The sequence below is a fragment of the Zingiber officinale genome, chromosome 3A, assembly GCF_018446385.1.
Source record: "Zingiber officinale cultivar Zhangliang chromosome 3A, Zo_v1.1, whole genome shotgun sequence".
NCBI classification, from domain to species: Eukaryota; Viridiplantae; Streptophyta; class Magnoliopsida; order Zingiberales; family Zingiberaceae; genus Zingiber; species Zingiber officinale.
Window position 1 is genome coordinate 92,119,716 of NC_055990.1, and position 72,089 is coordinate 92,191,804.

The 72,089-nt window shown below is 39.9% G+C and overlaps 3 protein-coding genes across 3 annotated transcripts; 1 reads left to right on the forward strand and 2 right to left on the reverse strand.

Annotated features, from left to right (window-relative positions):
• The first annotated feature begins 40,073 nt into the window (after window positions 1-40,073).
• On the forward strand, window positions 40,074-41,948 carry LOC122052044 (leucine-rich repeat extensin-like protein 1). Its single transcript, XM_042613433.1, has one exon. It carries the CDS (start codon window positions 40,283-40,285, stop codon window positions 41,780-41,782), a length of 1,500 nt encoding a protein of 499 aa, XP_042469367.1. The 5' UTR covers window positions 40,074-40,282; the 3' UTR covers window positions 41,783-41,948.
• Window positions 41,949-45,694: 3,746 nt separating this feature from the next.
• LOC122050518 lies at window positions 45,695-49,000 on the reverse strand. The gene is made up of 5 exons (XM_042611411.1): window positions 48,980-49,000; window positions 47,520-47,924; window positions 47,317-47,402; window positions 47,073-47,128; window positions 45,695-46,006 (listed from the first exon to the last, which is right to left on the reverse strand). The coding sequence occupies exons 1-5, from the start codon at window positions 48,998-49,000 to the stop codon at window positions 46,002-46,004; spliced, it is 573 nt and encodes a 190-aa protein (XP_042467345.1). The 3' UTR covers window positions 45,695-46,001.
• Window position 49,001: 1 nt separating this feature from the next.
• LOC122052045 (transcription factor LRL1-like) lies at window positions 49,002-53,073 on the reverse strand. Its single transcript, XM_042613434.1, has 9 exons — window positions 52,915-53,073; window positions 51,277-51,892; window positions 51,114-51,203; window positions 50,950-51,042; window positions 50,708-50,827; window positions 50,536-50,601; window positions 50,267-50,332; window positions 50,105-50,173; window positions 49,002-49,731 (listed from the first exon to the last, which is right to left on the reverse strand). The coding sequence occupies exons 2-9, from the start codon at window positions 51,754-51,756 to the stop codon at window positions 49,384-49,386; spliced, it is 1,332 nt and encodes a 443-aa protein (XP_042469368.1). The 5' UTR covers window positions 51,757-51,892; window positions 52,915-53,073; the 3' UTR covers window positions 49,002-49,383.
• Window positions 53,074-72,089: the final 19,016 nt, after the last annotated feature.

Here is a 72,089-nt window from a genome sequence, read left to right on the forward strand (position 1 = left end):
CCCCTTTGATCACATAAAAATTGGGGTTATAAATAAGTCTAAGGTAAATTCAAACAAGATTTTGAGTGTAAAATATTTAAAAATATCTAAGTAAAGACACTCTTCAGAATTTTTCTTTCGAGAAAAATTTAAGTAAAACATTTTCAGATAAAGACAGTCATAAGTGTTAAAAAAAAATTTTAAGTTTGAAACTTATCTCAACATTCCCAAAAAAAAATTTTCTAAAAAAAAAATTCTAAGTGAATATTCATAAGAAACAATTCTAAGTCAATTTTTTTTTTTAAAATGATAAGGCAATATTATATAAAAAAAACTCCAAGTTAACTTTTATAAAAAATCTAAGTCAATTTTCATAAAAATTTCTAAGATAATAAAAAAATTTTAAGTTAAGTTAAAAAAAAAATTTCTTTTTAAATATTTTCTAACACAAATTGAATAACTCTTTTAAAGCATTAAGTAATTTAAATTAATGCTTTTTCAGTTAGTCAATTAAACTTTTCATTTCGATACTTGGCTTCTAGGTCGTGGCGAGGCACTAGGCCTTCTTGGTTATTGGAGCAACAACCACTTCCTTAGACAAAGACTCATAAAGAAATTAGTTGTTTAATTTCCTTGCTGAAAATGCTAAGTCTAATTTTAATTTTAAATTAAATAGGTTTTTGGAACCCAATAGAGGTTCCTACCTACAGGATTAACCAAGTATTTCCTAGGTATATAGATTTTTGATATATTTCTAATTTGACTTTGATGAAATCTATAATACCAATTTAAACATTTATAATTTCTAAAAGTAGAAATATTTGAACCATTAGATTTTTTCAATCTTTCTATTTCTTCTTTTAGTTTTTCATTTTCAATTTTCAATTTTTCAAAATCCTCTATAAGACATGATTTTGCCAAAATTCTCTTTGTTTCTAAAATTTCATTTTCTAATTTGGCATTTTTATTTTCTAATTTATACATGGATTTAGTCATAACTTTGATACCAAAGTAAAGTTCATCAGGGGGTAAGAGGCATACCTCACTTACCATATTAGACTTGAAGCCTGAATCTCCCCCTGCTTCGCTACTTCCATCTGAGGTCGCTCCCCCTTCATCGATGCTGGGTTCTGATGTACTTTATCCTTCGTGGCTTGCCATCAGTGCAATCCCCGCATATTCTTGAGCTTTTGATTCAGATGAAGAAGTGTCATCCCAAGTTGCTTTTAGGTTGTGTTTCTTGGGTGTCTTCATTTTGACCTTCTTGAGTTCTGGGCAGTCTTCCCTTAGGTGCCCCTCCTTCTGACATTGATAGCACCGTACCTTTCTTCTACCTTTTTGATTCTTTTTATTCTGCATTTTAAATTTATTAGATCTAAAAAACTTTTTAAAGTTTCTTACCATGTATGCTTCTTGATCGTCTTCAGAGTCTGACTCAGGTTCATCCTTGTTGGTTGCGTTCAGCGCCATAGTCTGGGTTGTGTCCTTTGATATCTCTGCATATCTAGTTTCGTGTAATTCAAGGGTAGAAAACAACTTTTCTAAAGTACTTACCTCCAGGTCTTTTGAGATGTAGTAAGCATCGACGATTGATGTCCACTCCGGAGTTCTTGGAAACGCGTTGAGCGCGTAGCGTATAGTGTCCCGGTTTGTTACCGTTTCACCAAGGTTTTCGAGACCAGTAACTAGTTCTTTTACCTTTGCATGTAGACCGGCTACTTTCTCACCTTTCTCCAGACGGATATTCATCAGTTTGTTGCGGAGGATGTCCCTTCTAGCGAGCTTTGCTTCGGACGTGCCTTCGTGGAGTTCCAAGAACTTCTCCCAAAGTTCTTTAGCAAATAAATAGTTTCCGATGCGGTTGACCTCTTGAGGCGGTAACACGCTCAGCAGGTGATGTTCCGCACGGCTGTTTGCTACTGACTCATTCTGCTCCTTCTTTGTCCAATCACTCTCTTCTTTTTCTTTTCCATCTTTATCTATTGGAGCTACAAAACCATATTTCATAATAAACCAAATTTCAAAATCTGTTTTTAGGAATACCTCCATACAACGCTTCCAGTCTGCGAAGTTCCCCTCGAATTTTGGTGGAACAATGCTTGGTCCGGCCATCTTTGTTGCTTCGATCGGCGGTTAGTCCTCCTGAAGCACCTAGCTCTGATACCACTTGTTGGTTCCTTTGGAGGTCGGCAAGAGGGGCCCGTGAATTGCCCTACAAAATAAAACTCGAACCTTTCTCGGATTTCAACTATATAATGAACACTTGTAATAAATAAATAAAAGAGACTAAGTAAAGAAAAGCAGACACCAGAGTTTTACTTGGTTTGTAATCAGGGGATTGCTAATCCAAGGAATGTAAGCGCACTATCTGATTCTCCTCCGGGAGTAGCCTCTTTACGGTTGATGACAAATGAAAAGAATGATTTGAAAGCACGTATGAATTGATTACAAGTTCGTTTTTGAATGTACGGATCAAGACTTTATTTATAGTATCGGTCCGGCGCTGAAGGGGTTCCGGCGCCTGGGGATAAATTTTATCCCCAACGGCCACCGCGATCGCCGATCCGTCAATATGAACCCCGCCGGAATGGTTCCAGCGCCGGACTGCCAAGTCAACAAAGTTGACTTTGGTCCAACTCTCGCCTCAGCCTGCCTCGCCGCCTGCCTTGGTCCAGTCTGCTCGCCAGTTCCCGCTAGTTTGGGTGATCTCGGCCTTCCGGAATAGGGCTCACCCGAACCCATGTTTCGGCCTTCTCCTCGAGCAGCCTTCCTTCCCGGTTTCTCGTCCCTCGAGCGTCACGCACGCTCTTCTCGTCCACCGGTGTACTCTTCCGCGGACATCTCATCCCTCGAACGCACCGAGCCCGTCGGCTCTCTCCCGTGCCGTCCTTCTCGCTAGCCACGTCTTCCGCTCGACTTCCTGTGTTTCTAAGCTCCTGCACACTTAGACACAAGGGTTAAACAGACGCAGGACCTAACTTAGCTTGTTTGATCACATCAAAACACCTTGGGGTTCCAACAACAATATCCCTCAACCTCAAACCATTCTCAACAATGATCAAACATGATAACTCCCCAATGACCAATTTTCATCGTATCGGGTACCATAATATCCAAAAGATATGAGTATAAAAACTCTACTAGCTAAGTCAACAGGAATATGTAGGTATCATCCATTACCCAGCTAACAATAGCAGAGGCTGGTATGTGCCTCCATCTCCTACTAGTAGTAACAGAAGCTAAAATTACTGATGGTATGATATGAAAAATCTCCAGAGACTATAATCCTTGCTCTCTATTAAGGTTAACCATGCTCAATGGCTAACCCATCACATGTAATATGTGTTACAACAACCAGACAGGTACTAAATAAAAAAAATGCTAATACCTGTCACAGACTATAAAATTAAACATCATACCTATATGCCGTCTGGAGATGTTCCATCGCTGTCCAGTCCCCCAATTTACCTCAAAATTTCAAACGAGAAAATCACCGAAAATCCACACTAAAATCTGAAATAAATACCCAATTTGACTCGCAAACCTGGGCTAACACAAAAATATCCAGAATACCAAAAACAGGTATCGCACCCTGCTCTGATACCAATTCCAATAAATTGGTATCAGATAAATCTCAAAATCCGCAACACGAAAATCAAACCAGTATCGCCAAACTTTAGCGCTATGATACCGTATAAATTGGTATCAGATTATCCCAAATATCCAAAATACAAAAACAAAGATCATAAAACCTAGCTCTGATACCACTAAATTGTCATGCCCCGGAGGAGTCCCTATCCGAGAAAATTTTGGCAGCATCTCCCCTGTACGGCGGACAATCTGAAACTTTTCTACATCCTCATATACCTCAGCGACAGGCGGCTGGAATAATAAAAATAATAAAATACAACACACAGACATTCCATGCAGTATAATAAGCAATAAATAAAATAGTAATACCAAGACTCGAAAATAACCCTACTCCACTACACCCATAAAGCTCAAATTCGACAAACTCACCTCTTCTGTCGTCCAGGCAGGTATGTAGCAAGACACATCCAAAAACTATAACCATCGACACAAAAATCCATACAATATCCAAATCCTCAAACAGAATAAGTCTAACACAGTCTAAATAAGAAATAAAAAATAAATAAATACAGCTCGTGGTCTGCAGGGGACTAACGACTGGAACTCTCTCCTGACAGCATCAACCTAAAAAATAACAACGGAGGAGGGTGTGAGTCCAACACTCAGCAGGTACAACTGATATACATAGTAAGGAAATAACATCTAACACTAATAATGCGTACAGTCTCCTGATATAAGAAAGATAAAATGCAACTGAAGTAAACAAGAGAGAAACTGTACTAACCAGGACCTAGGTATAAGGACAAATAGTCAAACATAGGCATCCAAACAATATGCAGCAAATAAATGCAGCAAACACAAACACAAGCAATAAATGCATCATGCATATGATGCCAATGATGCGTCTTGGTCACCCCTGACACCAGTCAACCATCTCACACACACAATAGTGAGGTCGAGTGGGTAGGGTTATGACAACCGTGCACTCTGTCGTCACTGCTCCTGATGAGTGACCAAGTGGACGGGATGCTGTCGGAGTACACCTATCCTCCTACCCCAAATCATAAATGGGGGAGCGCAATGCTCTCAACTCCCGGTACACGATGACGGGGAGGAATCCCTGCCGGCTACCACGTTGTGTCACACTACCCATGAGCGGACCAACGGAGCCAAACAAAGTCCCTGCTGCAACACACTCTGCCTGAATCGACCACTAACCCATGAGTGGTGGTGTGTGCAGATCCATGTAATTGGTGATGTGCTCAACAATAATGGAGTGGACTATCGCACAACATGCAATCATGCAAATGGTGCATGTCAACAACCACAAATTATCCTGAACTAATCCATATACATACATAAGGTGCACCATAAGTCAATGAATCAAACAACGGTACACAGATCATATAAGGTATACAACCTAGGTCTTGAACATGGTGAAGCATGGTATGCCACTACTCCCTATAAGCATGTATAAGCAGGTAAGGAATACATGAGATGCAAAACAAGCAATTAACCAAGCATGTAATAAGTATTGGGTAGTGACTAACCGAAACAAATGAGAAACATAATTATTGTAATTTGTTAAAATCACTACTATGCCTTTAACTATAGTCTGTGCTAAACAAATCCTCACATCAGAACAATCATCTCGTAATCAGGGTCCCAATAGTGAGTATCCTTTTATCACCTCGCAGACAGAGAAGTGGTTGTCAGAAAATTCTAGTCGGAGTAACCATAAAGTTACTGCCCTCAATGTAAATCATCCACAATCCGCACCTCAATCACATCTGAAATTCCAACCTAAGATAACTATTTACTCATTAGTCATGTTATCACAGATTAACATCTCAAATAGAATATGTTATCAATCCATATCAACCTAACACTAACAAGAGATCAACCAAAACACTATACATAGCTTACCTTGAATCAAAGTCTCCAATTCAAATCTAAAACCTTCACATTTCTCCTGCCAGTGAATTTTCAATCCAAGCACCCTTAAACAAAACAATCCAACATGAGACTAAAGAGGATAATCTAGAAAGAACAACTAAACCAACAAAAGAGTAATAATCGTATGCTTATACCTCCTCAATGACCTGATGGAGCTATTTCATGACAACCAGAGAACCAAATCGAGGCAGGAAACGGGGTCAAGCTCACTGCCGATACAAAGGTAAGTGGCACGGGTCTGTTGGAGCACAGCGAGGAAGAGAAATAAAAAATCCAGTGAAGAATAGAAGATAGTATACCTCCTTGGTCCAAAATCCGACGAAGAGGAGGTGCTGGACCCCTTAATACAAGGTTCGGTGATGAGGAGCGAAAGATATGAGGCAAACAACTATGGTCGGCGCTAGGGCACAGTGCTAGAGCTTGACGATGGCCGGAACAGAAGAATGGTGGCGCGATGGTGGCACCGGGTACAGCCACCCGCGCCTGGCCGCTGTGACTATGACCGGTGCACAGGTTAGGCGGCTAGCTCTCTGAGATCGGCGCGGCGGAGAGTGAATGGAGGAAGGCAGCGGCGCGATAGGGAAGAGGAAGAGTCGAAGCTGCTCGGCCGAAAAAGGGAAAAAGATGGGGAAACTGAAACTTGGCCGGCGTCGATCGGAGAGGAAGGGGAAGGAAGGACCGTCAGTGTCGCATGGGTTAGGGCAAGGCATCGGGTTCGGCAGGGGAGAAAGAAACGGCGAGGAAGAGAGAAAATAAAGAAAATAAAAGAAAAGTAAAAAGGAAAAGTAAAAAGGAAATAAAACTTTTCCTTATTAAAACAGGGTAGCCTAAACAGGCTTTTCCGGGCCCCGTTTTCATCCCCGTTAACTCTTCCATACGAGCTCCGAAAAATTCCCAAAAAATTTCCAAAAATTTCCGAAAAATTTCCAAAAATTTCAAAAAAATCCCTTATTAATATTCGCCTATTTTCAATATTTTACATTCTCCACCTTCGAATTGTGTTCGAGAAAAGTGATTTTCATAGTGGAGTGTGTACATTGTGTGGATCCTTGGATTAGTCACCTCAAAGAGATAAATACCAAGAAAATATGGGTGTTAGCATTGCTTCGAGTTTTTCCGCTTCAACAAATCACCAAGATGAAGTGATTTGAGCTAATCACCCCCTCTAGCTCCTAGAGTGTCCTAACAACTAGACAAGTTAAAATTTCTTTGGTGATCATGGAGAGGACAGGAAAACTTTGAGTCTTCTGTGAGTGACCACCATTTTAGGATATCGAAATTTTTACTATATGCTTCATTAAAATTAAAAGAAGTCAAAAAAAAAAATTCTCAAGTTCTTGTGTGGAACTTGAGGATTCTTATGGATATTTTGCCCGTTCTTTTTATAAAAGTTATGTTTTTGTAAGTTTTAAATTACTATTATTAATTTATTGTGTTTCAGAAATATTAGTTTGTATTCCATATTTTATATAATATTAATTATAAATATTATATATATAAATTTTTTATAGGAGAAGAAGAATCTTTAAATGGATTTAAATCATTATAATACAAAGTTAATATTTTTTTGTAAAACTTCTAATTTAAATCTAAGATCTAAAGCAAATACAATTAAATAAATTTCAAGAATAACATAAAAATTATTTTTCTCATTTAATTTTCATAGTTAATATGCAAGAAGATAAAGATTGATTATTAATATGTTCATTTAAAACTAATACTATACTAGAAAAATTCTCTAAAACTAAATGAGCAGTGGGATAATAAACATCGAAAAATTATTCGGTTGCATCGTTAAATACTTTTAAAATTTCACAAACAGTACTATAAATATTCCATTATTGTGAAAACAAATATATATTAGTATTAGTATTTTATGCAAAAAATGAACATAATAATTTATATTGAAATGAATCTTGTATTAATTGATATGTTGAATTTGAGCGTGTTGGCACATCATGTGAAATTTTTTTAGGTCATTTTCTATTATTTTTACAAAACATACCCCATTATTTCATTATATATGGATGCAATCATATATAAGAAATTACAGTTCTAATTAATTGAATATGATTTTTTAAAATTATTAATCCATCTTGAACATAAATTTAAAACATCGCATATACAATGAATATGAAAAAAATAAACCATTAATAACAGATTGACAAACAAATTTTAGATCTTCTATACAAACGGTATTAGAATTAGCATTATCTAATGATATTGAAAATATTTTATGAGTTAATCCATATTTTTTTAAAATTAAACATAATAATTGTGTGACGTTATGAGCAGTATGTAATTCATCAAAAACTCTATAACTTAACAATCTTTGTTTGGAGGTTCCAAGAGTTATCGATCCAATGGTAAGTCATACTTATATACAAATGTATTTGTCAATGATCACTCCAAATATTGAACATAAAGAAACTTTTATTATTTAATTTACTAAATTCATCAATTAAATTCTTTTTTTCTTATTTTACTAATTTTTAATTATATGAGTAAGGGTAGTCCTACGTGTTGGTGCAATTTGCACTAATGATCTAACTCAGATTTTGATGAATGACAAGTGAATTAAAATTAGAGTATTTTGAGGTCTAATCGCCTTACCAAGTGTGCAGGAGTTGACGGGTCTGAAGGACCTGACACAGACTGAAATCCAGCTAGGTCCGTGGGACCCAATAGTTGGTGCGAAGTTTAGATATTTCCAGGGACTAGATATCTGGCGGGAAGTCCGGTTGGGTCCATGGGACCAAACAACTGGCCGAAGTCCAGTTGGGTCTGCGGACCTAACAACTAGTGGGAAGACCTGGTGGGTTAAAGGTAAGTCAAGCAACTGCAGTTGATAAGTAAGAGATAAGCAACTGGAGGAGTGATCCAGTAAGGGCACGTTCTTGGTTGAAGGAACTGTAGGTGTCGGTCCAGCTTAGGTCAATTTGAAAACCTAAGCTGAGATCTTGACTAGATCCTGGTCTTGGGGAGACAGAATCTAATTACTACTCTTATCTTATTATGTTGTGTGAACTTTGTTTTACAAGATAAATATATTTTTTTATTTGCCTGGATAAACTTCTTTTTACATGAAGGAGAAGTGCGAAAAAGCGAAGTTTGGGCGCCCGGAAGGGATGCAGACGCTCTGAAGGGATGTGGGCGTCCGGAGTTGGTCCGGGCGCCCGAACCAGCTCGTCGGAACAGGTGCATGGCCAAGTACCCTGGTGGTCCGGGTGCCCAGAGCTGGTCTAGGTGCCCAGACCACAAATTTCATCTCGAAGCTAAGTTGGAGCGCAATGACTGACCGAACCCACGTCAACCGTCTTGGCGCTGGAGGGGGGGGTCCGAGCACTCGAAAGTGGATAAACTTGAAGGATCAAGTTTCGACGAGAGCTCGCCAAGTTAGCACGACCCAAGCACTCGGGAGGGAGGCTCCGATGATACCAAAAGATTGCTCCGAAATTCGAAGAATGAAAGATTTCAATTTCTTTTCTGTTTGTCGGTAACAATTAATTTCAGTTCTTGTACTCAATTGTTAGTTAGAGCCCTAGAGCCAATCATTTGATGATTGTATGGACTCATGTATATCATATTCTTTTATATTAATAAAGGTATTTGTTTGGTTATTATACTTATTTATATTAGTGCCAAATAGACTAAGTATAATAGCGTCCTTGAGTAGAAGGTTCATACCTATATCAATCGATTAGTTGAATCGATAGTGAGATGATATAGGGAACACTACTCTAAATCATTCCTAGTTGAGTATTAGCATTCAGGGACAATGTTAATACAATAAGACTAGCATGTAGGTCAGCTCGATGACTTGATCTCACAAGTCATGGATATAGAGATATCAAGCTGACACATGGGTATGCATTAGAGAATGTATACTGAATGACCCGCCATGAGAAAGTATCATGGATCGTTATATGAGTGTCATATACTTTCTCATGTGGCTATTAGTATGACTATTAGTCCTTTGACCTGAAGTCACCATGGATCCCTACATAAGGAGTTATGTACTTTGGTTTCGTCAAACGTCACCCGTAACTGGGTGGACTATAAAGGCGATTACTGGGTATATAACGAATTATGCAGAGGGATGTGAATGATGTAGATGGGATCTATCCCTCCTATATGACGGGAGCGACATCGCTATTCTTGATAGAGTGAGGCTACTAAGTGCATGACCATGCCCAAATGAGTCAACATTAGATGTTGAGCTCATTTGATTGAGTGAGCCTACTTGGAGTTCAAGATTTAGATTGATTAGAGGATGACACGGTCTATGCCTCACATTGATCAATCTAGATGTCTAGGATAGAAGGACAATATCACATATTGTGAGGAGTCACAATTAGTAGTCACAAGGTGATGTTGGATCTCGACATTTCTTTTAACTTGGGTAGTAATGATGTGTTGCTAGATACCGCTCATTACTTATGCTCCTAAATGGGTTTAGGGCATTGCCAACGTTACAAGAACTTATAGGGTCACACACTAAGGACAATTAGATGGAGATTTGGTTCATACGATGAACCAAGAGGATTAGATTCATTTGATGAATCAAATTGGATTAAGAGTGATCCAAATTGGGCTAATTGAGTTAGACTCAAGTTGATTCATGTATTTAATGAGTCTAATTTAGATTATGACTCATTAGATCAATTTAATTTAATGAATTAGATTCATTATATTAAGTTGGCTTGAATCAAATGGTTAGATTAGATCAACCATGAGAGAGATTGAGTCAAGTTTGACTTGACTAGAGAGGAAGAGGAAGAGTTAAGTTTGACTTGACTCTTTGCCACATCATGAGTGAGGTGGCAAGATGTGGACCAATAGTGTTGTTCCACATCATCTTGTTTTGCCACCTCATGGAGGTTACAAGCCTCCATTGCATTTAATGTGGGTTGGCCACATTAAATGAGTGGAGGTTACTCATTTGCCACATCATTGTGAGGTGGCAAGATGTGGACCAATGGTAATGGTCCACATCTTCATGATGTGCCACATCATAGGAGTTACACAACACCTCTTAATGGCTTCACATTAATTGTGATTAATGGCTCCATGGAGTGGCCGGCCACACAAAAGTGGTGAATGAAATTTGATTTTCATTCAAGGCATTACTTCTTCTTCTTCTTCCTCAAGAGAGCTCTCTCCCTTTCCTCCTCTTGCCGTGACCACACAAGGTGCTAGCACACCTTTTGTGTGTTTTCTCCACCTACGTGTTCGTGTGGATACTTCTAGAGGAGTATCTATTTTGATACTCTAGAGATCCGACAATTCCTTGGACGAGCGGGAACGCGAAAGGGCACGCTTCGAAGGTATAACTCTCATCTAGTGTAGATCTAGAGTCTTTGAAACTCGTACTCGTATTTTCGTTCGGTTTTTCTTTGGACGGATCTACGGCTTTAGGTGATTCGGGGTTTCCGCGACGCGAAAAGTGATTTTCGCGACCCGAAAAACCCAACATCAATCTGTGTAACTCATTATTGGAACTGATAGTGATTGCCCAATAAAAGTGATCGACGATCACGGATCTTGGAGTAGGAGTTGTCACAGAATTCGAACCAAGTAAAACTTGACTTTGTCAGCATTGTATTTGTTTGTTTTATTCCGCTGCATAACTCATTTTAACTCGCGATTTTTGACGAATGTTATTCACCTCCTATCCAATAGTATGAATATAGTTAGTACATGAATTAAGAGATTTTTTACAAAAATATTTAAATATATATTTAGATCCAAAACGAAAAGAAAAATAGTTTACAGAAATAAATTTAACTAATAATTCTCTTAATTTATTATCAAAATATAAAAATAAACCAGAATCAATACTACAGCTAGTGGAAGAAAATCTAGATAATTGTGATTGAGAATGGTCAAGTCCATATTCCGTCGGATGCTTCGTTTCTACATGTCATTTCAACGATCCATAGCCGCCATCAACTTGAAATTTATAGAAAGCATTGCAGTGCTTGCATTTTGCATGTAATTTTCTATATGGAATAGTGATCTTCTTAAAATGTTTAGTGAAAATAGAATATTTTAGAGTAGGAATTTCCTAAATCTGATAAGTAATTACGTTGGTACTTTCTTGTGTTTTTGAGTGTCGAAAGATGCTTAATTTCATCATCGATGTATTGAATGTTAGGCGGATTCACTATTTCCTTTATTCTCTGAGATCAAGATGATGAAGATTCACGACCTTCTTCTATTGTAGTTGAAAGTTGAAGATTAAAGTGCATAAAAATGTTGACTTAGAGTGAAAAAGTCTAAAGAGTGTGTGGAAATGATGAAATAAATTATTTATTTATAGAGTTTATTTAGTAATAAATATTAAATTATAGTCATTAATAAAAATATCAAATGATTTTAGCTATTAAAAGATATTCAAAAAATCATCTTCATCCCGCCTCCTGTCACGCCCCAGAGGAGTCTCTGTCCGAAGAAATTTCGGCAGCATCTCCCCTGTACGACGGACAATATGAAACTTTCTACATATCACATATACATCAGCCACAGGCGGCTGGAATGATAACAATAAATAAAAATAAACACCACGCAATTTATAAAGATATTCAGCCTCTGGCTGTCACAACCACGCAGTTAATAATAGTAATCAATAACAATAGGACTCTGACTCGAAATCCACCCTACTCCACTACACTCGTAAAGCTCAAATCCAACGAACTCACCTCTTCTGCCGTCCAGGCAGGCACGTAGTAGAATGAAATCCAATATCATATCAAATATCCATCAAAAGGTATCACCCATACAATATCCATAGGAAAAATCCAAAGACAATACTAAAAACAAAATCTGATATAGAAAAAAAAAACAAAATAAAACAAATAACGAACTAGTAGAGAGCTAGCTCTACGTGCCGATGGGGGGCCAGCGACTGGAACTGCTCCGGACAGCCTCAACCTGAAAATACCAACAATGAAGGCGGGGTGAGTCCAACACTCAGCAGGTACAACTGATATGCATAATAAAACAAATAACAGATAACACTAATCATGCGTACAGTCTCCTGAATACGAGAAGGAATAAATGCAACTGAAATGAAATCAGGAGATAACTGTACTAACCGGAATCAAGGTACAAAGGTAACAGGTCGTCAGACCGAAGAAAATCTTAATCCTGTATGCATGTCAATCAAATGCATCCATACAAATGCAGCATATAAGTGCAACAATCACAAACAATAAAATGCAATAAATGCATATGGTGACCGTGCACTCGGACATCACTGCTCCTGACAGTGACTGAGTGGACGGGATGCTATCGGAGTACTCCTGTCCTCTGGCCCCAAATCATAAATGGGGGAGCTCAATGCTCTCATCTCCCGGTACACAATGACGGGGAGGATATCTCTGCTCCACCTTCTGTCGGCTACTACGCTGCTACACTAAATGCCAGCGGAGCCAAACAGAGCGGAACTGACTGCCGGCTACCACGCTGAGTCCTCAGACCAACGGAGCCAAACAGCAGAACCGCCACACACCTGTCTGATATACCACTAATCCATGGGTGGTGGTGGTGTGTGCAGTACATGTAACTGGCGATGGGCTCAACCATAGTGGAGCCGACAATCGCACAGCATGCAAACATGATGCATGATACTAAGCATGGCAATCTCATGAATAGCATAGCAAGATCCATACATAAATAAAAGGTGTACCACAAGTCAATGCATCGGATGGAAGGTACACAAACAGATAGGGTATCATATAAACCCTAGGTCCTGAACATGATGTATCACATGGTTGGGTCACTACCGAAAGCATGTATGGTCAGATAAATAATAACATGCTAATAAATAAATAAACAACATGTAACAGATCATATAGTGACCAACCGAATCAAATGGAAACACAATTCTTGCTATATGTTAAACACTTTATCATGCATATCAAAAGACATAAGTCAAAGTACCCGCCTCCGACAAAAGAAAGGTCCAATTCTGACTCCGAGATGCTCGTCTCGCGTCAAGGTCCTGTATATCAAACATAAGGTCTAGTTTAGCTAATTCTATCATACCACAATTTGCCACACTAAATTCTAACCCAATTTAAAAACTTCTAAATTGGACCCAACTACAAAAGATGGTTGCTACTGGAATTAGAACAAGTGACCTCACTGCTAGGGCACGGGTTAAAGGCTTCTGCAGTAGGGAACTAGGCCCAGGTGAGCAACAACGATCTAGGGTTCGGCTGACGGCAATAGGGCGAACGACGGCAGCACTGTGCAGAGAAACAGCGGCGGCAGTACACCCAACTAGGGCACTGTGGTCGGCTGAAAGAAAAATAATGCAGTTGAATTAGGGCACAGAAAGGAACCCCAAAACTTGAGTTGCTGCTGCCAGCCGAAGACGTACCTAATCCTCTGAATTCCGGCAATCTAGGGCAGAGACAAAAACTTCCTGCCGGCGAGTTCTTGTGGCTAGCTGGTCGGCAATGTCAGTGCTAGGGTTCGGGCACAGGAAGAAGAGGAACCGGGTGGCGGCGTCGGCGCTAGGCTCGGGTGTCGGCACAGAAAATCGACAGTGAACTCACACCAGGGCAGAGGAAGAAAGGGTGATGCACGGTGATCGGCTCTAGGGCACCGGGGGTTTGCGGCTGCTCCGTGCGTCGCCGGCGGCTAGGGCACAGGCCGGAGGTGGTTCAGCTGAAGCTTTCGCGCGGGCACAGGCACAAAGAGGAGAAAGTGTCGGCTTCTCCCTTGGTCCGAGGGTTTATGCACGCGTGGGAGAGGAGAGGAGGGAAGGGAACCGCCGAGTGGCCGGCGGTTAGGGCTTCGGCGCGAGAGGAATCGGCGTCGGGAAAGTTGGGGAAAAGATGCGGCGGGGGAATGGCCCGGGTTCAGGGACAACAGAAAACAAAAAGAAATAAAAAAAATAAAAAGGAAAAGGATATATAAATATAATATTTTCCTCGCTTAAATCTGGTAGCCTAAACAGGCTTTTCCCGGACCTCGTTTTTATCCCCGTTAACTCATCCATACGAGCTCCTAAAAATTCCCGAAAAATTTCCAAAAATTCCAAAAAATTTCCGTATTAATATTCACCTATTTTCGGTATTTTACATTCTCCCCCACTAATAAAAATTTGGTCCCCAAATTTCAGTATCTACCATCAGCAAGTACTAATAACAGATAATAATAATAAATGCTGAACGGTAAATAAACTCACATACCTCAAGTGAAAAGATGGGGATATCGAGCTCGGATAATATCCTCGAGATCCCAAGTAGCCTCCTCGTCCGAATAATGCTGCCATCCTACTTTAACCAGCCGGATAGCCTTGTTCCGCAACTGACGCTCTTTCCGGTCCAGAATCCGTACCGGAACCTCCTCATAAGTAATGTCAGGCTGAACTGGAACTGGAATATCTGCCAACACATGCGTCGGGTCGGGCACGTATCTCCTCAGCATCGATACGTGGAATACATCGTGAACGCCTGACAGGGACGGTGGTAGTGCCAGTCGGTAAGCTACCGCTCCGATCCTCTCCAAGATCTCGAAAGGGCCAATGTACCGCGGAGCTAGCTTACCTTTGAGGCCAAATCTCTTCACCCCTTTCGTGGGTGAAACCCGCAGAAATACATGGTCGCCAACAGAGAACTCCAAGGGTCTGCGACTCCGATCTGCATAACTCTTCTGGCGGTCCTACGCCTCTGACATCCTCCGTCTGATAGTACGGACCAACTCTGCATCCTGCTGAACTCTATGAGGTCCCAACAACTGGGCCTCTCCAACCTCATCCCAGAGGACGGGTGTCCGACAAGGTCTACCATACAACGCCTCAAACGGTGCCATCTGAATAACCGAATGAAAGTTGTTGTTGTAAGCAAACTCTACTAACGGCAGATGGTCCTCCCAACTACCTCCGAAATCCATAACACATGACCTCAGCAGGTCCTCTAAAGTCTGAATGGTCCGCTCTGACTGTCCATCTGTCTGTGGATGGAAAGCTGTACTAAATCGGAGCTGTGTACCCAAGGCCTGCTGCAGACTCTGCCAGAAACGAGACGTAAACCGTGGATCTCTATCAGAAATGATACTCAACGGAACACCATGTAGTCTGATGATCTCTCGACAATATAGATCCGCCAATCGATCCAGGGGATCAGTCCTCCGGATCGCTAAGAAATGCGCGGATTTGGTTAATTGAACAACGATTACCCAAATCGCGTCATGGCCTCGTCGTGTCCTCGGCAATCCTACCACAAAGTCCATGGTAATGTGATCCCACTTCCACTCAGGAATAGGAATCCGCTGAAGTAATCTTGCAGGTCTCTGATGCTCAGCCTTCACCTGCTGACAGACAAGACATCTAGCTACGAAATCCGCGATGTGTTTCTTCATGCCGTTCCACCAGTAGGAACGTCTCAAATCTCGATACATACGGGTCCCGCCTGGATGGATCGCAAATCGAGAACGGTGAAGTAGCTCCTGTAAGACCGGATGAGACTGAGGTACGCATAATCTGCCTCGGAAGTATATAGCACCCTCCTCGTCTCGTGTAAACTCGGTCTGCTGCCCGGAAGCTATCTGACTGCCAATGAACTGATAATGCTGATCACCAGCCTGAGCCTCTCGGATCTTCGTCCTGATCGACGACTGAGCAACCATGGTAACCAGAATTCCCTGCTCTGTAGATCCCTGCTCCTCCAAGTCTAACTCAGAAAAACTCTGAATCAAGTCCGTGACTGAAGTCCGGTGGCAAGCCAAAGTCGCTCTGGACTTCCTGCTGAGTGCATCTGCAACCACATTAGCTTTTCCTGGGTGGTAGCTAATGGTACAATCGTAGTCCTTCAGGAACTCCATCCATCTCCTCTGTCGGAGATTAAGCTCCTTCTGAGTGAAAATATATTTGAGACTCTTATGATCAGTAAGAATCTCAAATGTGATACCATATAAATGATGTCGCCAAAGCTTCAGAGCAAAAATGATGGCAGCTAACTCCAAGTCATGAACTGGGTAGTTCTTGTTAGTTAGAGCCCTAGAGCCAATCATTTGATGATTGTACGGACTCATGTATATCATATTCTTGTATATTAATAAAGGCATTTGTTTGGTTATTATACTTATTTATATTAGTGCCAAATAGACTAAGTATAATAGCGTCCTTGAGTAGAAGGTTCATACCTATATCAATCGATTAGTTGAATCGATAGTGAGATGATATAGGGAACACTACTCTAAATCATTCCTAGTCGAGTATTAGCATTCAGGGACAATGTTAATACAATAAGACTAGCATGTAGGTCAGCTCGATGACTTGATCTCACAAGTCATGGATATAGAGATATCAAGCTGACACATGGGTATGCATTAGAGAATGTATACTGAATGACCCGCCATGAGAAAGTATCATGGATCGTTATATGAGTGTCATATACTTTCTCATGTGGCGATTAGTATGACTATTAGTCCTTAGACCTGAAGTCACCATGGATCCCTACATAAGGAGTTATGTACTTTAGTTTCGTCAAACGTCACCCGTAACTGGGTGGATTATAAAGGCGATTACTGGGTATGTAACGAATTATGCAGAGGGATGTGAGTGATGTAGATGGGATCTATCCCTCCCATATGACGGGAGCGACATCGCTATTCTTGATAGAGTGAGACCACTAAGCGCATGGCCATGCCCAAATGAGTCAACATTAGATGTTGAGCTCATTTGATCGAGTGAGTCTACTTGGAGTTCAAGATTTAGATTGATTAGAGGATGACACGGTCTATGCCTCATATTGATCAATCTAGATGTCTAGGATAGAAGGACACTTGTCATTATTTTGTGAGTAGTCACAATTGGTAGTCACAAGGTGATGTCGGATCTCGACATTCTTGTAACTTGGGTAGTAATGATGTGTTGCTAGATACCGCTCATTACTTATGCTCCTAAATGGGTTTAGGGCATTGCCAACGTTACAAGAACCTATAGGGTCACACACTTAGGATAATTAGGTGGAGATTAGGTTCATATGATGAACCAAGAGGATTAGATTCATTTGATGAATCAAATTGGATTAACAGTAATCCTAATTGGGCTAACTTGAGTTCGACTCAAGTTGATTCATGTGTTAAATGAGTCTAATTTAGATTTTGACTCATTGAATCAATTTAATTTAATGAATTAGATTCATTATATTAAGTTGGCTCGAATCAAATGGTTGGATTAGATCCACCATGGTAGAGATGGAGTCAAGTTTGACTTGACTTGAGAAGGAAGACCAAAGGTCAATTTTGACTTGACCTTTTTACCACCTCATTGGTGAGTTGGCATTAGGTGGATCAATAATGATGTTCCACATCATCATGGGTGCCACCTCATGGAAGTAACAAAGTCATTTTCTTAATGGTTTCATATTAATTGCAATTAATGCAATTAATGTGATTTTATGATTTCATATTAATTGCAATTAATGCAATTAATGTGAATTTTGAAATGTGGCCGACCACTTGTTTTGTGTGTGAAAAATTGATTTTTCATTCACTTGTGTGCATCTTCCTCCTTCTCCCTCTCAAGCTCTCCCTCTCCCTCTCCTCCCTTGGCCGAACCACATAGGTGCTAGCACACCTTGGTTTTTGGTCATCTCCATCTAGTGTGTCCGTGTGGATACTTCTAGAGGACCGGCGCTTGACGGTCTTGAGATCCGGCATCATTTGGACGAGCGGGAACGCGAAGGGCATCGCATCAAGGGTAAACACTTTTTCCTCATAGATCTAAGTAGTAGATCAGTTTTTGAACTCGTACAAGAAATAGTTTTTCGAATTTTTATACGAATCTTTGCACGGATCTACGGCTTTGGGTCCTTCGGGGTTTCCGCGACGCGGAAAAGCGGTTTTCGCGGCCCGAAGAACCCAACAGTGGTATCAGAGCCACGTGCAAAGACTTGTACGAGTTAGTTTTTGGTTTTTGGAAAACAAAAAGCTTCTGTGATTTTCTGTAAAAATTCAATTTTTATGTTTTTATGGGTAATTTTTCCTTATAGGCGAAGCACAAGTGTCTCGGCACTTGTAGGCTTCGGCTATCGGGAAGAATTTTCCCAAACGGCTTCGTTTCGACCCAAAATCTTTTGGGACAGCGGACTCGGGTGCCTTTAGATCGCAACGGAGCAACTCACGATGGTTAGATCGTGGGTAGGGGCGCTGCCCCTAACCCCGCAAGGGGATTTGCTCCGCGATCGCACCCGAAATCGCTAAAAACGAACCCGTCGGGAAGATTTTTCCGAAACGGTAATGTCTCGGCCCAAATCGTTTTGGGACAGCGGGTTTAGGCGCTGTTGGATCACAAAGGAACCCTCGCGATGGTTAGATCGCGGGTAGGGGCGCTGCCCCTGGGCCCCGCAAGGGGATCCGTTCCGCGATTGCGCCCGCCAGGAAATTTTACTTGTAAAATTGTAAAAATTAATTTTAAAATTATAGAAAATTATGAAAATATATAATTTTGAATTATATATATTAATTTGTGATAGTCATGGCCCAAAGCCCAATATGATTGGTTGTGTTGTAATTCATAATACGGCCTGCGTGCCGTGATGTGTTTTCGCGTGTTGTATTTATTTTATTATTCGCGACCTGCGCGTCGTGCCTCGTCTTTTATTCTTGTTGTAAATTAGATTTAGACTCGAATGTAACTCGAGTTTCAAATTGTAATGTATAAATTAGAGCGGTGGAGGGTCCACACGAGACGGAGTTCCGAGGCAGGCACGAGCAACACAAGGTGGTCAAAGGGAGGCGCTTGGAGAAGCTGTTGACCCTAGGTTGACCAATCGATCTTCTCATTGGCTTGAGAAGATCGTAGTAGGGCCATGACTAAATCACAAATAGATTAATTAATTAATTATTATGTATTTGATGCATGTTTAATAATTAATTAATTAATTAGTGCCTTAACGATTAGATTAGATCTAAGTCGTGCACATGATGCACCCTTGCGATTAGATTAGATCTAAGTCGTGCACAAGATGCATTCTTCTCGATTAGATTAGATCTAGATCGAACCAACTCTAAAATGCCTAACCGTGCCGTGATACCTATCACTACCTCGATCACATGTATTGTTGAATCTGCCAAAGCAGAGCAATACATATTATCTTGGTAGGGTACGGAGGGACAATCTTGGTCCCGTCTATCAACGCATGGGTGAATAAAAACTCAATTAGATTGAGTATTCATAGTTACTCGGTTGGATCGAGTCAACTATAGGCATTCTTCCAATAGTTGGAAAGATAGGTCAAAATCACATCTATATTAACTCTCGGGCGTATTAGCCAAAGCTAACTCGAGTTTTAATATAAATGCGGATATTGATTCTATAAACAAGAGTTGCATAGAGATGTAATTGGTAATCGTTACCTACCGATCATACTAAGCCTTGGGCGTATTAGCCAAAGCTAACTCAAGGGTTAGTATGATGTGGATCTTGTCCCACAAGAATTATAGAATTCAGTGGGAGCATCATTTAATTAAAGGCCTAATTAAATGATTTTTAAAGAATATGATATTTATTTCTGCAAATTTTCTGTTGTAGATAACCATGACGTCGAACACGAATTCCTTCTCCTTGCGATCTGTCCTTGAGAAGGACAAGCTCAACGGAGCGAATTTCCTGGTACAGGAACTTGAGAATAGTTCTCACCCAGGAGCGTAAGCTGTACGTTCTGGAGCAGCCCATTCCGGAGGCTCCTCCTGCCAATGCCCCGCGAGCCGACAAAGATGCTTACAAGAAGCATCAAGACGACGCATTAGATGTGTCCTGTCTAATGCTCGCGACCATGAACTCAGAGCTTCAGAAGCAACATGAGTTGATGGGCGCTTTTGATATGGTTGAGCATCTTCGCCAACTATATCAGGGACAAGCGAGGCATGAGAGATTTGAGATCTCGAAGGCACTGTTTCAGTGCAAGATGTCAGACGGGGCTCCTGTAGGTCCTTATGTACTCAAGATGATTGGGTACATAGAGAACCTACAAAGACTGGGGTTCCCACTTGGCCAAGAGCTGGCCACTGACTTGATCTTGCAGTCCTTGCCGGATAGCTATAGTCAATTCGTTCTCAACTATAACATGAACGAGATTGACAAGCCACTGCCCGAGCTACTTAGTATGTTACGAACTGCTGAGATTAACCTTAAGAAGGTTAAGCCCAACACTATTCGATGGTCCCGAGCATAAGGGCAAAGGTAAGCCCAAAGGCAAAGGAAAGTCCCAAGCCAAGGGCAAAGGCAAGGCACTGAAGCCTAAAGGAGGGGTCGCCAAGGATGCTACCTGTTTCCACTGTCTGGAAGAGGAACTGCAAGGTATACTTGGAAGATCTTAAGAAGAAGCGAAGTGAGACTTCCACTTCAGGTATATATGTCATAGAAGTCAATCTATCTATTTCTACATCATGGGTATTAGATACTGGATGTGCTTCTCACATTTGTACTGATGTGCAGGCGCTGAGAAATAGCAGAGCATTGGCAAAGGGCGAGGTGGACCTATGAGTAGGCAATGGAGCACGGGTTGCTGCTGTTGCTGTAGGAACTTATCAGCTATCTCTGCCCTCTGGGCTTGTACTAGATTTAGATGATTGTTGTTATGTGCCTGCTCTTACTAAGAACATAGTTTCAGTTTCTTGTTTAGACAAGAAAGGATACTCTTTTATAATAAAAGACAAATGTTGTTCTGTTTATTTGAAAGATATGCTCTATTGTAGTGCACCACTAATAAACGGACTCTATATTCTAGACCTTGAGAGCCCTATCTATAACATTAGTACCAAGAGGTTCAAGTCAAATGACATGAACCAAACATACCTCTGGCACTGTCGCTTAGGTCATATAAATGACAAGCGCTTATCCCAGCTCCATAAGGATGGTTTGCTGGACTCATTTGATTTAGAATCATATGAGATATGCGAGTCATGCCTACGAGGCAAGATGACCAAGACCCCCTTTAGTGGGCATAGCGAGAGAGCAACTGATTTGTTAGGACTCATACATAGTGATGTATGTGGCCCTTTCAATATTGCTGCTAGAGGCGGTTATAGATACTTCATCACATTTACTGATGATTTTAGTAGATACGGTTATGTGTACTTGATGACACATAAGTCTGAATCCTTTGAAAAGTTCAAAGAATTCAAGAATGAAGTACAGAACCAGCTTGGCAAGAGTATTAAGGTACTTCGATCAGATCGAGGTGGTGAATACTTAAGCCATGAGTTTCGTGACTACTTAGCTGAGTGTGGAATTTTATCTCAACTCACTCCTCCTGGAACACCACAGTGGAATGGTGTATCCGAAAGGAGGAATCGTACCTTATTAGATATGGTACGATCTATGATGAGTCACACAGATCTTCCGACATATCTATGGGGATATGCTCTAGACACGGCATCTTTCATACTCAACCGAGTTCCATCAAAGGCCGTGATAAAGACACTATATAGGATATGGACTGGGAGAGATGCCCAGGTGTCTTTCATAAGGATTTGGGGTTGTGAGGCTTACGTTAGACGTCAAGTCTCAGACAAGTTAGGACCCAAATCCGACAAGTGCTATTTCATCGGATATCCCAAAGAAACTAAGGGATATTACTTCTACATTCCCAGTCAGCACAAGGTAGTTGTGGCAAAGACTGGTGTCTTTCTAGAAAGGGATTTTGTTTCTAGAAAGACTAGTGGGAGCACGTTCGATCTTGAAGAAGTTCAAGATGCGAACAATAGCACTGATGCCTCGATGGAAATTGAACTGGAACCACAAAGTGTTGTGGATGATGTTGTTCCACAAGGAGTTGAGGAACAACAACCAGTTCAAGTAGACATACCTCTTCGCAGGTCTGATAGGGTACGTCGTCAGCCTGAGAGATACTCATTTCTCTTGTCTGACCATGATGACATTGTGCTCATAGAGGATGAGCCTACCACCTATCAAGAAGCTGTGATGAGACCAGATTTCGAGAAATGGCTAGAAGCCATGAGATCCGAGATGGAATCCATGTACACCAACCAAGTATGGACTTTGGTTGATCCACCTGAAGGGGTAAAACCCATTGGGTGTAAGTGGGTCTTTAAGAGAAAGACTGACATGGATGGACCTATCTATAAGGGTCGCTTGGTAGCTAAAGGTTTCAAGCAGATTCATGGTATTGACTATAATGAAACCTTTTCTCCAGTAGCGATGTTTAAGTCAATTCGGATCATGCTTGCTATTGCAGCCTACCATGACTATGAGATATGGCAGATGGATGTCAAAACCGTGTTTCTGAATGGAAACCTACTCGAGGATGTGTACATGACACAACCTGAGGATTTTGTAGATCCCCAGCATAATAGCAGAGTATGCAAGCTGCATAGGTCCATTTATGGACTAAAGCAAGCTTCTCGGAGCTGGAATCTTCGATTCGATGATGCGATCAAACAGTTTGGTTTCATCAAGAATGAAGATGAGCCTTGTGTCTACAAGAAGGTTATAGGGGACATAGTTGTCTTCCTCATATTGTATGTGGATGACATACTATTCATTGGGAAGGACATCCCTATGCTTCAGTCTGTCAAGACCTGGCTAGGGAGTTGCTTCTCAATGAAGGACTTAGGTGAGGCATCCCGCATTCTAGGGATACAGATCTATAGAGATAGATCTAAGAGATTGCTTGGCCTAAGTCAGAGTACATATATTGACAAGGTACTCTTTCGGTTTGCCATGCAGAACTCCAAGAAGGGATTTCTGCCGATGTCACATGGCGTGAGTCTTCGAAGACTCAAGGTCCCTCTTCTAGAGAGGAGAGACCGCATGGATCGGATCCCTTATGCCTCGGCCATAGGATCGATCATGTACGCCATGCTTTGTACTCGACCGATGTCTCGTATGCTTTGAGCATGACGAGCAGATACCAGATCCAGGTGAAAGTCATTGGATAGCGGTCAAGAATATTCTTAAGTACTTACGAAGGACTAAAGAATATTTCTTGATATATGGAGGCAATGATGAGCTAGCGTAAAGGGTTACGGTGATGCCAGCTTCAGACCGATCGGGATGATTACCGATCGCCATCGTGGTTCGTATTTTGCATTAATGGTGGTCTTGTCACCGGAAGAGTTGAGCGGGATCGATGGTGATTCTACAACCGGTATATTGCCGCATCGAGGCGAAAGGAGGTTGTTTGGATCCGCAAGTTCATCATCGAACTTGGGGTGGTTCCTAGCATCGCTGAGCTTGAGCTCTATTGTGACAACAATGGAGCTATATGACGAAGGAACCTCGCTCACACCAGCGGACCAAGCACATACTACGGCGCTTCCATCTCATTCGAGAGATTATCGATAGAGGAGATGTGAAGATTTGCAGAGTACCTACAGAGGCTAACATCGCAGATCCCTTGACCAAGGCTTTGGCACAAAGGAAGCATGATGGTCACACTAGGTCTTTAGGCCTTAGAGCCTATACTGATTGGCACTAGTGCTAGTGGGAGATTGTTAGTTAGAGCCCTAGAGCCAATTATTTGATGATTGTATGGACTCATGTATATCATATTCTTTTATATTAATAAAGGTATTTGTTTGGTTATTATACTTATTTATATTAGTGCCAAATAGACTAAGTATAATAGCGTCCTTGAGTAGAAGGTTCATACCTATATCAATCGATTAGTTGAATCGATAGTGAGATGATATAGGGAACACTACTCTAAATCATTCCTAGTCGAGTATTAGCATTCAGGGACAATGTTAATACAATAAGACTAGCATGTAGGTCAGCTCGATGACTTGATCTCACAAGTCATGGATATAGAGATATCAAGCTGACACATGGGTATGCATTAGAGAATGTATACTGAATGACCCGCCATGAGAAAGTATCATGGATCGTTATATGAGTGTCATATACTTTCTCATGTGGCTATTAGTATGACTATTAGTCCTTTGACCTGAAGTCACCATGGATCCCTACATAAGGAGTTATGTACTTTAGTTTCGTCAAACGTCACCCGTAACTGGGTGAACTATAAAGGCGATTACTAGGTATATAATGAATTATGTAGAGGGATGTGAGTGATGTAGATGGAATCTATCCCTCCCATATGACGGGAGCGACATCGGTATTCTTGATAGAGTGAGACCACTAAGTGCATGGCCATGCCCAAATGAGTCAACATTAGATGTTGAGCTCATTTGATCGAGTGAGTCTAACTTGGAGTTCAAGATTTAGATTGATTAGAGGATGACATGGTCTATGCCTCATATTGATCAATCTAGATGTCTAGGATAGAAGGACACTTGTCAATATTTTGTGAGTAGTCACAATTGGTAGTCACAAGGTGATGTCGGATCTCGACATTCTTATAACTTGGGTAGTAATGATGTGTTGCTAGATACCGCTTATTACTTATGCTCCTAAATGGGTTTAGGGCATTGCCAACGTTACAAGAACCTATAGGGTCACACACTTAGGACAATTAGGTGGAGATTAGGTTCATATGATGAACCAAGAGGATTAGATTCATTTGATGAATCAAATTGGATTAACAGTAATCCTAATTGGGCTAACTTGAGTTCGACTCAAGTTGATTCATGTGTTAAATGAGTCTAATTTAGATTTTGACTCATTGAATCAATTTAATTTAATGAATTAGATTCATTATATTAAGTTGGCTCGAATCAAATGGTTGGATTAGATCCACCATGGTAGAGATGGAGTCAAGTTTGACTTGACTTGAGAAGGAAGACCAAAGGTCAATTTTGACTTGACCTTTTTGCCACCTCATTGGTGAGTTGGCATTAGGTGGACCAATAATGATGTTCCACATCATCATGGGTGCCACCTCATGGAAGTAACAAAGTCACTCTCTTAATGGTTTCATATTAATTGCAATTAATGCAATTAATGTGATTTTATGGTTTCATATTAATTGCAATTAATGCAATTAATGTGAATTTTGAAATGTGGCCGGCCACTTGATTTTTGGGTGAAAAATTTATTTTTCATTCACTTGTGTGCATCTTCCTCCTTCTCCCTCTCAAGCTCTCCCTCTCCCTCTCCTCCCTTGGCCGAACCACATAGGTGCTAGCACACCATGGTTTTTGGTCATCTCCAGTGTGTCCGTGTGGATACTTCTAGAGGACCGGCGCTTGACGGTCTTGAGATCCGGCATCATTTGGACGAGCGGGAACGCGAAGGGCATCGCATCAAGGGTAAACACTTTTTCCTCATAGATCTAAGTAGTAGATCAGTTTTTGAACTCGTACAAGAAATAGTTTTTTGAATTTTTATACGAATCTTTGCACGGATCTACGGCTTTGAGTCCTTCGGGGTTTCCGCGACGCGAAAAAGCGATTTTCGCGGCTCGAAGAACCCAACAGTTCTTCTCATGCTCCTTCAACTGACGAGAAGCATAAGAGACTACTCTGCCGTGCTGCATCAGAACAGCGCCCAAACCCTGAAGAGATGCGTCAGTGTAAAGTACAAATCCATCCTCTCAAGAAGGTAAAACCAAAACTGGAGCTGACACTAATCTCCGCTTCAGCTCCTGAAAGCTGGTCTCGCAATCCTCAGTCCACGTAAACTTCACGCCTTTCCTGGTAAGGCGTGTCAGCGGCATAGCAATACGCGAGAAACCCTCAACAAAACGTCGGTAATATCCGGCCAACCCCAGAAAACTGCGGATCTCTTGAACTGACTTCGGCTGCTCCCAACTGGTGACAGCCTCGATCTTCTGAGGATCAACTGAAATACCTCTACTAGAAATCACGTGTCCCAGAAAACCGACTGAGGATAGCCAGAACGCACACTTGCTGAACTTCGCGTACAGCTGATGTCGTCGAAGAATCTCCAAAACTATGCGAAGATGCTGTGCGTGCTCCTCGTCGGAATGAGAGTAGACCAATATGTCATCAATAAAAACGATAACAAACTGATCCAGATACTCCAGAAATATGCGGTTCATCAAGTCCATAAACACCGCTGGAGCATTGGTAAGCCCAAATGGCATTACCAAAAACTCATAATGACCGTATCGAGTACGGAAAGCTGTCTTCACTCTCAGCTGATGATATCCGGATCGCAGATCAATCTTAGAATACACTGATGTACCTCTGAGCTGATCAAACAAATTCTCGATCCGTGGTAAAGGATATTTATTTCTGACGGTCACTGCATTCAGCTGTCTGTAGTCAATACATAACCTCATGGTGCCATCCTTTTTCTTGACAAATAATACCGGAGAACCCCATGGAGAAACACTAGGGCGAATAAATCCCCTATCCAAAAGCTCCTGGAGTTGAACCTTCAGCTCGTTCAACTCTTTTGGTGTCATACGATACGGAGCTTTTGATGCCGGTGTGGTCCCCGGAATCAGCTCAATAGCGAACTCCACTTGCCTTCTGGGAGGTAGACCTGGCAGCTCCTCTGGAAACACATCTGGGTACTCCCGTACAACAGGAACGTCGGAGAGCTGCGAACTACTGCTGTCATCAGTACTGATCAAAGATAACAGAAAATCCTGACAGCCATGTGACAGCAACTTCTGAGCCTGAATCGCCGAAATGATCGATATGTCGTCGTCTCTGATGCCAGTGAAATCTCACGAGGGTTGGTTCGGAGGCCGAAATGTGACCACCCTCGTCTGGCAATCAACTGTGGCATGATATGCTGACAAACAATCCATGCCAAGAATAATATCAAAATCGACCATTTCTAATACTAAAAGATCCACTGTAAGTATTAGGTTGCCAAAATCTAACGGGCAACCTCTGACCTCCTGGGTGACGTCCAATGAATCACCGGACGGTAGGGAGACGGTCAATCGCTGGGGTCTGCAAGTGGGTAATCTACCAACCTCCCGCATAAAAGTGCGAGATATAAATGAATGCGAGCTACCAGTATCTATCAGTATATCTGCAGATAAGGCATAAATAGAAATCATACCGCGGAAAACGGATCCGTCGGCTCGCTGCGCATCCTCTCTGGTCATCGCATGAACACGTCCAGTCTCTGGCGGAGGAGGAGGAGGTAACGCTGCCAGCGGCTGCTGCGGCTGGGCAGAAGCCTGCCACTGAGGCTGTGCTGGATACTGCGCCAGAGAAGACTGAGAGGACGGCGACTGATACTGTGCAGCTGGCTGGGACTGAGTCTGGTACTGACCTAAAGGCTGAGGCTGCATCTGATACTGCCCCTGCGTCGGATAATAAAGTCCCGGAACAGAACTCTGAGGTGCTATGGAAGCACTAGAGTACTCCTGTCCAAGCATGCCAAATGCCGCTGCTGCAGGTGAAGCACTCTGCTGCTGACCATGTAAATGTTGGGCTCGTCGCCCTCCTCGATAAGTTCCGGACTGACCGGACTGTCCTCCATGATCAGACCCTCCGGAAGCCATATGCTGAGTCTTCTGCGGACAATCTCGGCTCTGGTGTCCAGGCAGTTTGCAATGAAAGCAAACTGACTGTCCCAGAGAACAGGCTGAAGTGACATGATCTCTGGATCCACATCTGAAACAGCGAATGTCGCTGGCAGGTTGTTTCCGGTTCTGCTGGGAAGACCGGAAACGTCCTGAAGAAGACTGCCCTGATTTCTGAGGTTTACGTGATACCCCAGATGTACCCTGATCTGATCGACTATGCCTGCTCTACTGTGGTGTAGTCTGAGGCTGCTGGCTCTGTCCAGATGTCTGACTCGGCTGCTTCCTTTTCCTATCCGGAAAAACTCTCTGCTGAGCTGACTCAATAATGAGGGCTCTGTCCAACATCTCCGCATAAGATGTGATACCAAGACCGACAAGTCTTAGTTGCAAATGTCCATCCAGTCCCTGAATGAACTGCTGCATACGTGAACTGTCCTCAGCAACTAGCTCTGGACAAAACCTGGCCAATCTGTCAAACTCTGCATTATACTCAGTCACTGTCCGATTATTCTGTCGCAAACTCAGGAAATCCTGCCGGCGAGCCATCTGATAAGCTCGTGGAAAGAAACGGCTCTCAAAAGCCTCTCTGAATCTGGCCCAAGTGATGTTCTGCTCACCGATGATGGAACGATGGGTAAGCCACCAAGTGTCGGCCGTGTCCCGTAAGTGAAAAGCAGCCAGCTCTGCTTTCTCCCACTCAGAGCAAGCAATATAAAAGAAAGTCCGCTCCATAGTCTCAATCCAAGACAAGGCCACACTCGGATCTCTATCTCCTCGGAAGAGTGTGAATCGACTCTTCATCGATTCTGCCAACACTGGAATCCTGGCTCGTGCCGCGGCAATGTCAGTGAGGTGTGTCAGAACGGCTGTCGGAACTGACGGAACCACTGGAGCTGGTGCTACGGGTGGTACCGCTGTATAAACCGGAGGAGGTACTCCCGGTGCTGCTGGGTAAACTGGAGCATATGCTATCGGTGGCACTGTAGGGTGAACATAGGTGGCCGCGACTGGAGGTACAGTAGGTAATGGTACCGGATAAGGAGTAGCCGGTATCCCTAATGCAGGTGCTGCTAGGTACACCGTATGTACTGGGAGCACAGGTGTCGCTGGTGTCAGGTACACTGTAGGCCTAGGTGGCGGTGGTGCCGCGTATGCCATAGGCTGGGCTGGAGCTGGTGTTGGAAATGTCAACGGTACCCCTGATGATACCGGAAATACAGTAGGAGTAGGTACACTCGGCGTAACCGAGGTAGGTACCTCTATAGGAGCCGTCGGGGTCTGAGAGCCCGACGCGCCCGTAGTATGCTGAGTCTGTCCCTGGCTGACAGGCACATCAACAGAAGGCATCTCTGGCGTATCCAGAGATCCCGCGATCCTCGTACGTGGTCGTCCAGCACCACGTCTCGCAGCAATACGTGTAGATCGCCTCATATCTGTTAAATTATATTACAGATATTACTACCAGTATAACCAACTACCAAAATGACATCATACCTAATTGTTGTCTGGAGATGTTCCGTCGCTGTCCAGTCCCCAATTTGACCTCAAATTTCCGAACGAGAAAATCATTGGAAATCCATAATAAAATCCGAAATGAAAGTCCAAAACATATACGTAATGGAAAATCCGTACAACCAAAAATAACTACCCAGTTTGACTCACAAACTTGGGCTAGCACAATATATCCAGAATACTAAAAGAAGGTATCACACCCTGCTCTGATACCAATAAGTTGGTATAAGATAAATCTCAAAAATCCAACACACGGAAACCCAACAAGTATCGCCAAACTTTGGCGCTCTGATACCATATAAATTGGTATCAGATTATCCCAAATATCCAAAATACGAAAACAACGATCGCAAAACTTAAGCTCTGATACCAAAGAATTTGTCACGCCCCAGAGGAGTCTCTGTCCGAAGAAATTTCGGCAGCATCTCCCCTGTACGACGGACAATATGAAACTTTCTACATATCACATATACATCAGCCACAGGCGGCTAACAATAAATAAAAACAAACACCACGCAGTTTATAAAGATATTCAGCCTCTGGCTGTCACAACCACGCAGTTAATAATAGTAATCAATAACAATAGGACTCTGACTCGAAATCCACCCTACTCCACTACACTCGTAAAGCTCAAATCCAACGAACTCACCTCTTCTGCCGTCCAGGCAGGCACGTAGTAGAATGAAATCCAATATCATATCAAATATCCATCAAAAGGTATCACCCATACAATATCCATAGGAAAAATCCAAAGACAATACTAAAAACAAAATCTGATATAGAAAAAAAACAAAATAAAACAAATAACGAACTAGTAGAGAGCTAGCTCTACGTGTCGATGGGGGGCCAGCGACTGGAACTGCTCCGGACAGCCTCAACCTGAAAATATCAACAATGGAGGCGGGGTGAGTCCAACACTCAGCAGGTACAACTGATATGCATAATAAAACAAATAACAGATAACACTAATCATGCGTACAGTCTCCTGAATACGAGAAGGAATAAATGCAACTGAAATGAAATCAGGAGATAACTGTACTAACCGGAATCAAGGTACAAAGTAACAGGTCGTCAGACCGAAGAAAATCTTAATCCTATATGCATGTCAATCAAATGCATCCATACAAATGCAGCATATAAGTGCAACAATCACAAACAATAAAATGCAATAAATGCATATAGTGACCGTGCACTCGGACATCACTGCTCCTGACAGTGACTGAGTGGACGGGATGCTGTCGGAGTACTCCTGTCCTCTGGCCCCAAATCATAAATGGGGGAGCTCAATGCTCTCATCTCCCGGTACACAATGACGGGGAGGAAAAATCTCTGCCGGCTACCACGCTGAGTCTCCTGACCAACGGAGCCAAACAGAGTCCACCATCTGCCCAGCGGAGCCAAACAGAGCGGAACTGACTGCCGGCTACCACGCTGAGTCCTCAGACCAACGGAGCCAAACAGCAGAACCGCCACACACCTGTCTGATATACCACTAATCCATGGGTGGTGGTGGTGTGTGCAGTACATGTAACTGGCGATGAGCTCAACCATAGTGGAGCCGACAATCGCACAGCATGCAAACATGATGCATGATACTAAGCATGGCAATCTCATGAATAGCATAGCAAGATCCATACATAAATAAAAGGTGTACCACAAGTCAATGCATCGGATGGAAGGTACACAAACAGATAGGGTATCATATAAACCCTAGGTCCTGAACATGATGTATCACATGGTTGGGTCACTACCGAAAGCATGTATGGTCAGATAAATAATAACATGCTAATAAATAAACAAACAACATGTAACAGATCATATAGTGACCAACCGAATCAAATGGAAACACAATTCTTGCTATATGTTAAACACTTTATCATGCATATCAAAAGACATAAGTCAAAGTACCCGCCTCCGACAAAAGAAAGGTCCAATTCTGACTCCGAGATGCTCGTCTCGCGTCAAGGTCCTGTATATCAAACATAAGGTCTAGTTTAGCTAATTCTATCATACCACAATTTGCCACACTAAATTCTAACCCAATTTAAAAACTTCTAAATTGGATCCAACTACAAAAGATGGTTGCTACTGGAATTAGAACAAGTGACCTCACTGCTAGGGCACGGGTTAAAGGCTTCTGCAGTAGGGAACTAGGCCCAGGTGAGCAAGCAACGATCTAGGGTTCTACTGGCCGGCAATAGGGCGAACGACGGCGGCACTGTGCAGAGAAACAGCGGCGGAGTACACCCAACTAGGGCACGTGGTCGGTGAAAGAAAAATCATGCAGTTGAATTAGGGCACAGAAAGGAACCCCAAAACTTGAGTTGCTGCTGCCAACCGAAGACGTACCTAATCCTCTGAATTCCGGCAATCTAGGGCAGAGACAGAAATGGGGGTGCTGGTTCTTCCTGCCGGCGAGTTCTTGTGGCTAGCTGGTCGGCAATGTCAGTGCTAGGGTTTGGGCACAGGAAGAAGAGGAACCGGGTGGTGGCGTCGGCGCTAGGCTCGGGTGTCGGCACAGAAAATCGGCAGTGAACTCACACCAGGGCAGAGGAAGAAAGGGTGATGCATGGTGATCGACTCTAGGGCACCGGGGGTTTGCGGCTGCTTCGTGCGTCGCCGGCGGCTAGGGCACAGGCCGGAGGTGGTTCGGCTGAAGCTTTCGCGCGGGCACAGGCACAAAGAGGAGAAAGTGTCGGCTTCTCCCTTGGTCCGAGGGTTTATGCACGCGTGGGAGAGGAGGGAAGGGAACCGCCGAGTGGCCGGCGGTTAGGGCTTCGGCGCGAGAGGAATCGGCATCTCTTCACCATTGCTTAGTATTGACAAGATATTACATTTTCAAAATTTTGAAATAATATTTTTTTATTAATATTTTAATAATATTTTATTATTTTTTTCGAAAATAGTGAAATATTATTTTTTTTTCAGCACTGCTAATCCAAGACCAAGTCTTGGGATCTTTTGTTTGTTTCTCTGTGTGCAAGAAATTATGACTCTTCTAGAAGGACGGAACCCCTGCGAACCGCCACCATACGATCATGAAGACTTCAACTACTGGAAGCGATTAATGGAATGCTTCTTAGGAAGCGTAGACATCGATTATATGCTAATTTTGAGCAAACCTTCTCAAAACTCGGAACTGAACAAAAAGGTAAGTAACATTATTTGTAATGTTTTACCTAACAATATTTTATGCAGATTAGAAAAGTACAAGAATGCATATGAGCTGTGGACCCAGTTGATCAAGCTTCACGAGATGCCGATGGAGCTAGAAGATCAAGTTAAAGTCGAATCCGGACTCGAGTCAGATCCAACGGAGAAGCCTGCTGAATTAGGGGTTGCGCTCAAGGTTAGTAATATTTACCAAAACACCCTTGCTAGTAGTAGTTTAAAATATGCGACTGTTAATTTGGATATGTCTGAAAGTATATGTGAAAATAGTGTACATGACAATACTTACAAAAATACCTCTAGGATATTTTCTGATAAAACAAATATAATTAATTTAGAAAATACAGAAAATCTGAAAATAATTAATAAATCTAAAAATTTGAATTTAACCTAAACAAATTTGAAAATTCAAACAAAAAAGATGACAAGGTCAATATTGATCTAGATAAAATTAATAAATTATTTAATCTAGACAATATTAATCTAGAAAATTCTATCCAAAACCAAGATAATTTAATTAATAAGAAATTAAACTTTAAAGATAAAACTAATCTAATAAATTCAATTAACCATATCAATTTAAAAGGCAAAGAAAATATAAGGATAAAATCAAACACTTTGATAAAATCAAAACAGAATTTAACAAACTTAAAATTAAATGTTAAAGATAACATATTAAACAAAAACAATCTAGAAATTTCAAAATTAACAATTAATAAAAAGCTAAAAGATAAACCATTAAGAAAATATAATTCAAACAGTTTAGTTAATTCAAATTTAAAAATAAATAAAAACTTAAACTTTAAAAATAAGCTATTAAAAAAAGATAATTCAATTAACCCAATAAAATTGAAATTGAAAGAACATTCAAATATTAAATACACTCTCTTAAAGAATGATAATTTGACCAATTTAATTAATTCAAAATTAAAAACTTAAATTTAAATTACAAATTAAACATTACAACTTAACTAAAACCAACTCTAATTATACAAAAATCTTAAATTAAAGACCAATGATTTAGGGGGGGCTCCAGAGTAACCCAAACAAACTAACCCGGCAGGGTAATTAGGATTAGTTAAAAAGAGACCAAGTTTAACTTGAATCATGGTACTGGTGAAGTTTTTGGATGATAGTACGTTAGGGAAGCTTGGGCATCGCATGTCTAGAAAGATATGACTTCGATCTGGTGCATTTGGCCAAGTGGAACTGACCGAAGCTACCCTTAAATGGATCCTAACCAGTTAGACCAAGGTTTAATACTAAGCTCCGTGGATAGGACTATTCGGAAAACCTCGAAAGGTTGGCTACTTCTAATGACGTCCAAGTGACTCACCAAGCTTAGAAGTTTATCCGAAGAATGCCCATTTGTTGAGACCAAAGCTAAACCTGAATCTAACAAAAGTTAAACCAAACTCTGTAATTAAATCTAATTCATCTCACAAAATTATAGGATTTCCTGATTGATAATCTAGATCGGGTGAAATAAATAAGGATCAAATTAATTTTCAAATTAAATTAAAATTAATTTAAAATTAAATTTCAAATTTTAAATTGAATTTCAAATTAAAATTAAATTTCAAATTTCAAATTAAAATTAAATTTCGAATTTCAAATTAAATTAAAATTAATTAAAATTAAATTTTGAATTTCAAATTAAAATTAAATTTTGAATTAATTAAAAATTAAATTTCGAATTAAAACTAAATTAATTTAAAAAAATATATATTAAATTAACTTTAAAAATTATTTTAACTTTAAAAAATTATTTTAAAACAAAAATTAACTTTAAAAAATAATTTTAAATTTAACTTTAAAAATTTTATATTTAACTTAAAAATTTTAATCTAAACTTAAAAATTATTTTAAAATTATTTCCAAATTTTTTAAAAATTATTTTAAAAACTCTTTTAAAAATCATTTTAAAAACTTTAAAAAATTCTTTTAAAACATTTTATAAATTATTTTAAAAACTATTTTAAAAATCATTCTAAAAACTTTAAAAAAAAATTTTAAAAATTCTTTTAAAACATTTTAAAAATTATTTTAAAAACTCTTTTAAAAATCATTTTAAAAACTTTTAAAAAAAAATTCTTTTAAAAATTATTTTAAAACATTTTAAAAATTATTAAAAAAAAAACTCTTTTAAAAATCATTTTAAAAACTTTTAAAAATTCTTTTAAAAATTCTTTTAAAACATTTTAAAAATTATTTTAAAAAACTATTTTAAATCATTTAAAAAAAAACTTTAAAAAATTATTTTAAAAAACTATTTTAAAAATCATTTTAAAAACTTTAAAAAAATTCTTTTAAAACATTTTAAAAATTATTTTTAAAAACTCTTTTAAAAATCATTTTCAAAAACTTTAAAAATTCTTTTAAAACCTTTTAAAAATTATTGTTATTTTAAAAATTATTTTAACATAAAAATTATTTTAACTTAAAAATTATTTTAACTTAAAATTATTTTAATATAAAAATTATATTTTTAAATTATTTTAACTTAAAAATTATTTTAAAAATCATTTAAAAACTATTTTAAAAATTATGTATCATTTTGAAAAATTCTTCTTATTTTTTCACTATAATAAAATTCTTTTAACTTAAAAAAAATAGTAATAATAATAAATTATTTCTATAGACTATTTTCACTTTAAAAATTATTATTTTGACTTTAAACTCATTTTTAATCTTAAACATCATTTTAACCTTAAAATTATTACTTAATTTAACCTAACTGAAAATTAAAACTTAAACTTAAAACTTAAAGCTAAATTAATCACTGATATTAATTTTAATCTAAAATCAAAACTGAATTGAACGTATATTAATTGTCATTAAATTCTTGTTAGAAATCCCTTAAAAATAATAATTATTATAATTCTTTTAAATTCATTTAAAACTTAGCCACCTAACTTAAAAACTTAAATTCCATTAATTTCAACTTTAAACTTAATTATGTAATTAATAAGTAGAACTTAACTATTTAAGTTTAACTTTATTTGAGAACTAAGCTTGATTTGATCAGAACCTAGGTTTAACCTTAGTAAAAATATTAAAATTACTCTAAGCCATTTTTCTTAATCAACCTTTAAAATATTAATTATTTTTATTAAAACATAATTAAAGTTTGACTTAAATTGAACCTTACTTAACCTTGTTTAATAACGAGTTTAACTTCAAATTACCACCAACTTTAAACTAAGTCAATCCAACTTAAAAGGAAGTAAATGAAAAGTTAAATTATAACTAACACCTTCATCAATTAATACAAAATTTAGATTATAGCAAAATTTAATCAATAAATTATTAATATTGATCAATTATTGAATTAATAACAACTTAACATTACACTAAATGTTAATTTATTTCAACTTAATCTAACATTAATTACGGTTAGTCAAATTTAAATGAACAATCATCTAAAACACTTAGGTACAAAAATATGTTACGGTTGTAAAATTTTATATTAAGGGGAAGTAATAAATAAGGAGGATTAATAAATTAAAGGAGTATCAAATTAAGGGGGAGGTTTATTTTTTAATTATCTCCTGAAGTGTTATTTTTTAATCTTCTCTTTAAAATCTCTCTAGAAAATTCTACCTCAATTTAAAAAATAAATATATATCTACTTTGAATATTTTTAGCAAATATTTTCAAATTTTATATCAGGTTCAGGGGGAGGAATTAATTAAAAATTTCCCTTTATATAAAATATTTTAAATTTTGTTTGAAAAATGTTTTCTTAAAATTTCTTAAACCTACTTTTGAAAACTAACTCTTATAAAACTAAGTTGTTTTTAAGAATTGGGTTTTACTTTTTATTGAAAATTAATTTTGAAAATTAGATTTAACTTAGTTTTGAAAATTGTGGAAATTAGATTTTTCAAAACTTAAGTTTACAAACTAAGCTTCTCAAAATCATTTTCCTTAATTTTGAAAATCAAAGTTTAAAAATCAATTTTCAAAATCAACTTGCTTCTTTTAAATCACAAATTTTTTATCCTTTTTACTTAGTTTTTGAAAACTCAACTTTTCAAATATTTTAAACCATGGTTTTGAAACTAGTACTTTTGAACTTTAAAATTTTGATTTTTGAAAATTAGATTTAATTATTTTACTTTATCAAAATTAGTTCTACCAAACTCCTTTGAAAACTAAAAGTAAAGTTCAAAATCAATATTTGCAAACTGAAATTTGATTTGCAAAAACTCAGTGTTGAAAATTATGAAAGTTAGATTTTTCAAACTTAAATCATTGTCAAAACTTAAGTTTTAAATTAAATCGTTTACAAACTTAGTGTTGAAAAATAAATCAGTTTTTGGAAAAATAAATTTTTCAAACTTAGTTTTGGAATTTTGGTTTTTTGAAAACTTATGTTTGAAAATGAAACTATCTAAACTTAGCTAGCTTTCTAAAAGCTAAAAGCTAATGCTTTAAACAAATTTTCAAAAGCTTAAACTCTCCCAGATTAACTTGACATTTTTTTTGTCTGAAGTCTATAATTACTTAATCCATGTTATTTTTGATGAATGCCAAAGGGGAGGGTTAGGTGGTTAAGTTAGGTTAAGTTAGATGAACCTAACTGAAAATTCAAACTAACTTAAAAACCACATAAATGCATGGTTCTTGCATATGTTTTCACTAACTTAACCAAGTTGTCATTCCATCAAAAAGGGGGAGATTGTTGGTGCGGTTAGCACTAACGATTTAACCCAGGTTTTGATGAATGACAAATAGGTTAAGTTAGTCTTGTTGTTGTCTGACACTTTGATCGAGTGTGCAGGAGAAGTCCAAGCGGGTCGACGGGCTGACCGGACGCTTGGCGAGAAGTCCAGCTAGGTCGACGGGCTGACCGGATAGCTGGCGAGAAGTCCAAGCGGGTCGACGGACTGACCGGACGCTTGGCGAGAAGTCCAGCTGGTCGACGGGCTGACCGGATAGCTGGCGAGAAGTCCAAGCGGGTCGACGGGCTGACCGGACGCTTGGCGAGAAGTCCAGACGGGTCGACGGGCTGACCGGACGTCTGGCAGGTAAGTGAGGTAAGTCACTGGAGGGGAGTGACTGTGAGGACGCGTTCCCGGGAAGGGGACATTAGGCGTCGATCCGGCTTAGATCCATTTCGGATGTCTAAGTCGAGATCGTGACTAGATTCCGGTCTCGGAAAGACGGAATCTAAGTCATACTCTCTTTATCCATCTGTTGAACTTTAACTGTGCTAACAATTTGTTTTACAGGATGTATATTTGCCTCGGACTAACTTTGTTTTGCAGGAAAAAGGAGTCTTTCTGGAACAAGGTGGTCCGGGCGCCCGGAGGTCCGGGCGCCCGGAGGTCCGGGCGCCCGGAAGGCGAATTTTATCCAGCCAAGTCGTCGCCACGTGGAGCATCTTGGTTTGAGCAGTTACGTCACACTCCAGGCGCCCGGAAGGGATCCAGGCGCCCGGAACAGCATATAAAAGAAGCCCCAGGCAGGAGCTTCAGAAATCAATTTTTACTGAGAACTCTTCTACTGCTGGTCTTGCTGCTCGACGTTCAAGTGCGACGTCAACAACGCTCCGACAAAAGTGCTCCTCCGGTGTTTATTTAATTTTTCTTTGTCGGTATTGCTTTATTATTACTAGCATTTCCTGTACTTATTCTGTAATCATATTTCGACTTGTTAGTGATTGCCCAACGAAAGTGGTCAAGGACCACGGGCCTTCGAGTAGGAGTCGTCACAGGCTCCGAACGAAGTAAAAACATCTGTGTCTACTTTATTTTTCCGCTGCGTTTATACTCGTCTTTTTCGAATCGATATTCACCCCCCCTCTATCGAATCTAACGGTCCTACAGATGAAAGGTACACAAACAGATAGGGTATCATATAAACCCTAGGTCCTGAACATGATGTATCACATGGTTGGGTCACTACCGAAAGCATGTATGGTCAGATAAATAATAACATGCTAATAAATAAACAAACAACATGTAACAGATCATATAGTGACCAACCGAATCAAATGGAAACACAATTCTTGCTATATGTTAAACACTTTATCATGCATATCAAAAGACATAAGTCAAAGTACCCGCCTCCGACAAAAGAAAGGTCCAATTCTGACTCCGAGATGCCCGTCTCGCGTCAAGGTCCTGTATATCAAACATAAGGTCTAGTTTAGCTAATTCTATCATACCACAATTTGCCACACTAAATTCTAACCCAATTTAAAAACTTCTAAATTGGATCCAACTACAAAAGATGGTTGCTACTGGAATTAGAACAAGTGACCTCACTGCTAGGGCACGGGTTAAAGGCTTCTGTAGTAGGGAACTAGGCCCAGGTGAGCAAGCAACGATCTAGGGTTCGGCTGACGGCAATAGGGCGAACGACGGCAGCACTGTGCAGAGAAACAGCGGCGGCAGTACACCCAACTAGGGCACTGTGGTCGGCTGAAAGAAAAATCATGCAGTTGAATTAGGGCACAGAAAGGAACCCCAAAACTTGAGTTGCTGCTGCCAACCGAAGACGTACCTAATCCTCTGAATTCCGGCAATCTAGGGCAGAGACAGAAATGGGGGTGCTGGTTCTTCCTGCCGGCGAGTTCTTGTGGCTAGCTGGTCGGCAATGTCAGTGCTAGGGTTCGGGCACAGGAAGAAGAGGAACCGGGTGGCGGCGTCGGCGCTAGGCTCGGGTGTCGGCACAGAAAATCGGCAGTGAACTCACACCAGGGCAGAGGAAGAAAGGGTGATGCACGGTGATCGGCTCTAGGGCACCGGGGGTTTGCGGCGCTGCTCCGTGCGTCGGCGGCGGCTAGGGCACAGGCCGGAGGTGGTTCGGCTGAAGCTTTCACGCGGGCACAGGCACAAAGAGGAGAAAGTGTCGGCTTCACCCTTGGTCCGAGGGTTTATGCACGCGTGGGAGAGGAGAGGAGGGAAGGGAACCGCCGAGTGGCCGACGGTTAGTGCTTCGGCGCGAGAGGAATCGGCGTCGGGAAAGTTGGGGAAAAGATGCGGCGGGGGAATGGCCCGGGTTCAACGACAACAGAAAACAAAAAGAAATAAAGAAAATAAAAAGGGAAAGGATATATAAATATAATATTTTCCTCGCTTAAATCGGATAGCCTAAACAGGCTTTTCCCGGACCTCGTTTTTATCCCCGTTAACTCATCCGTACGAGCTCCTAAAAATTCCCGAAAAATTTTCAAAAATTCCGGAAAATTTCCGTATTAATATTCATCTATTTTCGATATTTTACACCTCCTCTCCTAACGATTAGGAACCGACTCATTCTAACAACTAGAAATGATCAATGGAAATATATATATAAAAAAATCTTCGAACCAGCGGTCCATTAATTGTTAGAGGCCAGAAATCATAACCAGCCCGACGATCCGACTCAACAAGTAACCGGCCTGACAATGCAACCCAAGTACTCAACCAAGGGTCATGTCTAGTAGTCTGTCGCATAAATTACCATAAAAGAGCTCATTCTCATTAAAACCCTAAACCATTCAATAACTAAAGCGAGCCAAAAAGTAGTGAAGTCTCTGCACAGCTACGGGAGCAGCGGATCACATTAATTACATCCTCCACGTTCTTCTCCTCTCCTTCACGCTCCACTTCACCTCTACAGATCTCACCTTTGAGAAAGCCGCGACTCTCAGGCGGGGACGACAGTGGCGCGGAGCAGATGCAATGGCGATCTTCCTCCTCCACCTCTTCCTCCTCCTCCTCCTCCTCTCCTCCTTCACCGGCACCGCCGCCCAGTTCCAAAACCCTAGGCTGAGAGACGCCTACATCGCCCTTCAGTTTTGGAAGCGCACCGCCATATTCTCCGACCCAAAAAATTTCACCGGCGACTGGATCGGCCCCGAGGTCTGCTCCTACCACGGCGTCTTCTGCACTGCAGCCCCCGACGCCCCCAATGTCACCGTCGTCGCAGGCGTCGACCTCAACCACGCCGACATCGCCGGGTACCTGCCCTCCAAGCTCGGCCTCCTCGCCGACCTCGCCCTCCTCCACCTCAACTCCAACCGCTTCTGCGGCATCCTTCCTCATACGCTTCGCCGCCTCCGTCGCCTCTACGAGCTCGATCTCAGTAACAATCGCTTCGTGGGCAGTTTTCCTGACGTCGTCCTACGCCTCCCCGCCCTCCGCTTCCTCGATCTGCGATTCAATGACTTCGAAGGCTCTATCCCGCCCGCCCTCTTCCGCCGACCCCTCGATGCCATCTTCCTCAACGACAATCGGCTCCGCCACGGCATCCCCGAAACCTTAGGCGAATCCCCTGTCTCCGTCCTCGTCCTCGCCAATAATCACCTTGGCGGATGCATCCCCACCTCGATCGGCGGCATGTCGGAAACCCTAAACGAGATAATCCTCCTCGACGACGACCTCACCGGGTGCCTCCCGGTACAGATCGGGCGGCTCCGCCGAGCCACCGTCTTCGACGTTGGATTCAACAGCCTCCAAGGCCCACTGCCGGGGTCCGTCACCGGGATGAGGAGCCTCGAGCAGCTCAATGTCGCACATAACCGCCTCACTGGACGGATCCCTGACGGCGTCTGCGAACTTCCCCGGCTTAGGAACTTTAGCTACTCGTTCAACTACTTCAACGGCCAGCCCCCGGCCTGCGCCCGGAGGGGGCCGACGGTGTTTGACAGCAGAGGGAACTGCATCGCCGGCCTCCCGGAGCAGCGGCCTCTGCGGCAGTGCATCTCCCCGGGAGCCCAGCCCTTCGATTGCCGCAAGTCGAGCTGCTTCATTGGCGGCGCCACCACCTCCCCGTATCCTAAGCCCTCGCCGCCGCCGCCAAGAATTTCCATTCGTAGGCGTGTTGTCCCGCCGCCGCCTTCTCCAGTTGGGGGTGCACACAGAGGCTACTCGAAGAAACCATCCCCGCCGCCGCCGCCGTACGAATCAGCTCCTTCTACTAGAACTCACCCACCGCCGTCCTATTCAACGCCGCCGCCGTCGCATTACGGCCCATTTCATCCTCCTCCAGCTGCCACTCTACCACCACCTCACAACACTTCTTCACCGTCATCACCATCTACGCCTTTGGCATCCCCGCCGGCACCTTTCATACCATGGAAAGCACCAACATCACCGGTTCCGCCGCCACCGCCGAAGCTCCCTCCAGTCGTGGGCGTCTCCTATGCCTCCCCACCTCCGCCGGCGATACCATACTACTGATCTCCACTGTCGATCGGTCATTTCAACCCAAAAGCCCTTTTTTAATGCTCCTCTGCTGTCTCCATCATCATCTGCTTCTCCTTATTCCTGTTTCGAGATGATCATGTCGGTATTGCCATGGAATCTAAGCGTGGTTTAGTTAATTTTTACAATTATGTATCCTAAATCGATTCTAGTCTTTTTCCGTGAACCGATGGCGATCTCACCGTCTCCCGCCGCCGCCGAAGCTCCCACGAATCCTGGGCCCCTCTCTGCCTGTTCTTCGACGTTAATTGATCATGTCAAACATTCTAATTTCAGTGCTCTCTGCTGCCTCCATCATCATGTTCTTCTTCTTCCCCCGTTCTTAGATCATCTGCTCTGTTACAGTTAATGCTTGCGGTAAAGGATGTAAATCAATTCTGTCTCTCTTGCCATGCGGCGCAAGGCGATCTCCTAGTGGAGCAGGGACATCACTCGGTGCCCGTGAATGGCTTGTGTCGTCTCTCGAGGACAAGGCGGGTGGTCCACGGAGTAGCTCAACCGTGCCGTCCTGGTTCAGTGCTGAAATTTTATTGCAGTTTTTATTATCTCCTCTGCTGCGCCGTTACTGAGCTTGAAGAGGGCGTTGGTGCTCCACTTGCGCCAGGGCGACCAGCTTCGAGCACTACGGCGTGACCGAGGTTTCCATCGCGAAGCAGAACGTGGAACGGGCCATTCGTCGAACAACTCCCCGGCACGGACGCGATAGAGTGAGAAGAACCCAACAACTAATCAGGGTTGATTAGATCCAGACCATTGATGATTACCACATTATAGACGCGTGATTAAATCTATCCAAATCTCACGGCTGAATTAGCTGTAACTTATACAGCTATAAATTCACTTATTAATAATTAATTAACTTATGAGATAATAACCCGTGAAACACTTTCCATTCAATGCATGACTGTAAATAATGCAAGTCTAGTCAAACTTTTGATAAGACTACCAGTATTAGTGAGTGTTATAAAACCAATTATCTCATGAAAAGTATAAGACATACCTGCTATATATATACATTATATTAATATATGCATTTTTCTCATATTTATTTTAATATCAATACTCATTATTATAAAGTCCATATATATCACATATACATTATATTAATAAATTCATTATCTTACATTAACCAGCCATTTAATTTTTTTTATTTTAATCTCATCAAAAATATACTACTAATTTTATTTTATTTATTGATTTTTTATTTTAAAATTTATTTTAAAAAAAAAAACATGGGAGGGCACTCATGTGGCCCTTCCATGCTCCTCACCGGGTGCGCAGGTAACATTTTTTTTTGTTTTTTTTAATACCTGTGTTTAATACCACGACAACATTAATGTTTCATCACATTGGTTTTAATGTCAACATGTTGAACGCGAATGTAGATGCTCTAAGGTAACTGAATCAAGTCTATAATGAATTCAAGTTTGGTTTGATTTTTTTACTGAGGTAATTGAATCAAGTTGAATCTATAATGAATTCAAAGTTTGGTTTTATTTTTTTACTAACTTGAGTTTGGCTCAAGTTTAGTTTAAATTTGATTTATTTAAATATTATTGACCTATCAGTCCAAGTTTATTTGATTATTTGATAATTTGATAGTTTTAAGTTTATTTAATTAGTTATTAAGTTTGTTAATTTATTCATTTTAATTTTTTTTTAAAAATTATTTATCATGTTCATAAAAGTTTTATTGATAAATATGTTTTATAAGTTTTGTTCCTGAACAATGTTCACCAACACAATTCATAATTTTGTTCATTGTAGTAAAAAAGTAGAATCTATCATTCCAACGACTCTCCAACGGCTCTATACGATCGACCTCGTGAATATTAACAAGTTAAATATATGTATTCAAGTTTATTCGTTTAGTTTAATAAACTATTTAAAATTATTTATTTAATTAATTTTTGTGTATTGAAATGAAGATAAACAAGTTCTCAGATGCTAAATTTATTCATAAATATTTAGTTCATTTACCATCCTACTTTCATGATCGTGGAGCATCAAATGGCTCATATCACAGCTCATGTAACTTGGTAGAGATACTCGGTCTCTCCTTGGTTCCACATTATCCTGCCTATTTCAACTTCATTAGCTATTCATGGAACTAAGAAAGATGCGTGCCCTCCACCTTGATTTCACATCAAGTCTGACAAGAACTTGTCTAACTATGCCGGATGTTCATAGTTCACCCTCACCTAGATCAAATGCATCGATGTTCTTCAGGTGTCAATTGCCCGACCGAATTGTAAATTTCATCGGTTTTATGCATAAACTAATTGATTTTTATCGATAGTTCACTGCCATCAATGCATAGCCTACATATGCTGCCTATTTCTATGCATTCCCTTGGACCACATGAGTTTCATGCCCCAAGTTACAATTTTATAGAACCAAGCAAGACAAATAGCTTAGTAAGGCTTAAATTCCTTCAATCGAGTGTATGATAAAGGTTCGGCCGACCAAGTTATAACATTTCCATTTCCTAGTAGATTTTTGACAGTGTTTTAAAAATCAGCTTAGGTGGCTGCCTAGGCACCGCCTAAGCACTAGGCGTTAGTCAGTCACATCGAAAATATGTTAGTCGGCCAGTTAGGCAAACTTGGCGCCTAGGTGGGATTAGGCGGCCTTAGGCGTCAACTAATCGGTCGAATCGTCTAGACACCGTGAAAATAGTGCAGGGTTTTTATGATTTTTTTTTTAAAATTTGGGCTTTTAAATTTAAAACCTAATTAAAAAAAAAATATAATCATGTTTTGATGTTTGGCTCAAGCTTTATAAGCCCTAAACTTTGGTCCAACAAGAAAATTGATTTGTTGGCTTGTCCTAGTGGCTAGCACCAAACTCATGAGTGAGATAACTAGAGTGAGAGAACTTCACGAGGATGATTTTACATCCGAAGAAGAAGAAGAGGACCACATGATGATATTAAATTTGTGCCTGATAAGGAACAATTTGTTAAAAATTATAGAGAAGAAGAAGTAAAATAAATTTGTGATATTTTATTAGTCGTGTAATTTTGAACTCATTTTAAATTTGATGTTAGTATGTTGAAGTTATAGAATGTGATTTATTATACAATTTATGTTGATATCGTGAAATCCGCCTAGCAACGTCTAGTCCCTGCCTAGGCAGTCTAGACACTAAACGTTGTTCTAACGCCTAACAAATTTTAGAACCTTATTTCAACATACATAATGTCTCCACAATATTTTAGGATCACAAAAGACATTCCATGTGGTGTTGAGTTATATAAGGGACCAACATTGCATCCCATATAATTGCACCTACTCAGTAATCACAAGATACAACTTTCCTTAGTAAACAAAAAATTTAGGAAACCACTCAATTTCCAAACCACTTCCAAAAGTATAATATTAATTAATAATAATAATAGTTTTTCTTGGTACAAATTAAGAAGACATCTACTATTATTATTATAATTATTATTATTATTTTGATAATATAGATATTCTGACTCTTACAAACTTAACTAAGTTTGGAGGTGGATGGCCTTCTCCCTTGGTTGGACAAATCTGGAACACAAGAGACTCCTCACCCAATAACTAATATCTTAGATTTTTCATTCCGATCACTAAAGGAAAATATCTTACAGTGCGTCGTAGTTGAAATTTGAACAATGAGTGTTTGATTAATTTATTGAACGTCTTACCGTTGTACCATGCTCTAGGGAGACATCTCATGTCACGCCCTGGAGGAGTCCCTGTCCGAAGAAATTTCGGCAGCATCACCCCTGTACGACGGACAATCTGAAACTTTACTACATCACCATATACCTCAGCCACATGCGGCTGGAATATTAACAATAATAAACAAACAATAACATAGACATCCACGCAGTTTATATCAATTTCAGTCTCTGGCTGACACAACCACGCAGTTAAATAGTAAACAAACTAAACAGAGATAAGCAGACTCAAAATCAACCCTACTCCACTACACTCATAAAACTCAAATCCGACGATAAAATTAACTCACCTCTTCTGCCATCCAGGCAGGCATGTCGTAAAACAAATCTGAATGAAAATCATCGACAGTGCAATATCCATAACACAAAAACCATAATCCAAGTGCATCAAATAGAACTAGTCTGATAAAGAAAACCAAAAGATAAACCACACGTCCTCGCGGTCTGTAGGGGACTAGCAACTGGAACTCTCTCCTGACAGTATCAACCTGAAAAATATCAACAATGGAGGTGGGGTGAGTCCAATGCTCAGCAGGTACAACTGATATACATAGTAAAGAATTAACATCTAGCACTAATCATGCGTACAGTCTCTTGATATAAGAAGGATAAAATGCAACTGAAGTAAACAGGAGAAAATCGTACTAACCAGGACTTGAGTATAAGGACAAACAGTCCGAGAGGTATAGAAATCCTGTATGCATGTCAATCATAGGCACCCAAATAATATGCAGCATATAAATGCAGCAAACACAAACACAAGCAATAAATACATCATGCATATGATGCCAATGTCATTGTCACCCCTGACGCCAGTCAGCCAACTCACAACAAAAGTGGGATCGAGTGGGTAGGGCTGTGACGACCGTGCACTCTGCATCACTACTACTGATAAGTGACCGAGTGGACGGGATGCTGTCGGAGTACACACATACTCCTACCCCAAATCATAAATGGGGGAGCGCAGTGCTCTCATCTCCCGGTACACGATGACGGGGAGGGGTCCCTAACGTGCTACACACTGTGCCACACTACCCATGAGCGGACCAACGGAGCACCGGAAGAGCAAACTGACGTGCTACCACACTGCATCACGCTATCCATAAGCGTCACAACGGAGCACCGAACAGTGATGAAACTGGCGATGTGCTCGACAATAATGGAGCAATCCTATCACACAGCATATAATCATGCGAATGGTGCATGATCCTTCCTCAAAAAATGCGAATGGTGCATGACACTAAGCATGGTAATATACTGAATCAATCTATATACATATATGATGTGCACCATAGCAAATAAATCATATCAAGGGTACACAGATCATGTAAGGTATCAGATCTAGGTCCTGAACATGGTGAAACATGGTATATCACTACCCCTATAAGCATGTATAAGCAGGTAAGGAATAGTATGAGATGCAAAACAAGCAATCAACCAAGCATGTAAAAGGTATTGGGTAGTGATTAACCGAAACAAATAAGAAACACAATCTTTGCTATTTGTTAAATTCATTACTATACATATCAAATGACATAAGTCAAAAGTACACGCCTCCAATAAGAAATGGTCCAATCCGATAATCGAGATACTCGTCTCGCGTCAAAGACCTGTGACACCAATATAAATATATTTTATTTAGCTACAATTCCCATAAATAGCTAAATGAAATCTCTAATCCTAAATTAGGTCAAAACCCTAATCAATATATACAACCTCAATCTACTCATAATCATCCATCTAAACAATCAAATCAAAACCATATTCTATAGCATATACAAAATGCTCTACACCTTACCTCAAGTTCCACAACCGTTCTTGCTGCTGAAAAATCAAAGAGTAAATGCTGAAATAAGGAAATGTCGGCTGCTGAAGATCAGGACCCTACAACCAGAGACCATCATCCTCAATTAACACAACCCTTCCACCCAAACACATTACTGCTCACGGCAGGACACAAAACATAGCAAAAATTTCGAAAACCAAACCCTAAACCCTCACCTTCAATTCCACTACCGGACTACTGCTACCCTCAGTCTCCTTCTTGAGCTCTCGTTTTCCGGCGACTCTAGTTGTCCGCCAAGAGAGGGAAGGAGGTACAATCGCCAATGCTAGAACAGAGGAGAAATTGGCCGGCGGCGGGTTCGGGACTAAGGCACAGTGAGGTCCTTTGGTGAGGGTCGGCTCTAGCTGCACAAAGGGCAGAAGGGAGAATGGCGGCGATGTCCCGTGAGGCGGCGGTGCTGCTCGGGTCGAGAGTCGGCGGCCAGTGCTTGGTATCTCCACGGCTAGGGCGACAGGGGTCGGCGGTGGCTCTCGTCGCCGGCGGCAAAGGGAATTTAGGTACAGACGGTGTCGGTAGAAGATGAAGAGGGCAGCGTGACAAGGGAAGAAAGAACTCGGCACCTAGGGCTCGGCTAGGGCACAAGCGATTGGGGGCGGCAGAGCAGAGGAGAAGAGAAGAAAATGAGTACTCGGCCACGGCTTAAGCACAAGTGATGAATGAAAACCGCCACGGCAGCGCCGATTAAGGCAGAGAGGAGAAATCGCCGAGCGAAGGGAAAGGCTAGGGCACGCGGGAGGAATAAGAGAAAAAGAAAAAGAATAAGAAAAGAAAAAGGAAAAGAAAATAAAACTTTTCCTCATTAAAACAGGGTAGCCTAAATAGATTTTTCCGGGTCCCGTTTTTATCTTCGTTAACTCGTCCGTGCGAGCTCCGAAAAATTCTCGAAAAATTTCCAAAAATTTCGGAAAATTTCCTTATTAATATTCGTCTATTTCCGGTATTTTACATCTCATTTTATTAAAAGTTATTAGAAGAGCAATGATATGGATAAGAAAAAATCTTAAGGAAAAGCTCAAGGATAGACACATAATTCATGGCCCACTATTTCACTTTTTATAGGCCCTCATTTTATGTGTTTATTCTTGAATTTTTTCTTGAGCATATCATTTTTCTTATTAGAATTAGTAGAGAGATGTCCCTCTTTCATTTATTTTTTAAAGAGTGTCTATCTCCCACAATATATTTTACTTTATGGAATTTTCTTTATTTTTTATATTATTGTAGCAATTTTGATTTCTATAACTACTCCAACTACATAGTTATAGTAGCTACAAGACTCTAGTTGGATTTCAATCATTTGATCGTTAACTAACGTTATATAATATTGATCAAAAATAAAGTATTCAATTGTGATAGTTATGTAATTACCATATCATAGGCTATTAATATTTAAAAGTACTACATATAATGTTAACCAATGTTGATGAAAGACGAAGTGTTTATAAATGTTTCCATTATAGTTATGTACAATATAATATTAACCAATGTTGATGAAAGACGAAGTGTTTATAAATGATTCTATTATAGTTATGTAGCAATTATTAGATCGCAATTGCTATGAATTTGTAGCCGTTATAACAACATCCAAAAGTAAAGATTGATTAAAAATACTAACACAAAATAGAACATTGTTCATAGTAAATGAAAGAGAAATATCATTGTATCATTCTGATTATTCCAATGAAAAAGTACATCCTTTTGATTTGCTCATTTTTCTTCATGGATATAACTTTAAGGAAACATGAATCCCATTTTCTTTAAATCAGCGCTACATCTTCCCCTGAACAAAGCCCTCTATATACAACAAACAACATAAAGTAAAATCTTAAAACCACTAAAAGTACAAAATCTTACAACCTGTACATCCTAACTAAACCACTAAACTAATAGTCAACCCTAAAGACCTACTTTCACACAACTAGCAAGTAAACTAAAAGTTAACCTAAACAACTAATCTTAGTCAACTAGTCATATTAACACAACCACCAGAAGAAAGGAGAGAGAGAGAGAATGAACAGTTCAGATGGCAATTTTTGCTTCATTAGGTATTTGAGCTGGAGCTTCTTGTTTCACAAGAGCTCCATTGCAGCTACTTGGTCCTTGGCTGCTCCGAGATATAGCTTCATAGGTCACACCATCTTTCATCCGCTCGGGGGGTATGGCTGCCGAGGAGGAGCCTTTGTGATTTGAGATTGCAGTGGCAAGAGCAATCGGCATGAGGCAGAGGCCTTTATCTTGAAGGTACTGCATGGCTGCAGTAACATTTGTTTCCATGAGTTTCACGACTTCCTGCTCAAAGGCTAAATTGTCCTCTGTGTCCGATAGATTGAATGCTTCCTCCGGTGACGATAAGAGAGTACCGAAGCCCTGAATGATGATGAGTCAAATTGATAGTCAATAGGTATAAATTTTCTAAAGTGCAAGAGTATTGAAGAAGCAAAAGAAATAGATGCCAGAAGATGGCCGCTTGGTCTTAGGTTAAGTTAGGCGGTTCTTCACTCAATGTGCTTTTCGCTATTTAGTATTTCATGAATTGGAATCAAGAAGAAAAAAAGGTTGAGCAGACGAGAAACATAAAAACAATACAAATATCTCAGTATAGCTCAAAAGGCAGGATTCTTTCTAAAAGACATCATAGCAACTCAATTCAAATAACATGATTCCATAATATAGCAGAATCAATAAAATCGACAATGTAATACAAAATTATTCTAAAAAAATGTTAGGAATTCAAAAATACCTCCACTTGCCCATCTGTCAGTAGAGGAACAACAGCTCCAGCTGCTCCTAGCCTACTCATGCTTAGAATCTTCAATCGACATTTGAGAGAGAACATAAGACACGGAGTCAATGACAAACCTTGACTTGCAGAATCATTATCAATAGTTTGCAGAAAACAAACCTTGACTTGCAGTTGTAGGAACTTAACATAGTCAATGATTTCATCAAGCATTGATGCTTTATCAGTCTGCATGAAATGGTGGAAGACTCAGTTTTAGCAAGCCAAATTTGTAGTTTCATGAAAAAAATTTTCTGACCATGAAACAAAAACAACAAAGACTAAGATCCAAACTCTCGGCTTCTATGGTTTTTCCCCTATATTGAACTCAGTTGAGGTCTACATGGATGCTAAACCAAGATTGCCTAACCGAGGAAATGTAGAAAAAATACCTTTTTAGAGTTTGGCACAAGCTCCTGCAAGTTCTTCATCCTATCTGCAATTCTTTCTCTTCGAAGCTGTATTTAGCAGTTTATACATTGATAGATTTCAGTGTTGTATAAAGATACAATTTAGAGAGAAATCTAGATATAATTTATATCACAATAAAAAAATATCACACACTCGTTCTGCAATACTATGAGGATCAGTTGCCTGACCGCGTCTTGCTCTCACGCGTGGCTTCATAGCTCCATTGCTACCATAGGTATTGTTGTTGATTTGTTGAGATTGAGAACCGGAGATCTAATATTCAATGAGTGTGACACCATAACAATTAGTAATGCAAACACAAACAGGGTAAGAAGAGCTAGTAGAAATATACATATTCCTACCAACCTAAAGAATTGGAACAATGAGCATGATACCTGTTTATAAGTTTGAATTCCAGTCTGTCTACTTGATACTATTTCTTCTCTAGGAAAAGATGATGGATAGATATCCTGCATCTCATTTTCATCCTGCATATTAGCATTTATAATTAACCAAGATACGCTAACAAATCGAACAAAGGGGGTTTCTGTTAGATTACCTTTGTAAGTTGCAAAGTTTCAGCAGCCAAATTTATATGTTTCTCGGAAGAAAAATAAGGGAAATCTGGATCCTGGACTTCTAGATTATCCTGCAGCATCAGTTAGATATTATCAAATATTATACTAGAAGTTTCAAGTTCCGATTGTGATCTTCATACGTACTGTTGGATTTAAAGATGCAGTGGCTACACTATCCAGATGTGTAAAATGTCCATTCTCAAAACATGTTTTGTTCAAAACATTGCTATCACATTCAGCACCTTGAAATCCAATGCCATGGAAATGCCCGTGCTCTATAAACGAGGAAACATCTGAGTACCAAGTAGTAGGGTTGGAAAATGGTGGAAAAGATGGCAATTTGGTGAAGTCTCTCTCGATGGAGCTAGAAATGGGCAGTGAACAAGGAGACAATACAGATTCAATTGTTGTGTTACAATCAGGAACAAGAACCTCATTTACATGGGAACTTAGTACACAAGTCCCATCCTGCGCATGCTTATTAAAATCTTCATCAGTTGCAATTTCATCAACATGACTTGAAGTTACCATCCAAGAACAATTATTCTTCATATCTTCTCCATATACTTCAAATAAATAGTCTTCTGCCACAGGAATTCCATTAACATGACTTGACGATACCATCAATGGGGATGGATTCTTTTTCTCTTCTTGGTATGCATCGAAGGAATCAGCCAGCAAACTATTTATTTGGGATACAACCACTCCATCCCAAGGAAGCACTGAATTATCTGGCCATGATGGTTGTGATAGGAAGGGGCTGATGAAGTTATCCATTACAACCTTTTAGTTTCAGAGCTTCACAACCTAGGCAATCACAATAAGAATAGCAAAAACTCGCGATCAAATATTAACATTCATCTCCCTAGCTTGTTTTTTTTCTAACAACAAGCACTTAGCTTGATAGAAATGGCAACTAGATCAATATACTCAAACTTGTTTCATAAATACTTCTTTACCTGATTTTAAGTGCTATTCACTACTTAGATTGAAAAATTACAAGGTAATACCATTTCCTAGCACAACAAAACAACATCTAGTTAAACTTCTATCCCATGAAAATTGTCAAATTCTCCAATAACCAAATTGCTTTTGATGAGAACAACAAAACTAATACCACAGAAGTAAAGCAAATCACTACATGAGATAATAACTCATCGCGACAGAAAAAGAAGCATTTAAAAACCAAAAACAAAGCTGTATATACTTAGGTTCATTTAAGACATTGATACACCAGAAGGTGAACAGTTAACTTCCCTGTTCTATCAGCAAGCACTTAGCTTGACAGAAATGGTGACTGTACTTCTGGTCTGATAAACTCAAAACTTCTTTCATAACTACAGATTCATGTATCGAAACTTCTATCTTTACCTGATTAACTGCTAGTTAGTTATTTACTACTTAGATAAATTTTTTGTTCATCTACACACAATTTTTCCTAGCACAAAAGTGAATGTTGAAAATTGAAAAGGGAATAACTCATCGATCCAGTGGAAAATCTAAATAGAAAAGACTCACAACACAAAACGAAGTAAATTATTCTAAGAGAGAATAATTCATCGCCCTAGAACACAAGCAGAAAAAAGGAAATCAACCAAGAACAAAACTGCACGGAAAAAACAGCGAATCGATCACAATAACAATAGTTCCAACAACGCTAACCGTATGCAAAACGAAGCAAGATAGAATCGAGAAACAAGGCCATAATACAAATAAACAGGAACGAAAACAACAGAGCGAGATCAAAAATTTATGACAGTTCCGGAATCGACGGAAACTTACCTAGCGGCGTCAAATTTGCTCCGGCGATCGTTCCGACCGGGATCCGGCGAGTGGAAGAGGAGCGATCCGGAGAGGGCGGAGCAAGTGAGAGAGGACAAGGGAGAAGAAGACGAGGGAAGCCAACGGAAGCGGAGGGAAGAAAGCGAACGTGTGTGAGAGAGAAAGAAAGAGAGAGGCGAAACTAACGCCAGCTTGCTGCTTAAAATGAGAGAGAATTTTCATTTAACTACCAACAGTTTATTTATTTCACAAAACGACTTAAAAAGTTAATCTTAAATATTTTATTATTTTTTTAAAAAATAATTTTTTTGGTTATTATTCTTAAGTAATCATTTTAATCGGAAGGTTTGTATACTCAAATGCAATTAATAAACCGATTATTTCACTAACTATTAATTATGAGGATAATCATTGAAAAAGATAGTATTAGGCCATAATCCAGCTTTATTTACCACGTCCCTCCTTTTTAACTGGAGCAAAAGTTAATGGGCCGTTAGTAGTTAATTAATTGCCCGCATTTCATTCTGCCCCCTAATTCATGTACAAATTAGTAATTTTTGTAGAAAATGATGAAATATTTCAAGTACAAAAGAATTTCAACAAAATTAATTTAAATCTATTTTGAATAATTCAAAATCTATGAAGTTAAGAATTTGTAATTTATTAACCACGTTATACTCTTTGTACTTGCTATAACTATTGATGAAAAATAAAGTATTATTGCATTTATGATTCCTAAATATTATAACATAATTTTGATCAGTATTAATTAGAAAGAAAATATGCATATTACAATAACTATGAATTAGTATTGATTAGAGTTGAATTGTTATTATAACATAAGATTAATCAGTATTAAAGTGTTAATATTGTAACAATTATAAACTATAACTACAACAATATAGTTTACTAATGTTATTCAAAATTAAAATGTACATATTATAATAATAATAATTTTCTTAATAAAAAATCTTTCATCATTTAACAATCAACTATAAGAGGAATGTTTAGAATAAATATAATCTTTTTTACTACAATACAAGTTCATAGTTACTACAATAATATAAAATTTAAAAGTAATTTTAAAAAATAAAATACGTATAGATGGGTGCGATGCTTTTTGTCCTCCCCTTTTGATTCCAATAAAATAAAAGTTGTCTTTTTTTATCTATATATTATAACAGTAGGTAAATTATATGGAGTAAAATGAAAATTATGTCAAACTATGGAGCCTTATCTCTTTGATCGAGTCTTCGTGAACAAATATCGGAGTACGTGCACCTAAATGTAGCCATTTTTATATTTCAGTACAAATTTAATATCTATTTAGCTATGACGACACCTCAATGACCTCACAAATCGAAAGTAAGGGTAAAAGAGAAAAAAAATACAAAATTGAAGTGGCGGAACTAAAATTCACATTCTGCTAATGCTCTAAATATCCAGTTCAAATTGTCTCCCTCAGATCAAATGGATCTTCTCGGTCCGTTCCTCTACGATTTCTTCTCCTCGTCCTCCCCGTCGCCGGAACTCGAATCGTCGGTCGTATACTCCGTCGAGGTAACTAAATCCGCCCTTCGATCTACAGATCTGCTTTCATTTTCTCGGTTTTCAAATGAATGTCTTGGTTCGGAATTGAATCTTCGATTTCTCGGTGAAATATTCGTCAATCGTTTTTATGATGCATTGGTTAGTTGGATAATCTCGTGTTTTCCGCTGCTTCATTTGATTATTATTATCGTGAAAGTCGTCTTGGATAAGGGTTTCTCGGATAGCAGATTTGTTTTGCTTATCTTTGTCAGTTCCTCTTCTATCCCCGATCCGTTCCTCTTTTGTCGATTTCTTCTTCTTGCCCTTCCTGTGGCTGGATGTCGAAGGATCGCAAGTCACTCTCTTGAAATCTTCAAATATTTTTAGATTATTTCTTATAAAAATCAAATCATCCATGTACAAGTAAACAAGTAACATATCATCATTTTTATGATTCCCTAGAGATCATGTTCATGTGGACATTTGATAAAATTATTTGCTTTGCTAAAAATAATTTATCAATTCTACTATTCCAAGCATGAGGAACTCTTCAAGCCGTAGAGAATATTCTTCAATTGTAGTACTTTCTTTTCTTAGTTGGACACTACATAACCTAAAGCTGACTAATAAATACTTCTTTCTCCAAGTCTTCATTTTAAAAATGTAGATTTTATATCTATTTAATGAATTTTCCAATAATTTTGAGTATCAATAGAAATGGTCAACTTAATTGTTTCAAGGAGGCAACCGGTGCAAATACTTCATCGTGATCAATTCCGCCATTTGCCTATACCCCTTGACAACCAATCTTACTTTTTATTTTTCAACCTCGTCTTACTCATTTCTTTTTATTTTGTACACTTATTTCATACCAATTGTGTTCTTGTCATTCAATAATGATACTAGCTCCCATGTATCATTCTTTGCGATTGCTTTGATTTCTTCATTCATGGCATTTCTTCATTTGTTATCATAAGCAGCATCATCATATATTACACGTTCGGTTTCTACTAGTAAGCAAAAATGAATAAAATCACTTAAGTTTATCTCTTTAGTGACATCATAAATGTCACTCAAATTTCTAAATTTTTGAGACCCTTCACTCGAGCTTGCTTTATTTATTTATGAATTTTGTGGTGGTGGTATTGGTGGTGATGTCATGCCTTCTTCCTCATCATCGAGGAAAGAACTATATCCCTTATCTTTGTTTGTAGTACTGCACTCCCAAACACCTACTTCATCGAACTCCACGTCTCTACTTATGGCAATCTTCCCATTGCTTGGATTACAACTTGTAACCTTTAGAGCTTTGATCATAGCTGATGTAGAGATACTTTACACTTTTATCATCAAGCTTTGTTCTTTTCTCATCATGAACATGCATGTAGGCACTTTTTCCAAAAACCCTAAAGTGTGAAACACTTGGCTTGTATCCACTCTAAGTTTCTTGAGGTGTCATACCATGAACACTTTTGGTATGACACCGATTCATTAAGTATATTGCACAAGAGATAACCTCAACCCAATATTTATTCGACATGTTTTTGCTTTCTAACATACTCCTCACCATGTTAGAATAATTCAGTTTTTCCTCTTTGCCACTTCATTTTGTTGTGGTGAGTATGAAGTCATCATAGGATGATGATTGCAATTCTATTTACAAAAAATCTTGAATTCATTAAATATAAATTCTCCACCTCTATCGGACCGAAGAGGTTCGATTTGATTGCCACTATGTTTCTCCACCTTTAAGTTGAACCTTTTAAAGGTTCCAAATGCCCCCAGGGCGTAGCGCAGACGGTGGGCGCATGGTATCTCTGGCGTAATGGCCAGGGGTCGATTCTCAGGAACTGACGACCTGGGGTTTACCCCGCCATGCGCCTATGGCCTGTGTACCTGCATGAACCTCCCTCCATATCCGTGGGGCCGGCACTAGGGGGGCCGATAAGGTAGCGGATCTACCTTTTTTTTAAAGGTTCCAAACACCTCTGATTTGCCTCACCCAAGTTTTTAAGAATAGTCATTAATGAAAAGCACAAAGAAATTATTTCATCAAGTGATGGTGGCTTGATTGGTCTGCACACATGTGAGTGTATCAACTCCAATGAATGTTGAGCTCTCGTTAAAGGGGAGCAAATCCTCTATAACGTTTGATATAACATTTCCTATAACATTAACAATTACATACATGTCAGCTGTATCAAGTTTAATAATTATAACTTCTCTTCAAACTTTCCCATATTTATAAATTTATCACACAGTTCATGTCATGCCCCGGGGAAGTCCCTATCCGAAGAAAATTTCGGCAGCACCTCCCCTGTACGGCTGACAATCTGAAGCATTTCTACATGCACAATATACCTCAGCCATAGACGGCTGGAATAAACACACAACCACGCAGTTTATATACAGCCTACTCGGTTGATACAATAACAACATCACCACGCAGTTATATATAAAACTAACAGCCCACTCGGTTGCACCAAAACCAATCACAGTGGAAAATACAATGGACCACACATACAAACTGAAAACGAAGACTGCTAGCCGGCTAGGCTTACACCACATAACCAAAACAATACTCCAGAAACAAAACCAGAATACAAAGCTGAATACACAAATTTCATATACCAAAATAAGAATAAACAAAAGACGAAACATGTCTTCTAATGTGACGTGGGGACCGGCAGACAGGATGCTCCAAGCGACTCCGTAAACAACTTGGTACCTGAAAATAGTGTCCACGGGGGGTGAGTTCAACAACTCAGCGGGTAACAACTGATATGCATAATAAAGAAAATAACAACCCGCACTAATCATGCGTACAGTCTCCTGATATAAGAAGGGTAAATGCAACTGAAATAAGCAGGAGAAAACTGTACTAACCAGGACCAGGGTATAAGTACAACAGGGTCGTCAGACCGAGAGTGTCATAAATTCTGTATGCATGTCAATCATATGCATCCATATAAATGTAGCAAGTAAATGCAGCAAACACAAGCAATAAATGCATCATGCATATGATGCAAATGTCATGGTCACCCCTGACACCAGTCAGCCATGTCACAACACACAATGGTGAGACCGAGTGGGTAGGGCTGTGACAACCGTGCACTCTGACGTCACTGCTCCTGATGAGTGACCGAGTGGACGGGATGCTGTCGGAGTACACCTATCCTCCTACCCCAAATCATAAATGGGGGAGCACAATGCTCTCATCTCCCGGTACACGATGACGGGGAGGAATCTCTGCCGGCTACCACGATGCGTCACACTACCCATGAGCGGACCAACGGAGCCAAACAAAGTCCAACTCCCTACCGGCTACCACGCTGCTACACTAAACCAACAGAGCCAAACAGAGCAGAACCGTCTGCCGGCTACCACGCTGAGTCACCAGACCAACGAAGCCAAACAGCAGAACTGCCATACACCTGTCTGATATACCACTAACCCATGAGTGGTAGTGTGTACAGATACATGTAACTGGCGATCAACTATCGCACAACATGCAATCATGTGAGATGATGCATGATACTAAACATGACAATATCCTGAACAGCATAGCAATATACATACATAAATATATAATGTGTACCATAGGAAAATGAGTCAAATCAAGGTACACAGACCAGATAAGGTATCAAAAACCCTAGGTCCTGAACATGATAAATAACAGGGTTGTGTCACTACCTCTATAAATATGCATAATCAGGTAAATACTAACATGAGGTGCATAGCAAATAAACAAACAACCATGTAACAGATCAGGTAGTGATCAACCGAAGCAAATAAGAAAACACAATCGTTGCTATTTGTTAAAGACATTATTATGCATATCAAATGACATAAAGTCAAAGTACCCGCCTCCAAAAGAGAGATCGTGCTAAACCAATCCCTCAACGAGACGCTCGTCTCGCCTCAAAATCCTGCAAATCAAACATACAGATTTAGCTAATTACTTATGAGTTAAATGGCTAAATCACATCCTCAAACCTAATTAGGATAATCATAATCAAATACGATTATTGATTAACCACCTAAGCTACAGTTAAACTGGTTTAACTCTAATAAAGCCATCATTTACCTTAGATTAGTTTAGGTTAAACATAAACCCCTTTCCTAATCTAACAATCTATATTCCACAATCGAAATTGCATTAGATCTATGTAAAAAAACCATCCATCACCCAAACTTGTATTAGGGTTTAGTGAATACCTCTAAGATGATAACAAGGTAGCTGCTAAGGGGTAATCGAGTCTGTCCAGCGATGACAAGGTCCTGCAAATCTGGTGAAGAGGAAGCAATGAACCTCCCTGATGGAATCCCTAATGCAAGTTCCACCGAACACATCAACACTTACTGGACGGATCAAAAATCAATAAGACAGTCTATTAACAGCTTACTACAGTTTGTGTCGGCAGTGCTAGGAGCTAACCATCACCCAAAATCGGAGGTAGCTATTGGTCGATAGTAGTCGCAAGATGACTTTAGAGATTGGCGATGATGGGATCAAAGGCGACCGCTCAATATTGGTCACTGGAGGAAGAGGTAGTCGTCTGAAAGTCGATCGCAATCACATCCAGCAAACCTTGGACTCGGATCTTCACCTAAACTGAGAGATTGGAGACCGACGGCTTCGCCTCAGTTGGTGCCAAGTGCTCAACGCTAGGGCAAAGAGAAGGCAGCTCTGCTCAGCGGCCAGAAGAAGAAAACAGAAGGGAAGAAGGGTTCGGCCGGCGGAAGCTCGCGGCATCGCGTCAGCCAGAGGAGAGAAAGAGGGCGTCGGGAGGCACTAGGGCACAGGCGACTGTTGGAGTGTATACTGAAAGCCTAAGCTTTGTAAACATTCATTATGAATAAAGAATCACATTTGGTCTAATTATCTACATTTGTTTGTAGTTGTTCATTTAATTTATTGTGTAGATAACATAGTATGTGGTGTCACATACAGAAGATGATGTTATCAGTACCTTATAAATTATAAACAGTAGCTCACGACCAGAATGGAAAGGAACAAACCATTAGAAGGTCGTAGTGTAATTAGGTATTAGTTTATCTTGACTATATAATTACACTAGTACACTCAGAGTGTATTGAGTAGGACCATTTGAGGTCGTTCCTTTTATACTGACTTTATAAAGGAACAAAAACCTCAGTTATTATGGAAGTGTGTGCTCTTAATCCTAATATAATAACAAGCACATATGTTTGATATTTATTTCTTTAATTTATCAATGGGTGAGATTTAGTTCGATGAATCAATAAACCCGATAAATTGGGAAATGGTATCACTTATAGTGTGTGTTGTTGATTATAGAAGGAAACTGTGTCCTAGAGATACTAGGTTGATAATGTCCTCAAGAGGAGCTCATAAAGATTGTCATGTTAAACCCTGCAGGTGGACTTAGTCCGACATGATAATAAGGTTGAGTGGTACTACTCTTGGACTTAGATATTAATTAAATGAGTTGTCAGTAACTCACTTAATTAGTGGACATTCGATATCTTAAACACAGGGAGACTAACACACTCATAATAAGAAGGAGCCCAAAATATAATTTGGAATTGGTGCAGTAGTTCACTGATAGTTCCCTAGTGGACTGCATTATCATTGATAAAATTAAGTTGTGTGTTAAGGCGAACATGGGATGCTTAATTTTATCGGAGATCAAAACCAATTCCTCCTCTCGGTCCTATCGTAGCCTCTTATTTATAGAGTACTATACCCATATATACTTCTATACCCACCTAAAGGGGGCCGGCCAAGCTAGCTTGGGAACCAAGCTAGGGCCTAAGCTTGAGTTTAAGGTGGCGGCCCTAGCTTGAACCCAAGCTAGTAGGGCCGACCATAATTAATTAAAAGAAAATTTAATTTTAATGTTTATTATTATGTGGAAGATTTAATTTAAAGAGAATTAAAATTAAAATATCTCTCTTGTAAAAGATTTACAAAGATTAAAGAAAGAGATTAGATCTCTTTCCTTATTTATAGATTGGAGAGATGTTTTATTTTCTCTTTAAAATTATTCACATGTTAATAAAATTAAAATTATAGATATTTCCTTTTATTAACCATGAAGAGATTTTTAAAGAGAAATTTTATTTTTAAAATTTCCGGAAACAAATAAGGAAAGTTTTAATTGTTGATTGAAACTTGTCGATTTGCTTCTATTGATTTGGTGACCATCATTGTTTAATTGGAAATATTATTTTATTTTCTCAATTAAATCATGTCAAGGAAATTAAGGAAAATTTATTGTAATTAAATTTCCTAATTTACCTAGGCAAGGAATATAAAAGAAGGGGTGAGGTGCCACAATACACAACATCTATTATTCCTCTCCTCTTTTGTTCTGTGGTCGGCCATCATCTCCTTCTCTTCCTCTTGTGGTGGCCGAACCTCTCCCTCTCCTTGGAGTTCTTGTGGTGGCCGAATACTACTTGGAGAAGAAGAAGAAGAAGGAGAAAGCTAGCATCTCTTGGAGCTTGGTTAGTATTTTGGTTTTCTCCTTGGTAAAGCTTTTCTTTTGTGGCGAACCTTGCTTGGAGGAGAAGAAGGTGGTTGGTGGTTTCTCGGAAGATCGTTGCCCACACAACGTCCGAGGTTAGAAGAGAATACGGTAGAAGATCAAGAGTTTTTCTACAAGGTATAACTAGTAATTTCTATTTCCGTCATGCTAGTTATTTATGGAAATAATACCAAATACAAGAGGCTTCGTTCTAGTATTTCAATATGTTTTTCGAGTTGTGTTCTTTTGTTTCTTTCTTTTCCTTGTGATTTGATTGTTCTCTTTGGTTAACCTAAAGTTATTTTAGGAAATTAAATATTAGCTTTCTATTAAAGGTTTTGTCTAGTCGGTGGTGGTTGCTCCCATATCCAAGAAGGTGCCTCGCCACGTCGATCTTGGGAACCTTTTATGGAAATTAATATTTAATGGAATTAATAACTTAAGGAGACTTGGGTCGAACGTGTTAAATTCCGCAGGAGATCAAGTCAAAACCTAAAGAACAAATAGATTAAGTTTTGGATCAAACGTGTTAAGTTCCGGAGGCATCCAAAATTTAATTTAAAAGAACACATGGTAGCTAGGAAAGGTTCGGACCTTTGTACAAAATTTTATACAGTGGAACCTAGGTTTTCCCAGTAGCAACCAACAATTGGTATCGAGCTAGGGTTTGCCTCGTGTATTTGGTATTTAGTTTAATTATGCACATGTCATACATAATTTAGGCGGGATAATAGTAGGATGTGCTAACTTTGTGGATGCAGGATCCAACTATTATGGCTTTTAGTTAATTATGTGTGTGATTGGACCCTTGGACATGTCAAGGGCAATTTATATGTGTGTGCATGATTGTATTAAAATACAGGAGCTGTATTTAGTTTTATTAGGATTTTATTTTGATCTAGATACATGTACATTCCTTTTATGGAATATAGGATCAAAATGTAAAATTCTATTTATGTCACGGATCGAATCTTGCAAAGCGTGGAACCTTCTAAGGACCAGCGGAACTCGGAGCAAGATGGATGCGACAGCTAGACCCGGTGGCGGTGGCCAAATATGGCGGCAGCTTCGGATGACAACACACGAAGGGCGATTAAAGATAAAAGCCATAATAGTTGAAAATTAGATTTTCTATTTATTGCTTTTATATTATCTTGTGTGCATGTTAGTTTACAAGTTTAGTAGGCTAGCATAGTTAAAATTCCTCATTTATAAATAACTAAGTGGGAGAGGATTTTAAATAAATCTCATGGTCTCCATTATTGGTTTGTAAGTGATGCAAACAAGCTTCGCGGGCTCTGAGTGCCTTCCTCCATAACGGATGAGCTTGTTTGTGGATCACTAGAGCAGACTTTCATTTTGGATGACTATAGGAAATTAATTAAGAGTGTGATCTTCCCCAACGGAAGGGCATAATCTTATTAATGGACTTAGTGTCAGTAATGGTATACACTTAGACACATCTAATAGTATCCTCCCAATGAGTCACTATTATTATTTGTGTGACAAATAATACCAACTATTAATTTTATTTGTCAAAAGTTAGGTTGACAAGATAATAAAATTAATGGGTTAAACCCTCCTTTACAAATGTTGAATTTGTATACGTCCACACTAACGTGGCATACAAAATTCACGGTGTGATGAGGTGTTGGTTAATTTAAAATAGTATTGTTTGAGGAATCAATATTATTCTAAATTTAGAGTTCTGACCAAAAGTTATTTGTGATTCTTAGGATATCTTTCAACCCACTGTCCATCATACTTCAACAGAATAGACTTACTGGACCAAACTACATAGATTGGAAAAGAAACCTGGACATTGTTCTTACTGCTGAAAGCTATAAATTGAGCAGTGCCCTAATGCACCTACTGGTGAATCTACCCAAGAGGAGATTGAATATCATAGGAAATGGGTAAAAGCAGATGAGATGGCGCGGTGTTACATTTTGGCTTCAATGTCAAATGTATTGCAACATCAGCATCAAGATTTACCAACAGCCTATGATATTATGAACAATCTCAAGGAACTCTTTGGTCATCAGGATAGGGCTTCTAGGCAAGAAGCCATGAGAAAGATAATGACAGCCACCATGCAAGAGGGTACTCCTGTAAGGGATCATATCCTAAAGATGATGGCTTATCTGAACGAGATACAGATCCTTGGAGGAGAAATTGATGGGGAAACCCAGATCGATATGATCCTCCAAACGCTACCTAGAAGTTTTGAGCAGTTTTGCCTGAACTATAATATGAATAAGAGGGTTTATTCATTAGCGGAACTACTGACAGAACTTCAAGCAGCAGAAGGATTATTTCGTCACAATGCTCAAATTCACTATTATCACGCCCCAGAGGAGTCTCTGTCCGAAGAAATTTCGGCAGCATCTCCCCTGTACGGCGGACAATATGAAACTTTCTACATATCACATATACATCAGCCACAGGCGGCTAGAATGATAACAATAAATAAAAACAAACACCACGCAGTTTATAAAGATATTCAGCCTCTGACTGTCACAACCACGCAGTTAATAATAGTAATCAATAACAATAGGACTCTGACTCAAAATCCACCCTACTCCACTACACTCGTAAAGCTCAAATCCAACGAACTCACCTCTTCTGCCGTCCAGGCAGGTACGTAGTAGAATGAAATCCAATACCATATCAAAAATCCATAAAAAGGTGTCAATCCATACAATATCTATAGGAAAAATCCAAAGACAATACTAAAACAAAGTCTGATATAGAAAAAGGCCAAAAATAAAACCAATAACGAACTAGTAGAGAACTAGCTCTACGTGCATATGGGGGGCCAGCGACTGGAACTGCTCCGGACAGCCTCAACCTGAAAATATCAACAATGGAGGCGGGGTGAGTCCAACACTCAGCAGGTACAACTGATATGCATAATAAAACAAATAACAGACAACACTAATCATGCATACAGTCTCCTGAATATGAGGAGGATAAATGCAACAGAAATGAAATCAGAAGATAACTGTACTGACCGGATCAAAGTATAAAGGTAGCAGTCGTCGGGAGTGAGTCATAATCACATGCATGTCGATCAATGCATCCAAACAAATCGACATATAAGTGCGATCACAAGTAAATAAAATGCAATAAATGCATATGTCAACCCCATACTGAAATCAATGCTCTGTGCAGCGGAGTAAGCGGGATCTTGTCGAGTACTCGTCTGTGACCCCAAATCATAAATGGGGGCTCATGCTCTCATCTCCGTTACGATGGCGGGAGGATATCTCTGGCTACCATGAGTCTCGACCAGCGGAGCCAAACAAAGTCCACCATCTGCCGGCTACGCTGCTACCCTAAATGCCAGCGGAGCCAAACAGAGCGGAACTGCCCTGAGTCACCTGACCAACGAAGCCAAACAGCAGAACCGCCACACACCAGCCAGATATACAAATCCATGGGTGATGTGTGCAGTACATGTAACTGGCGATGAGCTCAACCAAAGTAGAGCCGACAATCGTACAGCATGCAATCATGATGCATGATACTGAACATGGCAATCTCATGAATAACATGGCATGATCCATATAAATAGATACAAAGTGTGTACCACAAGAAGACGTATCAAATAGAAGGTACACAAATCGAAGAGGGTATCAAATAAACCCTAGATCCAGAATATAACAGAGCATGTGGTTAGGTCACTACCTAAGGCATATGTGATCAGGTAGATAATATGCAGTGCAGAATAAATAAGCAAACAACATGTACTAATCATGTAGTGACCAACCGAAATAAACAGGTAACACAATTACTGTTATATGTTAAACATATTATCATGCATATCAAAAGACACAAGTCAAAGTACCCGCCTCCGAAAATAGAAAGATCCAATCCAACTCCGAGATACTCGTCTCGAATCAGAGCCCTGTGTAAACAAATACATTTACTTTTATTTAGCTAGAATACAATAAATAGCTAAATAAATCCTAAATATAAATTTAGAGATAAACTCTAACCCATCAATCTCAATCTACCTAAATTAAATCAAACGGTTAATTAGGGTTAAATTTCAACTCCCTAACCCTAAGATTAGGGTAAAACCCTAATCAATATACACAACCCAAACCTACTCATATTCATCCATCTAAACAATCGAATCAAAACCATATTCTAAAGCATATATAAAATGCCCTACACCTTACCTCAAGTCAACCGAATCAAGTAGGAGGAAGTGGTGATCTCCAACAGTAACTTTCCATAGCAACCAACCTACTGTTGATGCTGGAACCAAGCAAATCCGCAACAAAGCAAACCCTAATTTGGAGTCCCCTCTTTGTCTCTCTGCCGGCAACTGATGGATGAAGAAGGAACCGGCAGTAAATCTCGGGGTTAGGCCACAGAAGGAAGGAATTCAACTAGAGTAGAAGGAAGGCGACCTGTGGTGTGCCAGCGTTGCTCTGTGAAATGGCAATCTAGGGCAGAGAAGTCTCGGCACTTGGAATCCCACGGCAGAGACCAGGGCAAAGGGGGCGGCCGCCTGCCGGCTGTGGTGACGATGAGCAACTCCACAATGAGAGAGTAGGTTTCCGACGATTGGGGTCGGCGTCGGCTTCACCTCGTCGGCGGCAGAAACTAGGGCAGAGACTAGGGCTGAGGAGCGGCTGGCCGGCACTGCTCGGTCCAGAGAATTGGCCGGTGCTAGAGCTCAGGGTGGTCGATGGTGGCTAGGGCTGACGGTCGGGCGTCACAGAGGCAGTGAGGAGGGGCGTCGGCGGTTAGGGCAAGGTGCGGCGGCGACGGCGGGCCGACGCTAGGGCACAGAAAGCCCTTGTGGTCGATGCTCGGCGTCGGCTGGGGAACGGCAGAGGAGAGGAGAGGAAGAAGATGGAGAACCGCCGAGTAGCCGGCGGTTAGGGCAAAGGGAGAGAGCTCGGGCGGCTGCTCGGGTGCGCGAGGGAGAAAACACAGAAAACGGCGCAGGGAAAAAATAAAAAGAAAAAGAAATTTAAAAGGAAAAGGAAAAGGAATAAGGAATTTATAAAAGAAACAATTCCTCGCTAAAATGGGGTAGCCTAAACAGGCTTTTCCGGACCCCATTTTTATCCCCGTTAACTCGTCCGTACGAGCTCCGAAAAATTCCCGAAAAATATCCAAAAATTCCGGAAAATTCATTTATTAATATTCCCTATTTTTTTTTCCCGGTATTTTACATTCTCCCCCACTAATAAAAATTTGGTCCCCAAATTTCAGTATCTACCATCAGCAAGTACTAATAACAAGTAACAATAATAAATGCTGAACGGTAAATTAAATCACATACCACAAGTGAAAAGATGGGGTATCGAGCTCGGAGCGTATCCTCGAGCTCCCAAGTAACTTCCTCATCCGAATGATGCTGCCATCCGACTTTAACCAGCCGGATAGTCTTGTTCCGCAACTGACGCTCTTTCCGGTCGAGAATCCGTACCGGAACCTCCTCATAAGTAATGTCAGGCTGAACTGGAACTGGAATATCTGTCAGCACATTCGTCGGGTCGGGCACGTATCTCATCAGCATGGATATGTGGAATACATCGTGCACGCCAATCAAGGACGGCGATACTACCAACTAGTGAGCTACTGCTCCAATCCTTTCTAAGATCTAGAAAGGTCCAATGTATCACAGAGCTAGCTTACCTCTGAGGTTAATCTCTTCACCCCTTTCTTGGGTGAAACTCGCAAAATTACCTGGTCACAAATGGAGAACTCTAAGAGTCTCCCACTCCGGTCAGCGTAACTCTTCTAGTAGTCATATGCCTCTAACATCTTCTGTCCGATAGTATGGACCACTTTGCCTCACGTTGAGCTCTATGAGGTCCCAACAACTGGGCCTCTCGGATTCTCGTCCTGATTAACGACTGAGCAACTATGGTAACAAGACTACCCTGCTCGGTCTATCCCTGCTCCTCAAGGTCTAACTCGGAGAAAACCCGAATCAAGTTTGTTACCACTACTCGGTGGCAAACTAAAGTCCCTCTAGACTTCTGGCTAAGTGCATCGACAACCACATTAGCTTTTCCCCGGTGATAGCTAATGGTACAAATCATAATCCTTCAAGAACTCCATCTATCTCCTCGGTCGAAGATTAAGTTCCTTCTGAGTGAACAGATATTTGAGATTCCGATGGTCAGTGAGAATCTCAATGTAATATCATACAGGTACTGCCGCCAAATCTTCAGGGCAAAAATAACAGCGGCCATCTACAGATCATGTACAGGGTAGACCTTCTCATGCTCCTTCAACCGACGAGAAGCATAAGAGACTAACATATCGTGCTGCATCAGAACAGCGCTCAAACCCTGAATAGATGCGTCGGTATAAAGGACATATCCGTCCTCTCCAAATGGTAAAAACCAAAAATCAAAGCCGACACTAGTCTCCGCTTCAGCTCCTAGAAGCTGGTCTTGCAATCCTCAGTCCAAGTAAACTTCACGTCTTTCATGGTCACGCATGAAAGTAGCATAGCTATGCGGAAGAAACCCTCGACGAAAGGTCTGTAATATCCTGCGAGTCACAAAAGACTGCGGATCTCCTACACTGATTTCGGTTGCTCCCAACGGTAACAACCTCTATCTCCTGTGGATCCACGATACACTCCTACTGGTGACCGTGTGTTCCAAACATCATAACAAAAGACAATCCAAACCAGCACTACTGATAATCACATATAGATGTTCTCGTCGAATCATCTCTAGATCTATGCAAAGATAGTGTACGTGACTCACCTCAGATCCGTAATAAACCACAACATCGTCCACAAAGATAATGGACATCTATCCAAACATCCTCGACATACCAGGATTATCGAGTCCCTGAAAACATCTAAGGCACTGTAAGCCTATATGGCAAAAACCAATACACATAATGTCTGTATCACAGACATTCCTATTCATAAGATCTCCAATAATAAATCGAAAAATCTGATCATCAATAACATAAATCACCAAAGAATAGATCCTCCAGGGTGAGAGCAACGCTCCATCACAGGAAATACTACATATGTGGGAGCAACGCTCTACCACAAGAAATCCTCAATATGTGGGAGCAACACTCCACCACAAATAATCTGAAATATGTATCTGCAATAAATATAGGAGCAATGCTCCGCTACAAGCAATCCGTGATATGTGGGAGCAATGCTCCACCACAAACAATACATAAGTGCCTAAGGCACCTAACTATCCAGTTAGAGACAGTACAAGATTTCTCTACCACAAATCACTGTGGTTAACCTAGGCTATAACAACCTAGTAAACTAATCAAATCCATCATCATCTCTATCAGCATCCTAGTGGGTCATCCACTGATAGTAAAATTAGTTGATGGGTTAATTCAACAAATGACATAATGCAGTCACTCCACATTCTGCATTCAGTATAAGTAGAATCATCACACTGCTACCAATGTATACACCTAGCACTCATGCTCACACAACATATGTATGATCAACAAAATCCTCCAATTATTATACACCAATCATACTCACAACTCAGGTATATTCAGTATGATACCTCCAACAATACATACCGAACACGTGTGCAAAATCAATGTAGGTAAAATCAACAATACACCTCAAACAACACTCACATAACATATAGTATAACCAACATATACTTCCAAATAAAACCTACTAAACCCAGGTGCACTCATAAAATCAAACATAATCAAAAAGATACCTCAGATACCACACCAAACACATATGTACATATCACAACTCAGATTAAATCGACAAAATGCCTCCAACAAAACACCACCGATGTACATATACTACATCTCGGATTTAATCAACAAGATATCTTCAATAATACCTCCAGATACATACACCCAACTACATATCTATGATTCACAAGGAACCTTCAAACCATATCAGAACATGGATACATATACTACTTGCAAATGGACAGTCTACCACAGGACTCCTACAACACATAACAATCATCATATACGTGCAATATAGACATGCAAAATCAGCATACCAGCTCAATCAAAGAGACCAACCTTATGCTACCAACACTCATGGGTTACGGGTATATCTAAACAAAATTCATGCATATGTATCAAGCATGAATACATCAATCAAAAGCAACTCAAAATGGAGCAGCCTAATCATCCAGTAACAACCCTGCTCTAAGTTCAAAGGAACTAGTATCGGACAAGAAAAATATACACAGCCGTGGTATAACATTGCAAGTCAATGTCATACCCTACCAAGACTATATCAAATGGGAAGAATTTTATCATCACAAATCCAAATGTACTCTCCCAGTATACACTAGTAACGAGTGTATCCCATAAGTGTTAAGCAATTAGCTCTACACTTCCTTACATCAGCGGGGTCATATATCCCAATGCACCCTCTAAGTTATCCCACCAGATATATACAGTCCATGGTCAAAGTTTTCATGGAATAGGATACATCGATCCTCTATAACCTATCCAAGCCGACAATGATATACGGCTGAATCCGTCCTTTCCACGTCAGTACAAAGCATGTACTCAAATGTGCTCTAGATACATAACTAAGCACAAACAACCTAAAGGTTCGAACCTCTAAAAATAGATCATGGCAATCCTCTACTGATCAACCATCAAAACTAAATCATTCATCTACTAACTAATCAAGAATACCTTAATCCTCCACAAGCAACTAAGGTATATCAAACCACAACTACCCAACTCGACAAACATAAATCAGTCTTCTACTGACCGATTTAACAAGTGTAAATCAATATTTACTGACGAAAATTAACTAAGATAAAATGGTATACAACGTTGTCAAATAACTAAACCAGTTCATGGGTCAATTCAACACTAATACATCATCTCAAACTAGAGAATGTCAATCCACATAATATCATATGAATAAATGTGTACGACCCAAAAGAAAAAGCTAGAATTCAATATCATCAAGACACCCTCATTTTTTTTTTTTTTTTTTTTTTATCCTCAAAAATATCAGCCCACTAATATCAGATGAATAAGTCTCTACTCTCCATGAGGGTAAGTTAGCATTCAAAACATCAAATCATTATTTATCCACATAGTTCAATATCAGATGAAACAAATATCAATTTTATCATCCTGTTAACTAACCATAATTAACCAGATTTATTAAAATCAAAAATCTCATAGGCACATAAACTCTCTAGCTTCCAATTTATAATCTGATCACCAACTATAAACATCAACCTGTGAACACCATACATGATACTCACTATATCACCATCAATGACAACCCAAATATAAATCATCAAATTAGTTATCCACTAATAGATCATCAAAACAAATATCTAATATTTGATCATCAGACAACCACATAACATTTACTCTCATAAACCATAAGAAATCAACATATCACAATATCTGATCTCACAAAATCCCTCAACCTCAAACCATTCTCAATAATGATCAAACATGGTAACTCCCAATGACCAATTCCCATCGTATCGGGTACCCAAATATCTAAAAGGTATGAGTATAAAAACTCTACTGGCTAAGTCAACAGGAGTCTATAGGTATCATCCACTACCCAGCTAATAATAGCAGAGGCTGGTATGTGCCTCCATCCCCTATGAGTAGTAACAGAAGCTAAAACTACTGATGGTATGATAAGAAAAATCACCAGAGACTATAATCCTTGATCTCTATTAAGGTCAACCATGCTCAATGGCTAACTCATCACATGTAATATGTGCTACTACAACTAAACAGGTACTACATAAAGAATGCTAATACCTATCATAAACTATTGAATTAAACATCATACCTATATGCCGTCTGGAGATGTTCCATCGCTGTCCAGTCCCCAACTTCAGACCTCAAAATTTCGAACACGAAAATCATCGATAATCCATATAATCCGAAACAGAACTCCAACACATATACATAATGGAAAAATCCGTGTAATCCAAAATAACTACCCAGTTTGCCTCGCAAACTTGGGCTAAATCCAAAAATCCAGAATACCCAAAAACAGGTATCCGATAAATCACCAGAACACCGAAAGCAGGTATCATAACCCGCTCTGATACCAAATAAATTGGTATCAGATAAATCTCAAAAATCCAACACACGAAAATCCAACAAATATCGCCAAACTTTGGCGCTCTGATACCATATCAATTGGTATCAGGTTATACCAACTATGCAAAATACGAAAACAAAGATCGTAAAAATCCAAAACACACAGCAAGTATCGTATAACTTGGCTCTGATACCACTAAATTGTCACGCCCAAGAGGAGTCTCTGTCCGAAGAAATTTCGGCAGCATCTCCCCTGTACGGCGGACAATATGAAACTTTCTACATATCACATATACATCAGCCACAGGCGGCTGGAATGATAACAAAAAACAAACACTATAAAGATATTCAGCCTCTGGCTGTCACAACCACGCAGTTAATAATAGTAATCAATAACAATAGGACTCTGACTCAAAATCCACCCTACTCCACTACACTCGTAAAGCTCAAATCCAACGAACTCACCTCTTCTGCCGTCCAGGCAGGTACGTAGTAGAATGAAATCCAATACCATATCAAAAATCCATAAAAAGGTGTCAATCCATACAATATCTATAGGAAAAATCCAAAGACAATACTAAAACAAAGTCTGATATAGAAAAAGGCCAAAAATAAAACCAATAACGAACTAGTAGAGAACTAGCTCTACGTGCATATGGGGGGCCAGCGACTGGAACTGCTCCGGACAGCCTCAACCTGAAAATATCAACAATGGAGGCGGGGTGAGTCCAACACTCAGCAGGTACAACTGATATGCATAATAAAACAAATAACAGACAACACTAATCATGCGTACAGTCTCCTGAATATGAGGAGGATAAATGCAACAGAAATGAAATCAGAAGATAACTGTACTGACCGGATCAAAGTATAAAGGTAACAGGTCGTCAGACCGAGTGAGTCATAATCCTGTATGCATGTCAATCAATTGCATCCAAACAAATGCCGCATATAAGTGCAGCAATCACAGAAATAAAATGCAATAAATGCATATGGCGACCCCATACTCGGAAATCAATGCTCCTGACAATGACTGAGTAAACGGGATGCTGTCGGAGTACTCCTATCCTCTGTCAGCTACCACGC

Coding starts and splice junctions, on each gene's coding strand:
- LOC122052044 (XM_042613433.1), top strand. CDS start 40,283: ATGGCGATCTTCCTCCTCCACCTCTTCCTCCTCCTCCTCCTCCTCTCC.
- LOC122050518 (XM_042611411.1), bottom strand. CDS start 49,000: ATGAACAATGTTCTATTTTGT. Junction 47,403..47,519: donor GTCCGGTAGTGGAATTGAAG/GTGAGGGTTTAG, acceptor CTCTGGTTGTAG/GGTCCTGATCTTCAGCAGCC. Junction 47,129..47,316: donor GAACGGTTGTGGAACTTGAG/GTAAGGTGTAGA, acceptor TTGGTGTCACAG/GTCTTTGACGCGAGACGAGT.
- LOC122052045 (XM_042613434.1), bottom strand. CDS start 51,756: ATGGTATCGTCAAGTCATGTTAATGGAATTCCTGTGGCAGAAGACTAT. Junction 50,174..50,266: donor TCCTACAACTGCAAGTCAAG/GTTTGTTTTCTG, acceptor TGTCGATTGAAG/ATTCTAAGCATGAGTAGGCT. Junction 49,732..50,104: donor TGACAGATGGGCAAGTGGAG/GTATTTTTGAAT, acceptor ATCATCATTCAG/GGCTTCGGTACTCTCTTATC.